This window comes from Cibotium barometz, chromosome 24 (genome assembly GCF_041138505.1).
Source record: "Cibotium barometz isolate CiBa-2024 chromosome 24, ASM4113850v1, whole genome shotgun sequence".
Classification (NCBI taxonomy): domain Eukaryota; kingdom Viridiplantae; phylum Streptophyta; class Polypodiopsida; order Cyatheales; family Cibotiaceae; genus Cibotium; species Cibotium barometz.
Genome location: NC_141069.1, coordinates 5,953,677 through 6,025,765, shown reverse-complemented (window position 1 = coordinate 6,025,765; position 72,089 = coordinate 5,953,677). Strand labels below are relative to the sequence as shown.

Here is a 72,089-nt window from a genome sequence, read left to right as displayed (position 1 = left end):
AATTAACTCTACCACAATAAAATGTGTGGTATTTTGGTAAAAATTTCATAAAACCAAAAAAATTAGGAAAAATAGCATTGAACTCACAGAATTCCCCCACAATGTCGATTCGTCTATTGAATAATAGAAGAAACAAACATTCCAACCGCCATATCGATGATCCACATGATAATCATCAAAACAAATCAACAAAACAACATTTTTATTTAGTAAATAATAAACTTTACTTTTAAAAATGCTAAAAATTGGGATAAGAAAGAAAAAATGACAATGAGTGCGGGAGGACGGTGGTGACGAGCGGCTATAATGGAGCTCTTAAGCCATACTCAAGCTCAATGGATAGGAAACTTTCCACGACACATTAGGGTCGGGTTTCCCTAATAGAAGTCAAAGATAAAAAAGGTAGCACATGGAAAAAAGCACAAGGGGCACACTAGGAAAATTATGAGCTCATTTTGGGGCTCTCTAAGGAGTTTCATGCTCTTGCTCTCTCTAGAAAATGGGGCTATGGTGAGCCTTATAAATCTTATGTTAGAATCCCTCCATGAGACATATCATTAAGAAGCTTATGATTAATGGATTTCAAATATGCAATCTTCGACAACTTTCTTTCTCAAGATACACAATAAACAAGATTTAAGATACCACATCATCACTTTTGGAACCACTTTTCGAGGAGCTTCACTATTGTTAACAATCCTAATATGGGATTGATCATGGTGATAGACACAAGATTAAGCATAAGATTAAGCTGGGTTAAACCACACTAAAAACTCCATGACTAGAGAGAGAGAGAGAGAGATTTCACACTCAACACAAGTTCTCTATTGCATTCACAATGAACCATACAATGATATAGGCCTTTTAGCCTTATCACACTTTATACATCATCATCCATTGGGCGCCCCCTTTTTCACTATCTTGGTCAACGCTCACACACCATACAATATCACATGTGGCATTCTTATCTTACCACAATATCTTGCACCTCTAGGGTTCCCACATACACACAACACCGTGAGATTACATCTCTCAACACCCCCTCTTAATCGAGGTGTTCCACAACTCACCCATCACCCATAACACCAATGTAGCATTTCCAAATGCAATGCATTTCTCAACACTTCCCCTCAATGTGAAATTGGAGTAATAGTCAACAAACGTGTGTGCGTGTATCTACCATCTTAGACACCTAGTCCATTTTGAGCCAACTTGCTCATAGTGGAACCATTGAGTCCGATTTGAACATAGAAGTTCAGGTGGGAACTAACCCATGCACATGCACCTCGCACGTGCGCATCACTCATGCACACATCACAACAACCATTTTGAGCTTCTTGGTGAGCTCACACAAGGCAATTCTCATTCGAATGGGTGAATATGCATCTCGTTTTGAGCATGCAGGCTCGGGTACAGTTACCCCTAAGTACATGGGTGAAATGTTTTGCAACTTCCATTTTTATCGTAGTCGGGTAGGGTACCCACAAAATTCACGTGGTTGAAAATACCACGGCATTTGTAAAGCCGATATTTGCTTGCTATTTCAAGGCACTATGAAGAGAGATAATAAAAACATGTGACACACACTAGTCACCAAAGAGATGACCTGCATGGTGGTTCTCCATATCCAACATACTCCAAAACTGACCCCAACTTGGCCATCTTCACATCCATGTGACTCATTAAGTCACATCTAAATCAAAAACATGTGACTCATTTAGATGTGACTCATTAAGTCACATCTAAATCAAAAACATGTGAACAAGGGCTTAGCGTGGAGGATTTTTATACCATAGGATTTTAAAACCCTATCCTTATCCTTTTCTAAAATAACGAGTGGCCTTCGGCTGCTCATAACTGGTGGTGATGTAGCTGCCTATCGCTACTCTCTGAGTGCTCCTTCAGCAAGGTCTCACCATTTTATTATCGTTGTTGCTACGCTCTGTTAGCTGCTACTATGCTCTACCATGCTATACGGGCTATTGTTTCTTCAACTTTGCGTCCACACATGCTCTAGGTCTCTCAACACCAATCTTTGAGGACGATCTCTGCCTTTAAGCGCAGTTTCCTTGAGATGTCACCAAGATGGTCTTCTACATTGCCAAGCCTTCTCGACTTCTTTTGTTTTTTTATTTTTTTACTGTATTAATGAGGTCCGATGCTTTCTTGTTGTTCACTGCAGTGTGGTCATCGGCCCCAGCCCCTTTGTTATGTGCACAGAACAGCCTTACTTTGGATTACCTTCTCTCTCATTAACAACCCCAAGGTGTTGATCTTCCATCCATGACATTCTTAGCCATCCAAATGGATTCCATAAGCTCCCTAATGAGATAAAAAACACAGCTCTCTTTGCTGCAAGATTCTTTGCCTCTTCAGAACTCCAAGCTGAGGTCTTCCATGACCATTGACATGGCCTTCATGAGCTCCATGATGTGCATGCTCCAACCATGCATGCACATTCAACAAGGATGCTTTCTTCATGGATTTCTTGCAAGAAATCCAAGGTGTACAACCATTGTGAAAGCCTAATTTCTTCCACCACCTTTGCTCATCTTTTATGCACATATCCATGAGTGCATCTTCCTCTTGATGCAGACACATGTGGAATCCATTGAGTCCATCATCTCACTTGCCATCATCTTGACAATCATGCACCTCCACAAGAGCATTATCCCATGCTCAATAACCAAAAACATTGAGGCAAAACTTCACAAATCACCTCCACAAACTTCTTGGTAGCTTCCTTGTAGAAATTGAAGACTCCATAGCCTTCATACTTGCTGAAAATATTTATTTCAGCTTCTTTGATGATGAGCAAGCTCTCCATGTTGCAAAACTCTCATTTGCAACTGCTTCTTTGATGTTGATAAAGACTTCATAGTCTTCATATTGCTGAAATCTTCATTTTCAGCTTCCATGGGTTGCTAATATCTTAATTATCTACTTAATCATCTTATTAGTCCTTCAACATGATCTTAATAACTTGTTATGAGCTACCCTAGATCGATGCTTTTTAATACTATGTAGGATATTCTCCCATGCCTTTTAGGATTGTTGATCTTCCTAGGGCCATTTGTTTAGAGATTGTATGTATAGGGACACTCTCTTAACTCAACCTTATTGACTCTATTTCTATCATCCCCTTTGTCAAAAGCATCCTGGATCAAGACCATTGACTCACCCTTGCCTACCCTTTTTGGTCGTCTCCTCCTACCTTTTATAGAGGTAGGAATCTATTGGGGTGAACATTGGGAACATATTAGCACATTTAATGGTGCTATAATTTGTGTCCTGATTCTACACTAATCTTCTTAAAAGTTTGGTGAAAGTTGTCGCTTTCCCACGTGTTCTGTATGGACAGTTCTTGATTAGGTAGTTGACTCCACACTTTGTACATGTAAATGATACTGGAGCTGTTTTACTTGTTTTATGGGGCACCTAGTTTGTGTGGGTGCTCTGCTACCCTACAAGGTCCTTGATAATAAAGCATTATATATGGGGCCTCTGAGTTGTTATGTTTATGTCTCTCCCTTGTTGAGATATCGAGCTCAACTATAGTACTGTAGACATTGATGACCCATGGGTGATAGTTTCTGCACTTATACCATTGGCATGGTTGGTGAGATTATGGTTGATATGCTTTGCTAGTGAATGACAGGCTATGTGACAGCCACTTTGTAGTACTAGAGCTATGGCATAGTTATAGTGCGTGCTCATATAGTCGAGTTTCCATTATAGAATGGCTAGTGTATGTTATTGCAGGAGAGTAATTTCCCTTATAGTATGTACTCTTATATTTTTTGTTATATGGTTGTAGAGAAGAGAAGAAGATAGAAGAAAATTCAGCCATCCATCTCTTTGTTGTGTCTTACTCTCTCTTGTGTATTTGGGTTTTCTTACAAGGAACTCAAGCTCTCCCTCTCCTCCACATTCTCTATATGGTATCAGAGCTTGGTTCAAGCTAAGGAGTTGAGCAGCAAGAAAAGGAAGCTACGAAGGCAAAGGAAGCAATACACAAGTAAGAGCACCATCATCTCTTCCCCTTCTTGTTTAGGTAGTATGACACCCCCTGGGTAGCTATGAGAGCTACACATCTCCAATTGAGGAGATGTTTTCACAGCGGTGGAGGTTCTTGTGTGCTGTGCAGTACTTTGTACTAAAGTTTTTTTGTCTAGATTTGCATTTAAAATGCATTTTGGTCTCCATTTAGTCACACGTATTTTTGGGCAGTTCCGAGACATTTTGGGTGGTTGAGAATTGTCTCTACTTGAAACCTGGTCTCACTGGCAGTGCAACACTACATTTTAGGAATGCAGACACTGTTTACACATGCATTACTATTCTTGGATATATGTACATGTACTCTAGTCACATCTTGTAACATATAGGTTGTGTTGAAGTACCATTGCAGGTAGAAGATGCTGATGTGTTACAGGTTGCATATAGAAATTATATGTTTGCAGGTTTCAAGTTGCTAAAGAAAAACATGTTTGATGGACTCAATCAGATTGTCAATGAAGCTACCATGCTTGGAAGTTCAAAATGACCAATTTCCTGATGGGTAAAGAATTTTCGGACTATGTCGAAGGAGACAATCAAGAGCCTCTAGGGTTGCCTAAAGAGAATGTCACTCCAACAAATGTAAAGGCATTGAAAGACTAAAACCAAGGTGCAAGGAAATTCATATATTGGCTTTCAACTAGTGTCATGAATCTAATGATAGGACACATACAAGATGCCAATACTCTAGCAATTCCATGGCAAAACTTGGTGTGCTAGGAAATTGCAGCTAAAACAAGAGTTGCATACTATGGAGAAGAAAAGCATGTCTATCAATGAGTATGCTTTAAATATCAAGGGAATTGTTAAATCCCTTGGGTGTATCAATGTATCGGTAGAAGATGATGATTTAGTGAGCATCTGTCTGAATGAGCTTGGTAAAAGTACAAGCCATTCAAGACCTCCATTCCAATTAGGGAGAATGTTCCCAACTTTCAAGACTTAGTGTCTATGCTGATTATAGAAGAAAGTATTTAGGTGAGGAATCTTCTTTACAAAGAAGGAACACATCAGAACATGCCTTCTAATCCAATTCACGTAGATGCAGAGGTAGAGGTCATGGGTGGTAGCCGATACAAAAACCAAAATCATGGACAATAGTCTAATGATTGATAGGCAATAGTAGCACTCATACATAGGTGGAAGAGGCCAATCTAGAGACAAAGGGGCCCGAGGGGCCAAGGTGGTTGGCAAGGAAATCAGAGAGCAAATAGCATAGAGTGCTATTATTGTGGAAAATCACGGCACATGGCAAAGGACTACTTTAAAAAGTAGAATGACATTAAAAATGAAAAGTTGCATCATCGAGTAAATAAGGTGGTGATGATAGAAGTGAGAAGTTATTTGTGATGCAACAAATGCTTAGTTCTACAACATGAGATGTGTTAGGATCTAAAGATATATGGTACGTCGATTCTACTACCTCGAACCACATGACCAGTCATGGTGAGTGGTTTAGAGACATGCGAAAAATAGAAAAACTAGGTTATGTAGAAATAAGTGATGATATTATGCATCCCATTGTGCATGTTGGTAGAGTGCCATTATCTATGTAGGATGGAAAAATGAAATACTTGGCAGTACTTCATGTTCCAAATATTACAAAGCTTTGGTTTTTGTTGGATAAATATTTGAGCAGGGTTTGTAATAAGTGAAGTTTAATTCTCAAGATGTTTTATGGAAGACTTCAAAAATCAGTGTCGCTTGGTTGTTGGCAAAGGGTTACAAAAATGGTAGGATGTTTACTTTGGATGTGAACATGTCTGAGGTAAAGGCATCCATGTTTGTGTATAGAACAAGTGCCATTATAGGTATTCACATACGGCCCAAGCACATTGATCATGTGAATATACAGCTTAAAGTCTATGCAGGCCCAAAATATTGTTATAGGTTTGCCAAAGTTTGAGGTTGATGGTATGCATAAAGTATGTGAAGCATTCCAGCTTGGGTAATAAGCATCTGGTCAATTTGTTGTCACAATAAATGACAACTTCCCTTTCACAGGCTCACCCATATCACCAAGTAGCTTTTTAAACCAAGCTATCTCACCAAGTAGCTTTTTAAACCAAGCTATCTCACAAGCTGCCACAGTAGCGCCCCTGTACTCTACCTCTATACTGGAAAAAGAAACTATTGGCTATTTCTTACTACTCCAACTAACAACAACACTCCTAAATGAAAACCTAAAGCCACTAGTAGACCTCATGTCTGACACTACCAGCCCAATCAGCATCTATGTACCCCCATTTAGTTATATCTATATACTAGCCTCATAGAAAAGTTCATAATTGGCAGTGGACTTTATGTATGTGAGAATCCGTCTAGCCACTTCTTACATCTACATCTTCTTAGATGTGATTAGACAGATTCTCACGTACATAAATTCCACTGCTAATTATGAACTTTTCTATGAGGCTAGTACATAGATATAACTAAATGGGTACATAGATGCTGATTGGGCTGGTAGTGTCAGACATGAGGTTTACTAGTGGCTTTATGTTTTCATTTAGGAGTGTTGTTGTTAGTTGGAGTAGTAAGAAATAGCCAATAGTTTCTTTTTCCAGTATAGAGGTAGAGTACAGGGGCGCTACTATGGCAGCTTGTGAGATAGCTTGGTTTTAAAAGCTACTTGGTGATATGGGTGAGCCTGTGAAAGGGAAGTTGTCATTTATTATGACAACATGAGTAGCATACAGTTGTCTAGTAACCTAGTATACCATGCTAGAACAATATTGAGGTGCATTATCATTTTATGAGGGACAGGGTTCTAGTAGGTGATGTGGATCTAGTATATGTCAATACAGAGGATCAGGTCGTTGACATTTATGGACCGACCATTGTATGTTATTGTACGAGAGTACTTTCTCTTATAGTATGTACTCTTATCTTTTTAGTTATATGGTTGTAGAGAAGAGAAGAAGATAGAAGAAAATTCAGGCATCCATCTCTCTCTTGTGTGTGTGGTTTTGCTTGCAAGGAACTCTTGATATCCCTCTCCCTTTCATTCTCTTTATCCTCTTCCACATTAGAGAGAGGTTTGAAACATGGACACTCGCATTACTCCTTACATAACATAGACATTGGACATAATATCCTCTGAGTTGTTATATTGATGTCTCTCCCTTTCCTTTGAAACATGAGCATTGGCATCACTCCTTGCACAACGTAGAAGTCGAGAGAGAAATATCATACGGCTCCACATAATAGTCATGATTAAGTCCAGACTCCCATAGATATTCACTTTCTTCCAGCTATTCTTCGACCAAAACTTAATGAGGGTAATCTTTTAGTGGAGGTGGTTGTGGTGGTAGGGTACGTCAGGTACCCTATAAATTCCTTATATGTATCCTTATCTTGTCATAAGAGTAGGTCTTATATTACCATTTTAGGGGTTGGTGGTGTTGGCAGAGCTAGGAATAGTATAGCTGGTAGCACTAGTGGCACGACGCGACTAAGCATTATATCTGCACATGGATGTCTCATGATTTCCAAAGAATTGAGTCTCATTATTGAGATCCATCAGTCTAGCCTAACCCCATCCAGTCCCGTGGGTTAGCCAATCGCGCCCAACCACTGTAGTGATGGGATCCCTTTAAGAATTTGGTTAGGTTTTGTCCCGGGTACCAGGGAAAAGAGTTCCCAGGCCCCCTAGTCGGATATTCATGCAAACTTAAAACTAGTCACACCACTTACACACCCAATATGAAATTGCCTTTTTCACAAATTCAGCTGTCTTTAAAATAATCTTTTAATGAAACTATAGTATCACTGATCATAATCCTCCAAAATATCCAGTTGAATCATTCACTACTTGTATGATTCTGTTTACATATTGAGCACCAGACTGACTCTCTTCTTGGATAAAGGTGTGCAGTGTTGGGAGGTTCCCTTACCTTTTTTAGCGTAACCTTTTTAAGAATTACTAATGTTAGTTCATATTTTTTACTTGCCTGTCCCTACTTTTAGAGAATGACTTGACACTTGGGATGGCATAGATAAAGATGGAGTCTTGTTTTCCTTAAACTAGGATAATTATAACTTATTATCCTCAAATTCTATGGACCACGCATCCAATGTGGTTGGTTTTAACAAGAGTAGACAATCATGTATTCTAGGGTCTCAGACTCCTTTATAGAATCATGGCAATAGATCTTCATCCTGTTGACGCTTTCACACACTGAGAGTTGAAGAAGTTCTTAAGATGAGAGACATAACCCCTCATCAGCTCCTGCTTTTTCTACTTTTTATAGCACTACGCCACTGGGCTCCACTTATTACCACTCCTAGCAAAGCTTGACACAAATATATTCTTAAGCTACGAGTGAAATCAACTTTATCTGTTGGCTTAATCATGCTATACCCTTCCCACCTAACCTTAGGATAAAAGAGGGTGGAAAGAATAGATCTTGGTGAGCTCATCTTGATGTGTCCACATGTTTCACAAAAATGGACTTAATTGGATGGGATCCCCATATCCATTGAACCTTTACATTAGTTTAGTTATATGATATGGCTTCATTGGATTTTTCTTTGGGGCATGATCTTGAGCACTCCCTTGCCACCCCTTACCTATTTTAATTGCCATTCTTAAAAAATCTGTTGGGGGGTAGCTATAGTTAAGACTCAAACTGGCTCATAGGTTGTTTTTGTGAAATGTATATTCCCTCTCTCTTCCTCTCCCCTTCCTAGATGAATATCTCTGTGATACTCATCTCTCCTTCCTAGATGAACCTCTCTGTGATACTCATCTCTCCTTCCTATGACCAATTCTCTATTCAAATGATGCTTTTCATTAATAAATTCTCAATTCACAAATCAAACTCTAGGCTTGTGAAACTAGAGGTTAAGAAAGTGGCTTTTTATACTTTTATGCTTCTAAAATTCTGATAATCTTATGATTTAAATCCATAAATTGTGTAAGATTCATCCCCAGCCCCTTAAGATGTCCAGTATCTTCCCCTGTAATCAAATCCCTCTTCAAAAATATAAAAGATCTTGTTTTTGCCTGTTTTTACCTAGAGAGAGAAAATATTCTAGAGAGAGGTTATTCAGATTTTAGATATTTTTGGATGGAAAAATATCTCTTCTTATGAAAATAAATTCCCCCAAAACAGAAGTTCAAAAAGATTTTCAGAAGGTGCATTAGAAATCAATTATAATGTGTTCAAAAGGCCTTATCCTAGGGGTCTAGATTTTTGAAAAATTTTAAATTAAGGTTCTGAGGGGCCAATCAGATTCATCCAAATGTAGGGAGGAGATAAATAGAAGAAATAAAAAAAATCCCCCCAAAAATGAGTAAATACTCACATAAGATGAAGAGCGGACTAAGGACCAAAGAAAATACTAAAAAAATAAATTTTTGACACCTCAGAGTGGGGATTCCCCCTCATAAAGGAGGCGTCTATTTCACATGTGTGGTGGAGTTTTAAACTCTCAAATATTGAGATATTTCATCTCTCCTCTCTCTTAATTCAAGTCTAGTTCCAAAAAGTAAGCTAAACTGACCCAAAAATGGTCAAAAATTGACCAAACTGATCTGGAAAATTCTAGAATTAGTTTGCTTGGTTAGAAGCTCACTTTTTCCTATAAATAGAAGCCTCCCCCTTTGTAGAAACTTAATAGTATTTTATGCACTCTTATTACTCTACTCCTCCCTAGAGCCAAAAACTGTGAATTTCTTAATAATTCATTAGTTTTTAACCATTCCCTCTTCTAAAGAATTGGTGGCCACTCTTGTTGCAAACAAGAGTAGATCCCTCAAACCATCAAGCCAAAGGAAAGCTCTCAAAAATTCATGTAAGCTAGAAATCCTGCTTTTTCTTTATTCTTTTTTAATGGTTTTCTAATGTTTGTTGCCATATATATAGGCAATGATGTGTGTGAACACACTTAGGACCGCTGGGGCTCTTTTTCCCTCTTTAGGAGGTTTTTTTCCCCGGCTTGTATATACGCCCATTATTCTAGGGCTAACTTATCTTTGTACATTGACACAATCTAATACACTGTGTGTTGTGTGCATTCTTGCTTCTTCTTCTCCTCCAAGCTTTGTGTGCTTTCCTGCAACCCTAATTCCAACAATTGGTATCAGAGCAAGCATCGGCTCCCAGGGCTACGCCGCTAGCACCCTCCGACTCACGTTCTCAGAAATTGCATCTAAGGATGTTTCGGGCTCCGTTTTTGCATTACAAGTTCTGTACAGGTGTTTTCGTCACTTTGTGCAAAAATTTTGACAGTGCAGTTTTTTGTAAAACAGGCATACGTATTCTATTATGGACCGTGCTACATAGCACGAGTTGTTTTTTGTTCAGTCTTTGCTTCATTACAAGTAGCTTTTGCATCAGTTTCAGTCAGTGGCCATGGCTGATAACAGCAATGATGTATTTCGCATGTTGTTTGCTGATGACAAATTGGATGGAGATAGCAACTATCCACTTTCGGCATACATGATGCAGCATGTTTTGGTTGCAAAAGGAGTGTGGAACATTATGCAGGGTATGGATGTACGTCCAAGTTCTATGGATGTAGGATCTGTTGAAGGATGTTGCAGGTTCATGCAGCTCTACTATTGCTGTTGTTTTACCCATTGCTGAACAAGCTCGTTGGGATGGTAAAGGTGCACAGGCTCATGCCTTGATTGCACTTTCTGTCAAACGTAACATCACTCCACATATTCATTCAGCTAAAATAGCAAAACAGGCTTGGGATATTCTAGTTGGTTTGTATGCAGGTCGTAACGAGGCAAAAATCTCTTACCTGCGTAAAGAGCTAGAATCGAAGATTATGCAGGAAGATGATGACATGAATGTTTTTCTTGCTGAGATTAAAGATCTCAAGGAACAGTTGATTTCTGCAGGTGAGATTATTCCTGATCATTCTCTTATGCAGTTCTCTTATGCAGACTGTTCTTGATGCTTTACCTGAGTCATATCAGACTTTTGCTTCCACGTGGAGACTTGTTTTACTGAGGACAAACCTGATGTTGTCAAGTATGATACTTTAGTCAACAAGCTCTTGCAAGAAGCACAGTCCAGGAAAAACAGGGCTAGGCAGCGTGCAGTTGATCAGGCATTTGTTTGCTGCCCAGCAGAGAAGAAGTGGTAAGGCATTTGTTGCTGCCCAGCAGAGAAGAAGTGGTAAGGCAGCCCCTTCCATTATTTCTTCTCCTATTAGTAGGTCTGCAACTTCTTCTCCTTCCACAGGTAGCAACAATAGGTCTGAGAAGGCTCTTGATAAAGGCAAGAAAAAGATCACGTGCAACTATTGTAAGACAATTGATCATGTCATTAAGAATTGCTCCAAGCTAAAGGCTAAAGAGGCAAAGAAGAAAGAGTCAAATGTAGCCACAATAGCGGATGCTTCTACAAATGCAGATTCTGCAAATGTTGTGCAGGATATAGAATGGGAGTTTAGCGTGTATTGCCAGTATGACCCATCTATACATGATGCATGTTTGGCAGCTTCTGTTGACTCTGATGTATGGTATTTTGACATTGGTGCTACAAAGCACATTACCTCGCATCGTGATATGTTCACTTGTCTTGAGGTTGTCTCTAATAGGAATACTGTCACATGTGCCAATAATGCTTCTTACTCAATGAAGGGCATTGGTAAAATTATGCTTACTACTGTAAATGGCAGCGCTTTCACACTTTCAGATGCTTTGTATGTACCAGGGATAAAGAAAAATCTATTGTCTGTCTCTGCGCTTGCTAGACTTGGACTTGTAGTCAAATTTGTGGATGACAGATATACAGTTCATGATTTGACTTCTGGTGAAATGATTATTGCATCTGGCACCTTGTTTTGTGGGCTGTATAGGCTCAATTCTTATGACAAGTGTGTGGAAGATTCAGCAAATGCAGTTTCTGATGAAAAGGCAGTTTCAAATGCAAAACTATGGCATGCTTGTTTTGGTCATCTGAACTTTGCTAGTTTGCTGCGTTTGCAGAAATTTGATATGGTTGCTTCATTGTCCCCTCTTGAGGCACCATTGAAACATGTTTGTGAAGGCTGTATTTTGGGCAAAATGCAGTGTTCTGCGTTTCCAAAGGATGGTTCTGGCGGGCCACTCGCAAATTGTAACTTGTACATAGTGATGTATGTGGGCCTATGCAAACTCCGTCATTTGGTAAACACTTGTAATTCGTGACTTTCATTGATTACTCAAGGCATGCATGGGTATATCCACTGAAGGCAAAGTCCGAAGTGTTTTTGTGCTTCAAACAATTTTTGCTTATGGCTGAAAATGTATCCAATTGTACTGTGGGCACCCTCCATTCTGATCGAGGGGGGGGAGTACATGTCTAAAGAGTTTGATGCATTTCTGTCTAGTCGTGAGATAAAACACCAATGTACAGTGCCGTATACCCCTCAGCAAAATGGTGTTGCTGAGAGAAAAAGCAGGTCACTTATGGAGATGGCACGATGTATGGTCAAGAGCCAAGCTTTGCCACATGAGTTTTGGCTTGAGACTGTCATGTGTGCTGCATATGTACTCAACAGGTGTCCCACTAAGGCCTTGCAGTCTGTTACTCCATACAAAGCTTGGCATGGCAAGAAGCCTTCTATTGGTCACTTGCGTGTCTTTGGTTGCTTGGCCTATGCTTTAGTGCTTGTGCAACTGCGGAGTTTATAGATCTAAAGATGAGAGATCTCCTGATGATTCCACAAGCGAGAGCTCCACGAGATAAAATAAAAATTGTAGAGATTACACATGATGTTAACACAATAGCAAGGGCAAAAAGGAGGCCAGGAGGAAGAGAACAGTATCAGAAAAGAAAAGGATCAAGAAGTGAATAGACCCCTAGCAAATCTGCAAGAACAGTACATCATAGAAACAGAAGAGTTGGAAGCAACCAACCTAGAGATGCTAAGGATATTTAAGAGGGGTGTGTTTGTCTTTGTGGCAATGGAAGATGGTGAGATACAACTCTCCCTTGACCTGGTGGATCTCAGGACTCTCATGGATAGGACAACACAGATCTCAGACACTATCCTATATGTGTGCCTAAAGTAAGTATGCGAATTGCCTTTATTGATGATATGGTCCTTTTCTCTTCAGGTTTTTTCCTTTTTCCTCAATGAGTTGCTCTTGTTTTTGTAGTTTAATAAAGAGCCAGCTTCTCGAGAGAGCCATTCTGAGGTTTATTCTGAACTCTCACAGCTGGCACCATTGCTAAGAAAAAAGAGAACTTCCCAACAACAGATACAAAAGTGGTTCACGTATTTGAACATGCTCAAGGTTACAGTAGTAATTATTCCATATGTATCAGGGTATGTTAATTCTCTATCTTGTTAGTCATATGCATCTAATAGATAGGGGATGCCTTAGTTTTAGACATTTTTGCTTTTGCAGGAACCATTGGAGCCTTGCGTGTATAGAATTGAATATAAGAGAATTGTGTGGACCCTTAATTCAATACCAAGATCACATCCTGAGTTAGGACCGTAAGTAAACATCCAAATCACCTTTATCTCGTATCTTAGAGTGCTTGAAGTTGGCAGTGTATCTTATTGCGAATGCTTGTTATGCAAGTATATAAAAAGGCTTCTTGTTGTTCTTGGTGCCCAATATGGAGACAATGAATTGTACAAGTCAGAGATCAAGTAGGTTCAAGTGCCCAAGCAAGGAGATTCACATTCATGTGGATGATCCATGTAGAATATATTCTCTAAAGTCTCTTCTCCATGAATCCCTTCATGTCCAAGGTAAGTGGAAGAATCATCGGGGGTGGACATTGATTTAGCTAGATTATTTTGACATTGTGAATTTTGTGTATTCCAAACCGCATTACAGAACTATGATAACAACTACAAGGAGCGCTATAGAGTGACCATGGTACGTTTAATACTAAATAATGCCACGGAGATGACTGATAACAACCAGCCAAACTTCCTTGATCTGCAGACATTGAGATGCTTCTTTAGGATGACGGGGGGAGCCAAAGCCTTCTGAGAGCAGATAGAGCCAAATCAAGATGAAGAGAAAGAGCCAAAGCCTGAAGAGAAGACAAAGGCAAAGAAAACTGAAGAAAGAGAAAGAGCCAATGCCTGATGAGGAGGTGAACAATGGAGAACCTAAGGCTGATGAGGATCCCAAGCCTGATGAAGATCCTAAGGCTAATGTGCCTGATGTAATGTAACCAACTCAATTTTAACAATTGTTTTTATTAAGTGCTTCTTGTCCCTTAACAATGATTGTAAGTGTCAATCATATTAACACTGATTAGAAGTTTCAATCATATTAACACTGATTAGAAGTATGAATCATGTTAATAATGGTTCCAGAAGCTAATGAGGCTTATCATCTTGGATGTGAATGGATTGCTGCTCAAAAGACAGCCCAAGAGCTTTGGATCAAGTGTTGGCAGGGACTTACAAATTCGGGGGCATGCCTGTCATGCTAAGGCCCAAAATGTATCAATTCATCAACTTTGTAAATAAGCACTTTAGATTGGACATCTGGTCCTCAATGATGACGCATAATTTGAGGCCTCTTGTCATGCTAGTTTTGAGAGAATCTAAGATCGAGGAGACAGAATTGTATTTTGTATATGACCAAATGCACTGTTATCTTGACCCAGGTGTTTGTCATCCCGACAAACCTAGGATACTATTACATATGAAGCGCTATGAGGATATCCAACATCCCTACGATCCCACAAATATATTATTAATTACCCCCCTGAAAAGGCAATGTATAATCCCATTGGAACATGGCAACCCAGATGATGTTTATTTGGAAGAAAAATTGATTCCATATCTAGATGGATTGTACAAATCAAAAGACTCTATACAAGATTATGTAATGAGAGAAACCCATTTTTGTAATGTAATGTTTTCAACTGTCCTATTCTCTTGAAGTAATGTGTCCTGAAAAATAGTATACACTGTCTTGTTTTTTGAAAATAAAAGTTAGAAGAAAGGCTCTTGATTAATTATGTTAAAAGAGTACATTCAAATGGGTAATGTCAAGTAGGAGTGTCATTAACAAGATGGCCTTCATTAATTATGTGAGAAGAGTACATTGAAATGGGTAGAGTCAAGTAGGAATGATCTTGGTTGTGTTACCCAATTCTTTACATTGTATTGGTCGCTCCCTTCTAAGGAGGACCTTTCGCCCATTGTGAATGAAAGTAAAGTGTGCCGGCATGTCTTGCAAGGATTCTGCAACAATATCCTTCCTTAGCTATTGTAGATTGCATTTCTCCCGTAAAGAAACAATTTGTCACCAGTGATGAAGCTTCATCAATCACTTCAATGTCTATGACTTTGTTGTCCATTGCACTTGCGGCTTCTTGATCCATTAGCACCAACTCTCCCATTGATGTAACGAGACCGGATATACCAGAAGGACAAGATAAAAGTTTGAGTTGCAATCATGTACTTTGCAACTATTGTCTCCAGTGCAATGTTACAATGGATATCGTCAAAAACTTTACTTTGCCATCCCTCATCAAGAAGTCTTGCTAAGAGGAATGTATCCAAATCTTTGCAGACGAGCATGGTTCTTACTGTCTTCACCTGGAATAAGATAAAAATCTCCACAAACACAGTAATTGGTACGATAAACCATAATTTTCACTACACAAGTTGGAATGCTCCCTCATAGAGAGTGTTGCACATCCTTGAAGAGCTTGGTCCTTGCTGGCTCCATTACTGAGGAGTCTGGGATAGGCCAATCCATGTAGTTCCACTTAGCTTGCAAAGTTACCTCTTCCAAAGCGGCCACAATTGTGTTTCTTGTTTAGCAGACAGTAGAAATGATCATAGAAAAAGATACCTACATCTACAAGGCTTTTGTTGCTCCTACCCTCATATTGTAGCCGACCAATGTGTGCATGAACCACATTCATAATTCCAGCAACTGGCTCCCACTCGTCATAGGATGAGGGATACACATCTCCAACCATAGAGATGGAGAGTTTACATAGTTCATGAGACCAATATGAGAAATGGTCTGGAAGATTAACAAGCGATATATTAACTTACAATTTGGTCTATGCAAGTGCAAAGATATATCATCTTGACTCTCAAGCACAAGCTCATTATGCATATATATACATGCTGCACGAGGACCTCCTTGATGATTGTCCTTCCATCCTCTATCTTGAAGTCTTTCACTCTTCCTTTCTATGATGCCCTAAAGATATTCTTGTTGCTTGTCTTTCTTCTCTTCCTTGGCTGCATAAGGACCCAGATGCCCTTGGTGATTAGCACTTCAGTCCACTGATTTTGTGCATTGATAGAGTTGGATACAAGTATGGCAAACATTGATGATCTTGGTCTCCTTGCCCTAGGAATTGAATCATCTATGATGGCATTAGTGGGGCAAAATCGGGATGATAAAAAATGAGATTTGCTACCCATTGTTTTAAGAGCTCAATTTAATTTCAGATTCGGTGGGTGATTTGATTGAATTTTCCTGAACTGGTCACATCGTCTTTTCTTGAAACTGACGAAGGAGATTAATTCGTGGTCATAGTCTGATTCAGGGTTCGAGTCTAGAAAGGTTCTCCCTGAACTATCTTTCTCGAAGGGTAATATTTCAATTACTACTTTATTGAATTTCATTCATTGCGTATTTTGCTTAACTAAATTCAAAACTAAACATGTATTTCTATAAGGAATAAAGTAATCATTTATCTAAAATTCTGTCTTCGATAGATCTTCAGAATTTTCTCATTACCATCCTAGAGAATATGAAACAGTAGATTTTTCCTTCACAAAGTATTTACTTATTCATTTACCAATATTCGTGGGATTTAAACAATGATTAAAGAGAACTCTCATTTTGATTAAAAAAATTATGTATGCATCTATTTATGCATAAAATCCAACTTCTATGGAAATAACACTTTTATATAAAAGAAAATCCTTTTATGCATAAAAATCAATTTTGATGAAACTAACACTTTTATAATAAAAAAATTCTTTTATGCATCTATTTATGCATAAAAATCCATTTTGATGAAAGTAACACTTTTATAATAAAAAAATTCTTTTATGCATCTATTTATGCATAAAAATCAATATTGATGAAAGTAACACTTTTATAATTAAAAAAATCTTTTATGCATCTATTTATGCATAAAAATCAATATTGATAAAAGTAACACTTTTATAATTAAAAAAATTCTTTTATGCATCTATTTATGCATAAAAATCAATATTGATGAAAGTAACACTTTTATAATAAAAAAAATTCTTTTATGCATCTATTTATGCATAAAAATCAATATTGATGAAAGTAATACTTTAATAATTAAAAATTTTCTTTTATGCATAAAAGTCAATATTGATGAAAGTAACTTTTTTATAATATAAAAAATTCTTTTATGCATCTATTTATGCATAAAAATCAATATTGATGAAAGTAACACTTTTATAATTAAAAAAAATCTTTTATGCATCTATTTATGCATAAAAATCAATATTGATGAAAGTAACACTTTTATAATAATAAAAATCTTTTATGCATCTATTTATGCATAAAAATCAATATTGGTGAAAGTAACACTTTTATAATAAAAAAATATATCCAATGTGCATCTTTCTATGCATAGAATTTAAATCTAATGAAAATCCCTCTTTTATTAAAAAAATAACCAATATGCATCTTTCTATGTATAGAATTTAAATCTAATGAAAATCACGCTTTTATAATTAAAAAAATATTCAATATGCATCTTTCTATGCATAGAATTTAAATCTAATGAAAATCACTCTTTTATCATTTAAAAAAATAACCAATATGCATCTTTCTATGCATAGAATTTAATTTTAATGGAAACAACACTTTTATAATAAAAATATTTATACTATGCATTTTTCTATGCCTAGAGTGAAAATAACACTTTTAGAATACACAAACGGCGGGGATTACTCTTTTTGAATAATAAAAGATAAAACTCATTTCACAAAATTTAAGAAAATTTTACCATAACCTCCTTTGTATGGCTGACCATTTTTCAATTTTTCCTATCCTTAAGTCACTTAAAAATTATCCCTAAATGGTTTAAAGCATTCTAAACTAATTGAATTCCACTTTTAAAAGAGAAATAATATGAAAAGTTTAATTCCAACAATTAGATTACTTATCTAGGATAAATAAAGGCTGAATTTAAGAATGAGAGAGGGGGAAAGCCTTTCCAACAAGGCATAGCATCATTTTACATTTCAAAGAAAAAAATGTTGGAATTAGGGTTGTAGGAAGGCACACAAAGCTTGGAGAAGAAGAAGCAAGAATGCACACAACACACAGTGTATTAGATTGTGTCAATGTACAAAGATAAGTTAGCCCTAGAATAATGGGCGTATATACAAGCCGGGGGAAAAAACCTCCTAAAGAGGAAAAAAGTGTCTCAGCGGTCCTAAGTGTGTTCACACACATCAATATGGCAACAAATCCCCCCTGGGAATGATGGTGTGAACGAGAGCTAGCACTCATATATAGGGAAGTTGTATAGGGAAGTGCCATGCCCGAAGTAGATCAGTCCACAAAGGGGAGCAAGCCCTAAGTGTGTTCACACACATCAATATGGCAACAAATCCCCCCTGGGAATGATGGTGTGAACGAGAGCTAGCACTCATATATAGGGAAGTTGTATAGGGAAGTGCCATGCCCGAAGTAGATCAGTCCACAAAGGGGAGCAAGCCCAAAGCTTTGCGGAAAGCTTCAAACTTCTCACGAGGAAGCACCTTTGTGAAAAGATCGGCGAGGTTGTCCTGTGTTGGCACATATGCCAAGATGATCTCTCCTGCTGAGAGTTTCTCCCTGACATAGTGATAATGCACCTCAATGTGCTTTGTGCGAGCATGAAAAATTGGGTTTCTCACAACTACCAATGCGCTTTGACTGTCAGTGTAGATAGAGGTGGCAGACTCCTGTCCAACACCCAAGTCAGCCCATAAGCCGTGTGAGCCACACACACTCAACCGTAGCTGTGAAAGCTGCCCTTCCTGTACTTAGCTTCACAACTAGAAGTGGCCACAGTAGGTTGCTTCTTGCTCAACCAAGATATGCATGAGCTACCGAGCATGAAACAAAAACCACTTGTGGACACTCTTGTGTCATAGCAACCAGCCCAATCTGAGTCCGATAAAATAGCCCAAGATGTATGGTGCCACTCAAATAGCGAAAGATGTGTTTAACTGCCTTCCAATGTGCCTTCCAATGCTGAGACCCTGGGCTTTGCACCAGCCATTTAGGCATACCTCTAGCCTGCTCTTTTTCAGCCCTATCCTCATTAATTACATCCTCTAAATTTGCATCAGAAATAGGCTGATCTATGATGTCGTTTGAAATCTGCATAAGCTGAATATTTGCCTCATTAGGACTTACATTTGAATTCCCACCTATACAAACAGAGGCAACAATGTATCAAATACATCCCGTGAGCTCACACCTGTCTCTTTGGTACATTATAACAAAGGCTGCACAGCATCTTCCACAAAAACAACATCTCGACTAATCAAGATACGCTTTGACTGCGGATGATATAATCTGTAACCCTTGCTCTCAGCACTGTAACCAACAAAAATGCATTTGACAATCTTATCATCCAATTTTCTACGTTGTCATATCTCCATCTAAGCCTCTTCAGTGTGTTGTTGTCCTTGGACATTATTGTCATCCTATGCGCATGGGCACTCACAACACATAGGTCATTTAAGTACTCTAGGAGAAAATCTTCAGTAGCCTCCTGTAGACAGAGCAATGTTGTCCTCTTCCACCTTAGAGTTAGGTTCCACTGCTCACAAATGGACCTGCACCTACTGCAAATGTAAAAGAATTCAAGGATTAGAATCAAGGAGCAAGCAAAGTCATGTATTAGATTTTTATCAGCATACATGACACTATGATTGGGCATATATACAATGCCAAGTCACCCAAGGAGGCATGGGAAACCTTGGTGAAGCTATATGAAACTAACACCAAGGCATGAAAAATTCAGTTGAAGAATGAGCTTCATACTGTGGAGAAGAAAAATATGTCTATAAATGATTATACCTTGAAGATCAAGGGCATTGTGGAATCCCTTGTATATCAATCGGTGTTTGTGTTGATGATGATGATAAAGTGGAAGTGTCTCTTCTTGTGAGAGGCAGCCTTTGCTGCCAGTCCAGGGCCCTTACCCTATCTCCTTGCAGTAGCTTTTGTCCTCGCCACCATGAGCTATGAATAATCCTCGAAAAAAGAGACATAACTCTATGTGTGTGTGTCTGTGTGTGTGTGTAGCAATGCCTCTATCACTCTTTGTGTGGTTTGGCGTGCTAGCGCACTTCCGTTAGTCTTACAAGCAGCACCATATCGCGCGCCAAACCGCAAAAATCATTCTCGCTAGGTCTCTCTCTCTCTCTCTCTCTCTCTCTCTCTCTCTCTCTCTCTCTCTCTCTCTCTCTCTCTCTCTCTCTGGATGTACTATATGTGTGTGTCTGTGTTGTATATGTTTCTCCCTGTGTGTGTGTGTGTGAGAGAGAGAGAGAGAGAGAGAGAGAAAGATTGTGTGTATGTGTGTCTGAGTGTGTGTGTGTGTGTGTTTACATCAAAAGAAAGACATACCAAAGCTGTTGGTGCCTTGTCATGTTGTTCGATGGACCGCTGTCAATGCCTTCTCGTGTTGCTCGACAAATCTCTCTTTCTCTCTCTCTCTCTCTCTCTTTCTCTCTCTCTCATGCGCACCATTGCAAATAGAATAAAAAATGTGTCGTATTTAATATTTAGGATTCACACGTGTGAATGGTCAACATCACACTTGTCAGTTATTACTATCACTCACAGGTGTTCAACTGTTGTAGCCTCTCTCTCTCTCTATCTCTCTCTCTCTCTCTCTCTCTCTCTCTCTCTCTCTCTCTCACGTGGACCCTTACAAATAGATTTAAAAAAACAGACTCACACGTGTGAGTTATTTAAACCTCACACTACTATTAAACGGTTCTCATTTTAGAGAGAGAGAGAGAGAGATTCCACTCCCACGTATGCAGGCAGCAACAGCACAACAGGTAAGCTCGCTTGCTCTCTCTCTCTCTCTCTCACACACACACACACACACATGCATACACAGACAGACACACACAATCTTTCACACACACACACGCGTGCGCACACACACACATGCATGCACACACACACACACACATAGAAACATATACAACATAGACACACATATATAGTACACCCAAGAGAGAGAGAGAGAGAGAGAGAGAGAGAGAGAGAGTGGTTTGTGCAGTTTGACGATGCGATATGGCAAGAGGAATGGAAGTGCGCTAAACTACACAAATATAGATAAAGGGGTTGCTTGGGTTTGAATTTCTCCCAGTGTTTTACTGATCATAACAGAGAAGGCTTAAGCGGGGAGCCATGGCACTGGACGCAGAATTAAGTGTTGCGGGGAGGAGCGACGTGCTGATGAAGGCTCCAAAGCTGTTGAGGACCACAAAGAAAAGGTTTATTGACTCACTACTGACGACCCTGAGGAGATTATGGCATGGATAGAGGAGCCACAGCTTGTGAGAGGACAGAAGCCACAGCTTGTGAGAGGACAGATAGAGGAGCAAGGATTTCCAATTGTGGAGCCGAGAGCAGGATATGGGGGCAGATGAAGATGAACAGGAGAAAGTCGGTGCTCTCAGTCTGGTGTCCCTCTCCAAACGGCCTGCCCCAGAGGCTCTCTATAAAGAGGGCCCCCGGAGGCCCTCTATAAAGAGGGATTTTGATTTCTAACAGAGGCTAAGGAGGAGAAAGGGCCAACTGGTGATACAGAGATGCAGAAGAAGAAGAAGAAGAAGCCAGTTCTTTTAGCACAGACATGAAGGACAAGAAGAAGAAGAAGAAGAAGAAGAAGAAGAAGCCAGTTCTTAGCACAGACATGAAGGACAAGAAGGAGGAAATTGTTGAGAGCAATGATCTTGCATTAGTTGATGAGAGAGTTTTCAATTTTGTTTGTAACGCTGGAGCTGACTTTCACATAATTGCTGAGATGTTTAACAAGCCTTTGCCAGTAGAGTCAATTTTAGACCAGCATCATGCAGAGTACCTATCAAAACAAAGGGACGGTTTCGAAAAAGCAATATCCAAAGGAAGGCTGCTGCTAAGGGGTCAGGCTTATGTGCACTTGCTGGATTGTGCACCAAGCAAGAAGGCAAACAATTTTTCATACAAGAAGTGCCAGCAACTCCCATCTTCCTACAAGCTTACTTGGTGTACCACGCACATGAGTTGCTGTAGGCTGCTATATGAGCCATTGGGATTCCTCTGCTACTTGCATTGCCTCTATAAAGAGCTTCCTGAAAGGGGTAAGGAACTACTCTATGAAGGTACTATTGAAGATGAGATTCCCCAAGAAGATGAGTTACCTTCTTAAGAGGTAGAAGTTGAGGAAGAGATATAGTTAGTACAGGAGGAAGAGGAGGCTAAGCTATGGATATTGGTGCTCTTAAGACATGCACCATACAGAGACCTCTAGATGTAGATCTCTATAAAGTGGACCAGTGTGGTTTAATATTGCCAGTACTACTAGAATTCATTGTGGATAACAAACGTTATGTGCTACTATCTGACATTCAGAATATTTTTCAGTCTTAGGGAAGATTTTTCTCTATGTGCTATTGCTAAATTTCAAGAAGAGAGTAGTGGTTTTGTCTCAAAAGATGAAAGTGATGACTTAGCATTGGAGGAGAATTACAATAGTAAAGAGTGTCTCAACATATGTTTGGGCAAAGCACAGAGGTTCAAAGATGATGGCTTTGTGCCAGACGATAGGACCTTCATGGAGCTTCATGCCAAATATGGCTATGATAAGTTGAATGACTCCACAAAGGAGTGGATGAATAGAGTAGGAGAAGATAGCAAAAGTTCTATTAACCTTTGACAAGACCAACTATTTGTGTGACAGATGAGACTCAGGTTCTCTCTCTCTCTCTCTCTCTCTCTCTCTCTCTCTCTCTCTCTCTCTCTCTCTCTCTCTCTCTCTCTCTCTCTCTCTATGTGTGTGTGTGTGTGTGTGTGTGTGTGTGAAGAAGTGATATGTAGATTTATGTTTCCTTAATTATTTTATTTTGAAGAGTATGCTTGAAGTCAATGAAGAATTCTTGTAGCGGCCTAAAAGGGAGTACTGTGGCCGAGACGCAGCTCTCTCTCACTACCTTCCCAAATTGTCTAAGGCAAAGATGATAATTTACCACAATGCCATGAGCCAGGAAGGGAGAGTTGCAATGCCATGAGCCAAGAAGGGAGAGTTGCAAATTTTTCATTCAAGACATTGTCCCTGTTTCTGGGTGGAACAATTATTCCTAAGAGTTATGAGAAGAATATTTTGATAGAGAAGTATACTTCCTTAGAAATTTTTGGATGCTACCTTGGTTATGCCAGCATCCGAAGGGATTACTTTCATACCTATGTTGCAGTAGCATTATCTCTAGGCATAGAGAACCCATATAAACTAGAAGAGTATGGCAAACACCATTTGCTAAGGTATAAACGAAAGCCAGAACCACAAGAATTACAAAACTCATTAGAATGGAAAGAGACATTGTAAAAGACTTATGTGTTACATCTATTTGTCCAATGATGATTAACAAAAATCTTTTGTTCTCTCCATTTTGTTTTGTGCTTGTATGGCATCTGAGTTTTTAAATGCTTCAGAACACTTCAATCTCTTCCTTTCCATATCTCTGAGTGTCTGCATAAGTTTGGATGACCTCAAGGTTTCTTTTTTGTGTAGTTGTTTGCAGTATCCTTCTATAGAACCATTGGAACACTTCTTGTAGGCTGTTTGCCTTACTTTTTCTACCACCATGTTGTGTGTGCTTGAAATATGCGTTTTGAGCCATATAGTGTGATTTCTCAAGCCTTGTGTGTTCCAAATACTAGGATCTCCATACTTGTTGATAAAGTAAGGCATGTGGGTGTCGAGAATATGCTGCATATAAGAAAATATACAATGTAAGTTGTATCGAGGGCTAGGAAACAAGAGTAAGCTAGAAACATACCATGTAGCGTGTAATGTTGGTGTCGATCCAAGTAGCTCTGAATGCTTTTTTGAATACTTGTAAGTTGTCTTGAAAGCTCTTTTTGTCTTGCTGGGAGTAGTTGACTTTCTCACACATTTGGAACACAGTATCAATTGAACGCCAAACATCTGCTTTGACATTCCTTAAAGCACCTTCATGGTCTTTCACTGCATTATGCAGCTTTTTCCACTTTTGGTATTTGATTCTTCTTGTATAGGTTGTTGTATATTGCTTTCCTAACTTTGTGGGTTTGTGTTGCTGATTATTCATTGGCTTGGAAATAAATCTTCTTGTCTTAACACCTCCAATAAAGGGCTTCATTGGAACTTCCTTTTCATTAGATGATTTTTTAGTGTCCTTCAGAATCTGGGCATTACCTCCATGTACTCTAATTTCAGATAGCACCTTCTCCAATGCACGGATGGCTTCTTTCCTCTCTACTACATTCTTGATCTTCCAAACAAAGCCAATGTAGAGATATACCAGTTTCTATACCTTCTCCAATGCACGGATGGCTTCTTTCCTCTCTACTACATTCTTGATCTTCCAAACAAAGCCAATGTAGAGATATACCAGTTTCTATATGGTACGACACAAAGCATGAAACGTGCATATATACACATTGGAAAGAGGAATCTCAAACACTGGTTTAAAGTTCTCATCCAAAATTTATCTATTTGGTGGTCGTCTCCACCACTTAGAGTCCATCACCATTGCGAAGTCCATGCAGTAAAGGCATGGAGACTTTGCATTGGCCCTTTTGCTGCAATTAAATAAGCACTTGAGAGTCTTCAAGTCACTCGCAAAGATGCCATTCAACTTGAAAGTCCCCCCTTTTGTCTCCATGTAGCATCTTGGTTACATTCATCTGTTCTTTGATGAGATTGGGGATAACGGTGTATGATGAAATACCCAAAACAAGGATTCATGGTCCTCTTTCTTGACCTCAAATGAACCTAGCCACTAGATGTTTGGAGTCTTAGACTGCACACTAAAATACTTTGGATCATCCCTACTACAATTAGAAAGAGCCCTATTCATAAGTGTTATTGTGACCCTTTCCATCTTTTTCTCCTTGATTATCTTGCACTCATCAAGCTTGATGACAAATTGAAGTACACCTCCTGTCTCCTCAAATGTAATATCATAGAACTTCACCATTCTCTTTTGCAAGAGCTCCGAGTCCATGAATATATTGTTGTGTTCATTGTAGAATATGCTTCCACCTTCTCCCTTAAACTCTCCTACAATGTGGTATGAGTGACCAACATAGTGAAGCTGTTCTGTGTTTAAATCCTCCCTATGTCTCCAAACTTTTGTAGGTGTTGGAAGTAGCTTTGCTTAATTGCCTTTGGCCTCAAGGACTGATGACACTGACTTCTGGATGGCACTATAACCCTTACGACTGACTCCACTTGAATCCATGGCGGATTGAATATCCGCAGCCGAAACTATAGTGTTGGTTACAAAGTCATCCACTATATCTCGTTGAACCACCTTGAACTTCTTCTCCTTTATCATTTCTCTTGCCATTCTTGATGTTACTAATGATTTCAGTTACTTTGCTGATGGATTAAGATTGGGATTGATATTCTCTTTATCAAGATGTATAACAACCCTACAAATACAACACTACTCATTACTAACATAGAGAACATGTAAATCACAAAGCAGCCCTATAAATAAAATAATATTAACAACTAATATAAAAGACCTGTGAATGGGAATGCATTGAGTGCAATCTTACCTTATGGCTTAGATTCTCTTCTTCAGGCCTCCAGAACCGGGCCTCATGTTCTCGACATTTTTGAGCTTTTTTCTCCGTATGCACGGTCTAATGCTTGGGTCTTTTTCTCTATTCTTGCGAAGGTCACTTCTTAGTTTGTTGATTTGACACTCTTTTTCTTCCAATCTAACTTTCTTTGTCTTCCATTTAGCAGACAAGCCAAGAAGCTCAGTGCTAAATGTTGTGAATAATGCTTCTCTCTTTCTTGCATGTAAGAAATTGCATGTAAGCTTAGTGCTAAATGTTGTGAATAATGCTTCTCTCTTTCTTGCATGTAAGAAATTGACTTGCAATATCCTAGTAAGCCTTTGGCACCATCACCTGCAAAACGCAAGAGAGTTGTGGGATTTGAAAAGGGAGGATGTGAAGTAGTACGGGGGTCAATAGGATAAATGGAGCCATCACACCAAAGATCTATGTGTTGCTTTCCCGGTGACAACCTCATATGATCTTTGACATCTGATGAGAGCAATAGTTGACCACTTTTGCGTTTTTGAATGGGCACATACTCACTATCTAGATCAATGTGAAGATCAATGGGTACATACTCACTATCTAGATCAATGTGAAGATGGTACTTTCTCTTAATGCTTTCATGATTAGACTCTTCAATAAAATGAGTGTGTATATGGTTGTTCTCCATTCAAGTGTTCTAAAAATGAGTAAGTTGGATATGAGGCAAAGTGAAAGAATATGTCTCGCTATGGTGAGAGAAGGCTTGCATTTGTCTTTGGAAATTGGAGATGAAGATTCTCATTCCCTCCAAACTGTCTTCCATGCAATAATATCCTCTTGAACTAACTTTATTCTTGCAGTTTCAAATGTATCAATTCAAAGAAGGTTCCAATGAACTTTATGTGATGGCCGCCTAGGAGAAGATTTACCTCTCTGGCTCAGAGAGTACACTTTTATGACTCTTACATTCTCTTTATTTTAACATTTCAAGATTTTTTCTAGAGAGAGAAAATGAGAATCAACAATTTTCTTATAAGGCCCTACACAGATGACCTCCAAAATGTCCTAATGCTAGTCATAACATCATGACAATAGACACTTGGGTGTCATTGGGACAACCTAAACTCATCCCTACAGACAATAGTCTTGCAAGAGGAGCCAATGGACAAAACATTGTAGTTCTAGGTTACTTTAGATACACTACTCAAACAATCGATGGGTGATATGGAATTTACATTCCATATTACCCTAGATTCCCTTGAGTATTGAGTATGATGTTCCTTGTTGGTGGAACTTGGATAGGTGAATCATTGTATTCAATAAATGAATCCATGATAAAAAGTCACCTTGAACACTCCTGCAAGTAATATACAATTGCTATTATGGAAGGAAGAGACCTTGTAGGAGATGGAACTTCTAACATATCTTACTGAAAAGATCCCTAGGATTCTGGTTGGATTGCAAATTGCAAATAAAATCACCACAGCTCAAGCATAGCTTTATCCAACACAAAAATAGAAACTCGTGACCTTCGAGCTATGGGATTTTAGGTCACCCAATACTCACATGGTAAATCCTGAAAGAATTCTCTTCACACAAGACTTGAACACGTCATGTTTTGGGTACCTTGAACATACAATGTATATTGAAACTAACCCCCATTACTTGCAAGATTTTTGTGGTTGAGTATATGTTGGAAGCAGATTTGATCTTGGGGTGTAAATGGACTATTGCTGCCCAAGCACCACTATGCTTTGCTAGCGATAGAGTCATCATGATGGTCAACGACAAAAAGTTCACAATGCCATATTGCAAGGAAGAGGATCCAACTTTAATGGATTTCTATGATGTTGAATGTAAAAGGATACAAGCCTCTTCCACAAAAGCCTCTCTACACAATGACCTACCATTTGCATCAACAACCAACTCCCTTAGAACATATACTCCTTTGAACCCATCCTCGCCTACAAAGTTCGATACGAAAACCTCACAATCAATGGCTATTCCTGAAGAAGTTCCCACAGCCCAACCATATATCTCTAACAAGGAACTCAAAGGGAAGACCGCGGAGCCTATGCATCTTCATCGACAAACCTCACCAAAGGAGACAACCACATGCTCAAAGGCCTCGTCTCGACAGCCACTCCACAAGAGACTCTAGCCTCATCATCGCAACAATGCCCATGAGTCTCAAACCTGCAGTCTCAGTGCCAATCAAAGTCAAGGAGGGCCCCAAACCTTCCACATCAACCCAAAAGAAAACTCGATCACGACAACCACAATCAACGTACCTTAATAGTATCAAGATGTGGGTGGAGAAACAGCTACTTGTAGCTCAAGGCTACTATGAAGGTGCCAATCAAATTTGGGTGCCTCGACAGTCCAACGCCTCTTCCTCAACATAGCACTCGGAGGCCAAGGATGAAGAAAAGTACTCCACAACACCGTCCACAAAAGCCTATGTGAGTTCCTCAAAGAACTCCACCAAGTCAACAAGTGTGGGTACCAAAAACACTACTGCGGGTACAAGGGTACTACCAAAGAAATACCAAAGCTTGGGTACCAAAAACACTACTGGTACAAGGGTATTACCAAAGAAATACCAAAGCTTGGGTACCCAAGTGCATCACAAAGTCCCCTAAGCTTAAACAAAGAAGGAAGCCTCATAACCAAGCACATCGGCCACCAATTTATAATATTCATCAAAGATGGGTGCCTGTGCATGTGCTTCAACAACAAGGATACTATGATGGTAATTCCATCATATGGTTGCCAAAATTGAACAATGTGAAGAAAACCTCACCCACCGACTTCAACCCCAATAGCTTCACCTAAAGTTTGACAAGAATGGAGGCCCAAGAAACAACAAAAAAATCACTCAACCACTCTCGTGCATTCAGCACCAACACAAGAGCTTGTGCGTTCAAGCAAACAATCAGCAGTCTTCCCAACTTCCTCGACAACATTTGAGCAACAAATTCAAGAATCAATACCCACATCTGCAAACGGAGACTAATGAGCACATTAAGAACAAAATAACAATGCTCTTGTCACCCCTCTCTGGATGTGAGAAATAAGTGCACAAGAACCTGTTGCTCGCGCAAGTCAAGACCTAGTTGCCCCATAAAATCAATTTAAAAAAAACCATCGAGGTCAAAACCTACAACTTTACAGGGTCAAAACCTGCAACTTCATGGAATTCCATCTCACGGCCTGGAATTTCACGAAATTCCATCTCACGGAGTTCCAGTTCACGGCCTGCACTTTCATAAAAACATCATTTCACGGGATTAACTCTCACGAAATTAGGCCATCTCACGGAATAACCCTTCACGGCCAAAAAACCTGCAATCTCACGAGTTCAGGTTTCTCACAAATTACAGTCTCACAGCTTAAGAACTTGCACTTTCACGATTTAAGCCTCATCACACGGATTAGGCCATATCACGCATTAAAACTTTCACAACGATCTTCAATAGCCATTATATATTTGTTAAGCTTATTGCTAACTATTCTTTTGGCTAAATTAATGTAGAAGCTACTACATGAGTACATATCCATACTCATGCAGCATTGGAGAACATTTGCACACCAAAGCCTACCATCGAGACAACATCCATGTACATCCCTGGATGGGGGGGCCATGGTGGGCGAAAGCCTGGTCAATTGTACAACCCAGCCAGGAATTCCCCTTCAAATTACAAACCTCCCCAAATGACGCTACCATCTTCACAAATCAATGATCTTCAATCCTTCGTGAAGATATCCATATTAGCCTCGCAAGTCAACGTAATTCTTTCAATCCTCAACAATAAGTGGCTAATTCAACACAGATCAGTTCAATAAGAGTCTATATGACTCAATTCTTGTACTTCATGTAAATCTGCTTCATAAGAGCACTTAAATATACATAAAAACATAAAAAGCACATGGGCAGAAGAAGATAGGAACAGGTCCTTCTCAACAACATTTGACAAGAATCCTACCACACAAAGGGACATCATCAAAAGCCAATTACTTCAAATGATGAATGTCGCTTTAATGAATCAAATGAGGAACTGAGGATCACCATCTCGTTTTGATGTGATTAAGTCTATGTTCCTCCAGATCCTTCCCTCTTCTCTCCCATTATTAACATCTCTTAGTGTCCCCACTAACAAAAATCACATGTAACCTTGCCGATGATTGCCAAAAACAAATTGAGGAAAAAAAAAGGCTTACACAAATATAAAAAATGCAATCATTCGCAAAAAACCCCACCCCCACCTTATTAGGAATTTCCAATACACATTATTAACCTCTTCATTCATTAACTAGATTTTCTTATTCCTTCCAGAGGAACAAAGACCATTGAACCTCACTCAACATCAAAGCCATCGAGAAAGCTTGTTCATTCTCCCCACATAAAGGTATTCAACGCGATCACGAGGATGCGATCGCCACACAGGAAGGGAGGGATGTTAACCCAATTCTAGGGTTAGCAAGAGCTACCGCCATTATCTTACATCAAGGAGTCACGGTAGATACACCAAAGGGTCGTACATTCAAGATATGAAGCAATAGTGTCCAAAGCTACAACTTGGATGGGCGCCCATAATGGTATGACGAAGTATTTATGGGGATTCCTGCTTCAAGAGCATGTGGTAGCAAGTTAGGATGAATTCCTAAATGTACTTCATGGATATATTATGAGAGTAGTCATTGTAATAGCATTAGGCCTCTTATGAGCCTAAAGTGCCCGGTCGGCCACAGTTTAAGTGAGTGTGAACACTTATGGCCATGTATATAAGTGAATTTCTCTCATAATACAAGGGAGTCTCCCATTGTGCAATTGAGTCTCTCTCTTGCTAATCTTCTTGCTAATCTCTCTCCCTGATGCATGCTAGTGAGTGTGTGTGAGTGAAGTGAGTGAAGTGAGTGAGGTGAGAGGAGGGACGAGTACCCATAGTGTAAAGTGACGGTGTGACAACGCTCGCAAGAGGCATGGTGGAATTGCTTCTCAAGGAGTTGTAGAGCTTGGAGACCTTGAGGGTTACGAGACCTTGAGGGACGAGTACCCGTAGTGTAAAGTGACGGTGTGACAACGCTCGCGAGAGGCATGGTGGAATTGCTTCTCAAGGAGTTGTAGAGCTTGGAGACCTTGAGGGTTACGAGCTCGGCCATTGGGAAGATCCTCACGACAGTTTGCGGTTCACCAGGTAATCTCTTTTTGGATGTGTTTCAAGGAGGATTAGGGTGAACCATAACAACGGACAATGTATGTGGTCTCTATATTCATTTCTATATAGGACAAACTCATTTGATACACGAGTCAATAACATAGACTTTGCCTCCGCTCTTGACTTTGGCATCACATTGTTGTTGGTGGTGGCCAATAATTGTGTTGCAATCAACCTAGAAAAAAAAAAGATTAAGAGATAGATGAAAATTCAATCAATGAAAACAATAAAGCTTAAACATTTCTCACTCAAGAAGTTCAGTTGTTGAGTTGTTTGTCCATCCATGTTGGGCTTGTAAGTTGAGAATGAGCATGCCAGCTACTAAGAGTCTAGACAATTTTTCATTCTCATAGATTGGGGTTGATGCTTCTGTCCTTACGTATTCATATTCCAAAGTTGGTCCCTTTGTAGTCTGATTCTCGAATACCCCATCTAACATATCAATTGCCGCATCATTAACCCAAGGATCATACTCATCCTCTATCTCTTATTCTCATAGATTGGGGTTGATGCTTCTGTCCTTACGTATTCATATTCCAAAGTTGGTCCCTTTGTAGTCTGATTCTCGAATACCCCATCTAACATATCAATTGCCGCATCATTAACCCAAGGATCATACTCATCCTCTATCTCTTATTCTTGGGAACCTACCCTGGCCATTCCTTCACGTACTATCTCAAAATGGACAGGATCATGATGTCTTAAATAGTTAGCATAGTCTTGTGGAAATTGTGAAATATGTGGACCATGTTGGGGTCCCGAATTTCTGTTGGTAAACTCTAAGTCATCATCCTACAATAAAAATTACTCTCATTATACATCATCACGATTAAAAGCATTATAAAAAAAACTATAATTGTTTTTTGTTATTAAATTCACTTGAAGAAAAAGAAACAATAACTCATCATTGACATAACAGACATCTCAGGTTTAAATTAATCTAAATTCATTAACTAGCATAACATATATCTTATGATTACATAGACAAAAACTCTTATACAATCAGGAGCAATGAGAAAATCCTACAAAACTATGTTCTACAATGGTGTCATTGTCGACCCAAAGGTACATCCAATGGCTTACCCATTGCTTAACATCTCCACTGAGTAGGAATTACCCTACGGAATGTATAGTCTACAAACAACTCTTCTTCTGCTTGTAAGGTTTGAATGGCACAAACAACCACATAAGGTCGAGGGGCCTTTAGGACATGTATTGCTTCACACCTTCTTGGTTTCCCTCTACTGCTATTAATTAGACCTGCTATATTGCCATGCGTATAAGCACGACCATCCATGTAAGCATACTCTGCACGGGAAACTCTAGCACCAATTTTTTCCTCTCTCACGAATGGATGCTACATCAAACATCATACCATAAGTGGTAATACTAATGATGTGTTGGCATAGATGTCTCCATCTTCCCTCTGAATAGACTGGGCCACAAAAGCTAATGATTCAATTGGTACGCTAACAAGATTAACTCTAATATTAGCTGAGGACATCTTTACCCTCACAACAATGGAGTCCTACTCTCCATAGATCTGACTCTTCCTCATCCAGCGAGGCTCAGAGGAGCGTCCTAGCAGTGGGAGGATAACACGTCATGTGATTGTGATCCACTTTATACAAGATCACTTGCATGAGACGACTCAGAAGAGGAATGAAGTTACAGCCTGGTCTCCTTGTTGCGGAGACCACTACACTAGGGAGGATACATATGATCATAGAGCCACTAGTGGTTGGTTATCACACCTGATCTTCCAAGTGATTGGGAGGAATTTAGCCATTGGGGACCACGGTTCATAATAGCACCATCCATTATCCAGGATGCAGGTCAAGGACTTTACATGGCACAAGATTTGCATGTGCCAGCTGAAAGTATGGTGACACTCATGGATGTATAACTTAGATATAAATTTGTCAAAGTTGAAACTAATCATTTATAAACAAAAGAAATTCAAACATCATAGTTATAAGGGAAGAAAAATATACATGTGGTGGAGAAGATTCACAAAGCCTGTAGTCTAGCTCATGAGGAGACGAGCTCAAATGTAGCACCTATGTGTAACCATGGCCCGGCATGGTGCGCAATAACATAATCTTCTTTGCTTAAAACATGCTTGCTCGTTAAAATAATCAAATGTATTGTCTTCTGTGAGGCCCTTGATCTCCCTCTGCTCTTGACATGGCTCCGACTCAGGTGGTATATCTCCGATTGTGGACGAAGAAACTGGAGGAGGGGTATGGATGGATGCATCTAAATCACTACTATATTAATTCAAAGAGACCATATATTAGAGAATAACACAAAAACATTTCACTAATCATAACAAAGATCTAGTGTGATGAACTATGGTTAGACTGTTTGTAGTACCACTATCATAATTAAAAGAAAAAAGTTCTTGTAACCTTCAAATGAAGTTTAACATTTATATATTATGTTCATTTTTATGGATTGTATTTTTAGGCCAAGAGGACTTGACATGATTGGCCTTAGCAAGGTGAGAGATACAAGGGTTTTGGATTCAGGGCAAGATGAAGCGCATAAGGTTCTTGGGTGTGATCCTTTAAGAAGGGAGCTAAGGAGATATTCTAAAAAGGATGGCCGATAGCAAGGTTGGATCTAGCACAAGGGGCACCTTAGGGAGGAGTAGGGAAGTGCCATCTGTAGGGAGAGACTTTGTCTCATGACTCTCATGCTCGTTTGCTATAAAACTGGGAATAGAACATGTGGTGTGTGTGGGTGGTATGCACACGAGAGAGAGAGAGAGAGAGAGAGAGAGAGAGAGAGAGAGGCTAGCAATCGTGTTTCTTTGTCTCATGACTCTTATGCTTTCTAATCTAAGAGTGGAACACATGTGGGGTGTGTGAGTGTGTGTGTGTGTGTGTGAGAGAGAGAGAGAGAGAGATGTGCTCTCGTTAAGAGAGGCTGCACTGAGAGAGAGAGAGAGAGAGAGAGAGAGAGAGAGAGAGATTGCATCCTTGTTGGTAGCATTTCTCATCATCTCATGAATGATTGGTACTTTTGATTTTGTAAAAGAGAAAAAAATGTTTTATATTACACTGTGCAAAGCATCATTTTTAAACCTTTTCGATCTCCTAAAACTTTACACAAACCTTAGTTTGCAACCCCCTTATCCTTCTTTGAATGTCTTAATTATTTCATTTCTCACAAGAATTAGGTTGATCTCAGCCAGCCATGCCCCATTTGCTCTATGTGGGTTGACTCAAAACTTGGCACTACCAAAAGGTTGCACTTGTGTGTCAAAGAAGATTGCTGCAGCATTGTAACATGGCTCAAACATGTTTTTTTCCATAGGACTTACTTTCTTGATCAATATTTAAAAATTATTTATAGAAATAACTATTTTCATCACTTTACTTTGAGTAATGAAAACATATTAGTTTTGTAAGTGCATTAAGCTTTCACAATTCAATAGACGTCTTCTCATCACACAAAATACATTATAGCAAGAGAATTTTTAAAGGCATCATAAATTATTGAAGACTTTCAAAACTTTCAAGTTATTGAAGACTTTCCATATTTATTATGCATTGTGTACTATATTATATATTATATAGGATATATACCCCTGGTCACTTAGACCCCTAAGGCTAGGTGCCATTGGGCACTTCCCTTGTTTTTTCAAAGTACCACGTTGGCACTTTTACCAGAAAACGGAGGTGCCATTTGGCACTTGAAATTGTGAAAGGCTCCCGTACAGGTGCCAAATTTAAAGCTTGCACACACACCAACACAGTCTCTCTCTCAAACACACAGGGTATTGCTTCGCGAGTAATGCAAAGGCGCGCACTACCAATATATAGGGGGCGATCTCTCTCTCTCTCTCTCTCTGTCTCTCTCTCTCCTTCCAGCCAATTTGCGCACATGGTAGCACAAGAGGTCTCTTCATCCTCCATCACAAGACCCCTGACTTCGCGGGGGAACCTTCGTGCGACACCGCGCCCCTCCACATGTACCTCTTCGCCTCCAGCCTCACATTTTCCACCACCCACCACACGTACCAAGTACAAAAGATTCCCTTCGCACTTTCTCGGGAACCTTGCACCCCACGTTTCAACTTTCTCGTGCTTTCCACTGTTGATATTTTACTTCGAAATTTGAACGCCCTCTGCAAACTACTAAACTATGTCAATCTAATTTTTTTCTTTGGAGAATATTTATAGTATTAAACTTCAAAAAGACGGAAATTACAGCATATAAGAGTCCTTTTTACGTCATCACAAAAAGAGAGAATAATGCCCCTCTACCTATTGAATTGCGACAAGCATGATCTAGGTCAATCAAATTTTCAACTGGGTTGATTTTTGGCACAGTTGGAAATTTGTGTTGAAAACTTGGCCAAGTATATCTAGTTCTCTAGAGTGAGAAGAACCCTCTAGCGTTTATTTTTTAAGGTTTCAAATTGCACACATTTTTTTGGGAAATAGATATATATATAATATTATCACTTAAGGATCTTTACAAATTGGGGGGGTGCACTACTACAAAACCTATGTATCACGTGCATTCAAGGGGTATTTAAAAACCCCCTTACATGTGAATTTTTCATGAATAAAATGTCTTCTTTTTTTTATGGACTTATGGTTTTTTTAAATTGATTAAAAAACTCCTTCTATAAATGTATTTCTGTAAATTTGCTTTAAATTTTATAATAAAAAATCTTTTCATTTGAACTCACGTGCTATACTTACATATTTTTAGGTGAACCCCGAGTTCACAAAAAGGTTCAGAGAGGTCCTAGGCCACTCTAAATGGGATCTTTTATGTAAGCTGCTCAATTGCAATGTAAATGATTTCGAATAGGCTCAAATTGTAGACTCTAGAGAGCACTTCTCAACAAAAATTAAAGAAGTATGAGGGAGCATTGAAATATTTTTAGAACCCTACACATTCACATGAAAGGGTTAAAAAATGATCTTCCTCATGAAAAGGACACTTAATAATATATAGTAAAAGCAATATTCTGTGATTGATTCTCTGTAATTTCTGAATTTTTATTTAGTGTGATACACAAAGTATGACTTTCAAAACTTTTATTTGATTTGATATAACTTACCTTATTGCTTTTTTCTGAATCTTGAAACATCGAAGCACTACACCAATGTTTAGGCCTCATAGTCATATAGGCTTCATAGTCTCATCTGTCACACTTGCAAGCAGTGCAATGCATTGATGAATGTGAAACGCCTTAAACTAGGAGCCTTGTCTTTTGTGTAACTTCTCAGACTAAATTTAATATGTGTTACTTTTCTTTTAACTTTTTAGATCTATGATTCTATCAAGAAACATATACATTTGTTTTGATCTTTATCATGTAACTAGTATTGCACCCGCGCATTGCTGCGGCCAACCAAGGTTCCAGAAAAGAACTATTCCCTCTCTACAACCATCTCTCTCTCTCTCTCTCTCTCTCTCACACACACACACACATGCACATGCACATGACCCTCTCCCTTTCTCTGTCACATACACACACTCTCAAATGTTGAAACTCTCTCTCTCTCTCTCTCTCTCTCTCTCTCTCTCTCTCTCTCACATGCACACACATATACACACCTGCTCTCTCTCTCTCTCTCTCTCTCACATGCACACACATATACACACCTGCTCTCTCTCTCTCTCACATGCACACACATATACACACCAGCTCTCTCTCTCTCTCTCTCTCTCTCTCTCTCACACACACACACACACACACACACTCTCTCTCTCTTCTTACACTCTCCCACACATAGAAGCCCTCTCTCTTCTTACACTCTCCCACACATAGAAGCCCTCTCTCTCTCTCTCTCTTTCAATCTCTCTCTCTCTCTCTCACTTACACTCTCTCTCTCACGCACACATACACATGTAAATATATAGTATATACAATATTATGTTTTAGATACACAAACCTATACATAGACACATATACTTATACATATATACATGTATTTAGAAATATAAATACAAACATCGACATAATTTCATTAATTTTGATTAAATTTTAATGTGCAGAGATGGGTGATAAGTTGTGATCACTTTTAAATATATAGATAGATATATCATACACACATCTAAACACACACACACACACACACATACACACACACACACAAACATATATATATATATATATATATATATATATATATATATATATATATACATACATATGTATGTATGTATATATAAATGTAAATAAAAACACACACACACACATGTATACACACATATACATATATGTTTTCTATTTAATTTATATGTTATTAAAAGCTACTTTTTATTCTCTATCTCTCACTCTCTTTCTCTCTCTTTTTACCCTTCCTCATTACATCGTTCTGCTCTCTCTCTCTCTCTCTCTCTCTCTCTCTCTCTCCAGGTCTGCCCCATCTCACTCTCTCTCAAGCACATTAAACACATAGATGCAGATGGACGCACATGCATGCATATACTCTCTCTCTTTATATATGTGTATCCATAGCGAGTGTCTGCATGTACGTGTGTGTGAGCATGTGAATATACTCGTGTGTACATCTATGTGTGTGCACGTGTAGGTGCATATGTGTAGTGTGCATGTCCATGTGTGTGCACCTGTACTTGTGTATGTGAGTGTATTTATGTGCTTGTGTGCATGTATACACGTGTGTATGTGCAAGCTTGAGTATGTGTGCAAGTGTGCATATCTTTATATGTTGCATGTGTGTCCATGTGTGCGAGTGTGTGTATGTGTGTTTGTATGCGTGTGTGCACGTATCATGTGCTTGTGTCTGTGTATTATGTGTGTGTGTGTGTATGCATGAACATACATGTGTGTGCGTCGATATACATATAAATCTATTTATATATACATGCTTACATACCTATAGATACACATACATACATAATATATATACGTGTGTGTGTATGTATATTCTCTCTCTTACACATGCACATAATATATATGTTTGTGTGTGTATGTGCAAGCTTGAGTATGTGTGCAAGTGTGCATATCTCTATATGTTGCACGTGTGTCCATGCGTGCGAGTGTGTGTATGTGTGTTTGTATGCGTGTGTGCACGTATCATGTGCTGGTGTCTGTGTGTGTGTGTGTGTGTGTGTGCATGAACATACATGTGTGTGCATCGACATACATATAAATCTATTTATATATACATGCTTACATACCTATAGATACACATACATACATAATCTATACAAGATTAACCACAACCCCACCTCCCTCCACGTGGCCAAAGGAGGTGGGGCTAATTAAAAATAATCACTCCTCCTGCAAGCGTGAGAAGGAGCCAAATCTCACATCTTCCAATGCAATTTTGAATTTCAATCTAAGAAGATCTCATCTCACATCTTTCAATGAAATCTTTGTATACATGCTTACATACCTATCGATACACACACCTAAATCTTTGTATACATGCTTACATACCTATAGATACACACACTTATATATATTATGTATGTATGTGTATCTATAGGTATGTAAGCATGTATACAAAGATTTCATTGAAAGATGTGAGATGAGATCTTCTTAGATTGAAAGATGTGAGATGAGATCTTCTTAGATTGAAATTCAAATTTGCATTGGAAGATGTGAGATTTGGCTCCTCCTCATGCTTGCAGGAGGAGTGGTTATTTTGAATTAGCCCCACCTCCTTTGGCCACATGGAGGGAGGTGGGGTTGTGGTTAATCTTGTATAGATAAGGTCCCCCTCCACCCACCCAAGATCTCAACTCATATTACAAAGGAGTATGAAGGTCCTTCTCATGATACTAGAAGAGCATTAGCTTATGATTTTCTTTTTAACTCTAGAGGTTCTATGTGGGCGTGGGAACCTTTAAAGGAGAGTACATTCCTCAAGGAGGTAGCACGTGTGTGCAAGCAAGTATTTAAAATATCTTTTATTATTTAAATTTTTATATTTTTAAATAATTATTCATGCCCCCTTTTTCAATGTACAAGTTTGTATTTTGAATTTAAAACCCTCCAAATCTACATAAATAAAGTAAATATTTAAAATGTTATACGTGTAATATAATAAATAAGTTTAGTTATTTATTCATTTTAATAAATAAAAAAATATGTATAAATAATCATTTTAATAAATATGTAGATTTTAATGTATTTTTATATTTATTAAAGTGTATTTATGTATTAATAAATAAAAATAGATATATTTATATTTATTACTTAATAGATACTAAAGATTATATATTTATTATTTGATAAATATATATGTTAATATATAAGTTATCGATTCTAGATGCTTCCAACCCCAATCAAATACAAGCAAGATCAACAATATCAAAGCAACATCTTAGGAGCTCCCATTTAAGAGAGGCTGCACTGAGAGAGAGAGAGAGAGAGAGAGAGAGAGAGAGAGAGAGAGAGAGAGAGAGAGAGAGAGACGTGCTCTCGTTAAGAGAGGCTGCACTGAGAGAGAGAGAGAGAGAGAGAGAGAGAGAGAGAGAGAGATTGCATCCTTGTTGGTAGCATTTCTCATCATCTCATGAATGATTGGTACTTTTGATTTTGTAAAAGAGAAAAAAATGTTTTATCTTACACTGTGCAAAGCATCATTTTTAAACCTTTTCAATCTCCTAAAACTTTACACAAACCTTAGTTTGCAACCCCCTTATCCTTCTCTGAACGTCTTAATTATTTCATTTCTCACAAGAATTAGGCCCCTATTATTCACCCAAACAAAATTTAAACTATAAATATGTTTAGGTCTAACTTTGGGTTTTCTAATACCAACGTTGATCTCAGCCAGCCATGCCCCATTTGCTCTATGTGGGTTGAATCAAAACTGGGCACTACCAAAAGGTTGCACTTGTGTGTCAAAGAAGATTGCTGCAGCATTGTAACATGGCTCAAACATGTTTTTTTCCATAGGAATTACTTTCTTATCAATATTTAAAAATAATTTATAGAAATAACTATTTTCATCATTTGCAATGAATTGGGAGCTGTGATTTTCTAGGCAAGTAGTTTGAAAACATGTAAGAAGATTGATGAATTTCAGGTTAGCCTTGAAGTTGATTCATGCGGCTTTGGTAATCTTAGTTGTACAAGCTATTGATGTCTATATTACTTTTAGAAGAAAATTTGGCCAAGGTAAAGACTTTAGGAGAGTTAGGAGAATAAGAATCAAAACAAAAAAACAAGACCATCGATTAAGACCAATCGAAAATTTTCAGTCAACAATTTGACATTTGCTCTACAATGGTTGGATGGAAAATTTCGTCTGTTAAGTTTCAAGAGTGTCTCATTCACAAAGCAACCTTGACATTTACTTTGAATCGTTGGTGCTTGCGTTAGACGGATGCCGTCATGAGCCTGGAGAAACTTTCAAAGTCGATGGCTGTGGTATTGCTTACCGCCGCTTGGCCAGCGGCCACGGCCACCATGGCGTCAAGGTCCTCGTCGGAGAGGGGCTGCCCAAACATGGCCATGGCGGCCTGGAGATCCTCTCTGCTCAGAAGCCCATCCTTGTTCACGTCCAGTACATGGAACACCTCCCGCATCGCCCTGCCCTCCGCCCGACTCAAACCGTCGTCGGCGCCACCTACTCCGCCCTTGCCGATGTCCATGAGACACCGGAACTCCTCCAAGCTCACTGCCCCGTCACCGTCCAAATCAGCCATGGTTATCATGGAGTTCACCTCCTCGTCGCTGATGGCCTGCCCCACGCAGCTGGCGAAGAAGGCAGACAAGTCCGGGGACCTGATCTCGCCGTCACCGTCTCTATCCAGCACCTCGAAGGCTTGCTCAAGGCACGAAGGATCGTCGGAGCGTCTGGCCATTTGGTGCCAGAGCCCTGGAAGGCCGGCATCGCTGCTACGAGGGCACATGATCTCGTCTCTCTCTCTCTCTCTCTCCCTGCTCTCTCTCTCACACACACACGGTCTCTCTCTCTCTTTCTCTCTCTCTCTCTCACACACACACACACCAACACAGTTTCTCTCTCAAACACACAGGGTATTGCTTCGCGAGTAATGCAAAGGCGCGCACTACCAATATATAGGGGGCGATCTCTCTCGATCTCTCTCTCTCTCTCTCTCTCCTTCCAGCCAATTTGCGCACATGGTAGCACAAGAGGTCTTCAGGCTCCTCCATCACAAGACCCCTGACTTCGTGGAGGAACCTTCGTGCGGAACCGCGCCCCTCCACTCCACATGTACCTCTTCGCCTCCAGCCTCACATTTTCCACCACACGTACCAACAAAAGATTCCCTTCGCACTTTCTCGAGAACCTTGCACCCCACGTTTCAACTTTCTCGTGATTCTGGTCCTGCCCACTGTTGATATTTTATTCGAACCCCAAACTATGTCAATCTAATTTTTTTTTGAGAATATTTATAGTATTAAACTTCAAAAAGAGGGAAATTACAGCATATAAGAGTCCTTTTTACGTCATCATAAGAGTCCTTTTACGTCATCACAAAAAGAGAGCCCCTCTACCTACTGAATTGCGACAAGCATGATCTAGGTCAATCAAATTTTCAACTGGGTTGATTTTTGGCACAGTTGGAAATTTGTGTTGAAAACTTGGCCAAGTATATCTAGTTCTCTAGAGTGAGAAGAACCCTTTAGCGTTTATTTTTTAAGGTTTCAAATTGCACACATTTTTTTGGGAAATAGATATATATATAATATTATCACTTAAGGATCTTTACAAATTCGGGGGATGCACTACTATAAAACCTATGTATCACGTGCATTCAAGGGGTATTTAAAAACCCCCTTACTTGTGAATTTTTCATGAATAAAATGTCCTCTTTTTCTTATGGACTTATAGTTTTTTTAAATTGATTAAAGAACTCCTTCTATAAATGTATTTCTGTAAATTTATTTTAAATTTTAAAATAAAAAATCCCTTCATTTGAACTCACGTGCTATACTTACATATTTTTAGGTGAACCTCGAGTTTTCAAAGGGTTAAAAAATGATCTTCCTCATGAAAAGGACACTTAATAATATATAGTAAAAGCAATATTCTGTGATTGATTCTCTGCAATTTCTGAATTTTTATTTCGTGTGATACACAAAGTATGATTTTCAAAACTTTTATTTGATTTGATTTAACTTACCTTATTGCTTTTTTCTGAATCTTGAAACATCGAAGCACTACACCAATGTTAGACCTCATAGTCATATAGGCTTCATAGTCTCATCTGTCACACTTCCAAGCAGTGCAATGCATTGATGAATGTGAAACGCCTTAAACTAGGAGCCTTGTCTTTTGTGTAACTTCTCTCAAACTAGGAGCCTTGTCTTTTGTGTAACTTCTCTCAAACTAAATTTAATATGTGTTGCTTTTCTTTTAACTTTTTAGATCTATGATTCTATCAAGAAACATATACATTTGTTTTGATCTTTATCATGTAATAAGGTCCCCCTCCACCCACCCAAGATCTCAACTCATATTACAAAGGAGTATGAAGGTCCTTCTCATGATACTAGAAGAGCATTAGCTTATGATTTTCTTTTTAACTCTAGAGGCTCTATGTGGGCGTGGGAACCTTTAAAGGAGAGTACATTCCTCAAGGAGGTAGCACGTGTGTGCAAGCAAGTATTTTGAATTTAAAACCCTCCAAATCTACATAAATAAATTAAATATTTAAAATATTATACGTGTAATATAGATAAATAAAAATATATATATAAATAATCGTTTTAATAAATATATATATTTTAATGTATTTTTATATTTATTAAAGTGTATTTATGTATTAATAAATAAAAATAGATATATGTATATTTATTACTTAATAGATACTAAAGATTATATATTTATTATTTGATAAATATATATGTTAATATATAAATAATAAATATATATGTTAATATATAAGTTATCTATTCTAGATGCTTCCAACCCCAATGAAATACAAGCAACATCAACAATATAAGCAGACAAATCTAGGCTCATTTATATCAAAGCAACATCTTAGGAGCTCCCAAGCCAAGCTTCTCTCTCCTTTTCATCCTTTGTTTACTAGTTTAAACCTTTCTTAATCCATTCTTTACTTTAATCTCTACTATTTCAATAATCTTATCTTTATTTTAATTCTTTGTTTAATCTCTACTTTCCTAAGAATATGTTCCCAAAGCCATAGGAGTAGAAAGAGTACAAGGAAAAGACACCCCCCCATCCATAAGGTTCATGAGGACCAAGAATGGGCTTGCATGGAAGAAAAGAGAAGGAAGTATTGTGAAAAAAAAATCCACATTGAGAGCACTTTATCAATCCATCGATGGGCCCCTTCCATTGATGAGCCATCTTCGTCTCCTCCCCTCATTCCTCCTCCTCCTCCTCCTCCACCTCTTTCTCATCCTTTCCTCTTTTATTCTCATCCCCCTTCTCCTCATGCGTCCACTCCACCTTCTTCTCCTATGGCATCCACTCCACCTTCTCTGTAAGATCCCTGACCCCACTGCGCAACGAATTTGGGGGTGCTAGCAGCGGAAGTAGCACTTCTTGCATGGGGCAGGGTCCCACACTTGGGGCCTCGCCCATGGATATCTAGACAAGAGACTAATCCATCGGTTCTTCCAAAACCAAACTCGAAAAAAACTTCCCTTGCTCGGAAAGCACGGGCGATTCCTCCAGGATAACTTTTCTCTAACGTAGTCAGAAGCCTGAACTAACTGAACTGATCTGACCAAACCCGTAAGTCCCATAATCAGATCAGGGAAAAGATTGTACTTGGATCATAGAGACCAACGCTTTTTTCCTCATTGAGAGGCACAACCGTTGATTCTTTTCCATAGAACAATTTTTATCCAGGATTTACTATACAGAAATTTGAGTCTTGATTTATGGATCCATCAGTCTAGCCTAACCCCATCCAGTCCCATGGGTTAGCCAACTGCCCAACCACTGTAGTGATGGGATCCAATTAGGAATTTGGTCAGGTTTTGTCCCGGTACTAGGGAAAAGACTTCCCAAGCCCCCTAGCCGGATATTCATGCAAACTTAAAACTAGTCACACCACTTACACACCCACCAATATGAACTTGCCTTTTTCACAGATTCAACAATCTTTAAAACAATCATTTAATGAAACCATAGTGTTGCCCCTGAGTGAATAGGTGGTAAGCGTTCTGGTTGCCAATGATGCCATAGGTACATCGATGAAGGAAGGAATTGGAAATTAGGATTCAACTAGATAATTAGAGGATTATGATGGGGCATTTTTAATAGTTCCTAGCTCATAGTACCCGACAATATAATCACATAAAAATATCCGGATGGAATCTCCGTTGAAGATCAGCAAGATCAACCAACAGATCCATATAAAAGAGCCATGGACTCATCCGTTGAGGACCAGCAAGTTCAATCAACCAGATCCATGCCCGAATTCAGAAAATAACTCTTACTCCTTGTTCCAATATCTTCCCCGACGTACTCCTGGGTATCTTCGGCGACCCAAAGCCCGAGCACCATATGGTCAGCACCCTCTAGGATCCTTCGCAGGTCACCTAGCGCTTCACTCATAGGCTGCTTCCTTGGTCCCTTATCCACTGTACCGAAAGCTCACCATTTAATCAAACCAAGGCTGGTTGGCCGACCTTGCTACGCGAGACGTCCTCCGATGACTCTCCATCCAATTGTAACTTTAACAGATAGGTCTCCACGACCTCATTCACACAAGACGGTCAAAATGCTTCCCCAGCATTCTTGACATAAAACAGTCATTTAAAAACAGATTTCACAAACAAATACAGTTCCAACAATATTTCCATCTTTTCTCATTACTCCGCATCCTTTCACATTAGACTCCATCTTTCTTTCATCTTACCACAATTTTATTTTCATCATCGATCCCTATCACATCACATCATTCCTACATCAAATCACATCCAATTGCATCATCCACACATCATTCCTACATCAAATCACATCCAATCGCATCCAATCGCATCATCCACACATCAATCCACATCATTCCTACATTCGCATCATCCACACATCAATCCACATCATCCATACATCCATCCACATCAATCCACACGTCAATCCACATCATTCAAACATCCATGCACATTAATCCACATTATCCACACATCAATCCACCTCATCCATACATCCACCCACATCAATCCACATCATTCACTCATCATACACACACCAATCCACATCATCCACATCAATCCACACTATCCACACATCCATCCATATCTTCCATACATCCATCCACATCAATCCACACGTCAATCCACATCATCCAAACATCCATGCACATCAATCCACATTATCCACACATCCATCCATATCTTCCATATACATCCATCCCCATCAATCCACATGTCATCATCCAAACATCCATGCACATCAATCCACATTATCCACACATCCATTCATATCTTCCATACATCCATCCACATCCATCCATATCTTCCATACATCCATCCACATCAATCCACACGCCAATCCACATCATCTAAACATCCATGCACATCAATCCACATTATCCACACATCCATCCACCTCATTTCATAAGTTTTCCCATTCTCATCTAATCACATCTTTTTCTATCTCATCACTTATTTCCTCATTTATCCTCATCAGATCAATCTCACCCACTTGCATCTACCCATATATCTCATCACTTCACATACATTAACATCTATCTAGTTTACATCGGATCTTATCACATTCATTTCACATCACATCTCATTCATTTACATCCTGATTCACATGCTAACACATTCATTCATGTCCCTTATCGTTCATTCACATCTCGATTCACATCACATCACATCCATTCACATCCCTTATCATTCATTCACATCTTATATCATTCATTCACATCTCGATTCACATCACATCACATCCATTCACATCCCTTATCATTCATTCACATCTCGATTCACATCACATCACATCCATTCACATCCCTTATCATTCATTCACATCCTATATCATTCATTCACATCCCGATTCATATGCTATCACATTCATTCACATCCTATATCATTCATTCACATCCCTTATCATTCATTCACATCCCGATTCATATGCTATCACATTCATTCACATCCTATATCATTTATTCACATCCCTTATCATTCATATCTATCCAATTTACATCACATCTCATCGCTTCAAATCTCATTCATATCCATCACATTTACATCCACATATATTCTCCCACATACATCCACATCCATACTTATCACATACACATCCACATCTATCCTTTCACATACATCCACATCCATACTTATCACATACACATCCACATCTATCCTTTCACATACACACATCCACATTCATTCTTTAACATACATCCACTTCTATTCTTCACATACATCCACATCCATCCATTCCCATTCATTCCCATCTATCAGATTTACATTACTTCTCATCACATCTATTCACCTCACATTCTCGTCACTCCTATTCTCATCACATCCATCCATCCATTCATTCCCATCTGTCTGATTCGCATCCCATCTCATCACATCTATTTACCTCTCATTCTCATCACATCTATCCATCCATTCATTCTCATCTATTTGATTCGCATCACATCTCATCACATCTATTCTTAGAATGCAAGAGAATCCTTATTTTTGATATAAAGATTCTTTACACATCTATTTATGCATAATCTCAATTTTAAGGAGAATAACTCTTTTGAAATTAAAATTAAATTTCTTTATGCATCTTCCTATGCATTAAATGAAAATTGATGAGAATAACTCTTTTGAAATAGAAAAAATTTCCTTTATGCATCTTCCTATGCATAAAATGAAAATTGTGAGAATAACTCTTTTGAAATTTAAAAAAAACTCTTTATGCATCTTCCTATGCATAAAATGAAAATTGATGAGAATAACTCTTTTGAAATAAAAATAAATTTTCTTTATGCATCTTCCTATGCATAAAATGAAAATTGATGAGAATAACTCTTTTGAAATAAAAATAAATTTCTTTATGCATCTTCCTATGCATAAAATGAAAATTGATGAGAATAACTCTTTTGTAATAAAAATAAATTTCTGAGAGCTTTCCTTTGGCTTGATGGTTTGAGGGATCTACTCTTGTTTGCAAACAAGAGTGGCCACCAATTCTTTAGAAGAGGGAAAGGTCAAAAACTAATGAAATATTAAGAAATTCATAGTTCTTGGCTCTGGGGTGGAGTAGAGTAACAGTGCATAAAACACTATTAAGCTTTAACAAAGGGGGAGGCTTCTATTTATAAGAAAAAGTGAGCCTCTAACCAAGGAAACTGATTCTAGAATTTTCCAGATCAGTTTGGTCAATTTTTAACCATTTTTAGGTCAATTTAGCTCACTTTTTGGATCTAGTTAAAGCAGGAGAGAGGAGAGATGAAAATACCTCATTATTTGTGAGTTTAAAACTCAACCACACATGTGAAATAGGTGCCTCCTTCATGAGGAAAATTCCCCCACACTGAGGTGTCAAAAATGCATCATTTCACTGAATATCTCTTCTTTTTTAACTAATATCCTTGTCCTTAGTCAACTCTTCATCTTATGTGAGTATTTACTCATTTTTAGGGAGATTATCTTTATTTCTTCATTTATCTCCTCCATACATTTGGATGAATCTGATTGGCCCCTCATAACCTTAATTTAAATTTTTTCAAAAAAATCTGGATCCCCAGGATAAGGCCTTTTGAACAGATTATAATTGGTTTCTAATGCACCTTTTGAAAATCTTTTTGAACTTCTGTTTCGGGGGAATTTATTTTAATAAGAAGAGATATTTTTCCATCCAAAAATATCTAAAATCTAAATAATCTCTCTCTAGAATATTTTCTCTCTCTAAGCCAGAATAGGTAGAAACAAGATCTTTTATATTTCTGAAGAGGGATTTGATTACAGGGGAAGATAGTGGACATCCTGAGAGGCTGGGGAGGAATCTTACATTCTATCCCACAAAAAAAACGCAAGATGTCCTCATCTCGCAAAACTAGAGGAGAATTCTTTTCCTTAAGATCCAACTGATTCTGGGTTCCTTATAGTCTGGAGAACCCAACAGAATCCTGGGATAAAGATCCCTTATATAAAACTCATCATTAGATAATAATTCACTCAGATCGTAACATTCAATCCTTATCACAATAATGGTCCATTAGACCGAGATTTCTATCTAAACAATCCGCCATGGAAATTTTCAATTTTACAGAGTTTTAATTTGACACCCCTTAACTTGATCCACTGGGTCAAGTGTTAACAGCAGTAATCTGCCAGCACAATCCACTAATCTCATAGTGATTTGCTGAAGTCATTAACGTCATTCCAACTATGAACATTATCACAGGGACTCGTCCCATTCATCCTTATTGTGGTTTTTCTTAGTTATTACAATTAAGCCAAAATTCAAAAATCTTCATTTTTCAATCAGAATCCAAATCAACTCATCAGTTCTCAATCAGAATTTAAAATCATATATCAACCACATTCGAATTCATTATCTAGATAGTATTAATGCTTACAATTTCAAGTCTTAGATTTACTCGTATATACTGCCAGTAAAGAGCTGCAGTTATACCCTCGGTATATACGGGTAGTCACGGTCCTTGGAACTATAAGGTAAATACCATTATGTCTAGGCCTCAAGCAAGTCAGGGATTCCATACAATTGCGATACTTCCATCTGAAGACCCAATTACCAATTTACAAATTTCAGTTTAAATAATAATTTGTATGAATTTTATCACACAATTACAACCTTTTATTGCGTCTTCATAAATTTTTGACATTTTTGACTTCTTAGTTGATCCTCATTAGCCAATTTGCTCTGATACCAGCTGTAAGATCCCTGACCCCACTGCACAACGAATTTGGGGATGCTAGGAGCAAAACTAGCACTTCTTGCACGGGACAGGGTCCCACAGTCGGGGCCTCACCCACGGATATCCAGACAAGAGACTAATCCATCGGTTCTTCCAAAACCAAACTCGGAAAAAACTTCCCTTGCCCGGAAAGCACGGGCAATTCCTCCAGGATAACTTTTCTCTAACGTAGTAAAAGAAGCCTGAACTAACTGAACTAATCTTACCAAACCCGTAAGTCCCATAATCAGACCAGGGAAAAGATTGTACTTGGATCATAGAGACCAACACCTTTTTCCTCATTGAGAGGCACAGCCGTTGATTCTTTTCCATAGAATAATTTTTATCCAGGATTTACCTCATCTATCGTACTATACAGAAATTGAGTCTTGATTTACGGATCCATTAGTCTAACCTAACCCCATCCATTCCCATTTCCTTCCTTCATCGGTGCACCTATGGCATCATTGGCAACCAGAACGCTCACCACCTGTTCACTCAGGGGCCTTTTCAATAGTTCCTAGCTCATAGTATCTGACAATGTAATCACATAAAAATATCCAGATGGAATCTCCGTTGAAGATCAGCAAGATGAACCAACAGATCTATATAAAAGAGCCATGGACTCATCCGTTGAGGACCAGCAAGGTCAATCAACCAGATCCATGCCCAAATTCAAAAAATAACTCTTACTCCTTGTTCCAATATCTTCCCCGACGTACTCGTGGGTATCTTCAGCGACCTAGAGCCCGAGCACCATATGGTCAGCACCCTCTAGGATCCTTCGCAGGTCACCTAGCGCTTCACTCACAGGCTGCTTCCTTGGTCCCTCATCCACTGTACCGGAAGCTCACCATTTAATCAAACCGAGGCTGGTCGATCGACCTTGCTACGCGAGACGTCCTCTGATAACTCCCCATCTCAGTAGTTCCAACTTGAACAGATAGGTCTCCACGACCTCATTCACAAGACGGTCAAAATGCTTCCCCAGCATTCTTGACATAAAACAGTCATTTACAAACAAATACAGTTCCAACAATATTTCCATCCTTTTCTCATTACTCCGCATCCTTTCACATTAGACCCCATCTTTTTTTCATGTTACCACAATTTTATTTTCATCATCGATCCCTATCACATCACATCATTCCTACATCAAATCACATCTAATCGCATCATCCACACATCAATCCAAATCATCCATACATCCATCCACATCAATCCACATCATTCAAACATCCATGCACATCAATCCACATTATCCACACATCAATCCACCTCATCCATACATCCATCCACATCATTCACTCATCATACACACACCAATCCACATCATCCACATCAATCCCCATTATCCACACATCCATCCATATCTTCTATTCATCCATCCACATCAATCCTCCACACGTCAATCCACATCATCCAAACATCCATGCACATCAATCCACATTATCCACACATCCATCCATATCTTCCATACATCTATCTACATCAATCCACACGTCAATCCACATCATCCAAACATCCATGCACATCAATCCACATTATCCACACATCCATTCATATCTTCCATACATCCATCCACATCAATCCACACGTCAATCCACAGCATCCAAACATCCATGCACATTAATCCACATTATCCACACATCCATCCACCTCATTTCATAAGTTTTTCCATTCTCATCTAATCACATCTTTTTATATCTCATCACTTATTTCCTCATTTATCCTCATCAGATCTCACCCACTTGCATCTATCCATATGTCTCATCACTTCACATACATTAACATCTATCCAGTTTACATCGCATCTTATCACATTCATTTCACATCACATCTCATTCATTCACATTGTGATTCACATGCTAACACATTCATTCATGTCCTTTATCGTTCATTCACATCCCGATTCACATCACATCACATCCATTCACATCCCTTATTTATCATTCACATCCCGATTCACATCACATCACATCCATTCACATCCCTTATCATTCATTCACATCCCGATTCACATCACATCACATCCATTCACATCCCTTATCATTCATTCACATCCTATATCATTCATTCACATCCCGATTCATATGCTATCACATTCATTCACATCCTATATCATTCATTTACATCCCTTATCATTCATTCACATCCCGATTCATATGCTATCACATTCATTTACATTCTATATCATTCATTCACATCCCTTATCATGCATATCTATCCAATTTACATCACTTCTCATCGCTTCAATTCTCGTTCATATCCATCACATTTACATCCACATATATTCTCCCACATACATCCACATCCATACTTATCACATACACATCCACATCTATCCTTTCACATACATCCACATCCATACTTATCACATACACATCCACATCTATCCTTTCACATACATCCACATCCATACTTATCACATACACATCCACATCTTTCCTTTCACATACACACATCCACATCCATTCTTCACATACACACATCCACATCCATTCTTTAACATACATCCACTTCTATTCTTCACATACATCCACATCCATCCATCCATTCATTCCCATCTATCAGATTCACATTACTTCTCATCACATCTATTCACTTGTCACTCCTATTCTCATCACATCCATCCATCCATCCATTCCCATCTATCTGATTCGCATCCCATCTCATCACATCTATTTACCTCTCATTCTCATCACATCTATCCATCCATTCATTCTCATCTATTTGATTCGCATCACATCTCATCACATCTATTCTTAGAATGCAAGAGAATCCTTATTTTTGATATAAAGATTCTTTACACATCTATTTATGCATAATTTCAATTTTAAGGAGAATGACTCTTTTGAAATTTAAAAAAAAATCTTTATGCATCTTCCTATGCATAAAATGAAAATTGATGAGAATAACTCTTTTGAAATAAATAAATAATTCTTAATGCATCATAAAATGAAAATTGATGAGAATAACTCTTTTGAAGTAATTTTTTTTTCTTTATGCATCTTCCTATGCATAAAATGAAAATTGATGAGAATAACTCTTTTGAAATAAAAAAAATCTTTATGCATCTTCCTATGCATAAAATGAAAATTGATGAGAATGACTCTTTTGAAATAAAAATAAATTTATTTATGCATCTTCCTATGCATAAAATGAAAATTGATGAGAATAACTCTTTTGAAATAGAAATAAATTTCTAAGAGCTTTCCTTTAGCTTGATGGTTTGAGGGATCTACTCTTGTTTGCAACAAGAGTGGCCACCAATTCTTTAGAAGAGGGAAAGGTCAAAAACTAATGAATTATTAAGAAATTCATAGTTCTTGGCTCGGGGGAGGGGGGTGGAGCAGAGTAACACTGCATAAAACACTATTAAGCTTTAACAAACGGGGAGGCTTCTATTTATAAAAAAGTGAGCCTCTAACCAAGCAAACTGATTCTAGAATTTTCCAGATCAATTTGGTCAATTTTTGACCATTTTTAGGTCACTTTAGCTCACTTTTTGGATCTAGTTGAAGCAGGAGAGAGGAGAGATGAAAATATCTCATTATTTGTGAGTTTAAAACTCAACCACACAGGCGCCTCCTTCATGAGGGGAATTCCCCCACACTGAGGTGTAAAAAATGCATCATTTCACTAAATATCTCTTCTTTTTGAACTAATATCCTTGTCCTTAGTCAACTCTTCATCTTATGTGAGTATTTACTCATTTTTAGGCGGATTTTCTTTATTTCTTCATTTATCTCCTCCATACTTTTGGATGAATCTGATTGTCCCCTCAGAACCTTAATTTAATTTTTTTCAAAAATCTGGACCCACATGATAAGGCCTTTTGAAAATCTGGACCCCCAGGATAAGGCCTTTTGAACAGATTATAATTGATTTCTAATGCACCTTCTGAAAATCTTTTTGAACTTCTATTTCGGGGGGATTTATTTTAATAAGAAGAGATATTTTTCCATCCAAAAATATCCAAAATCTGAATAATCTCTCTCTAGAACATTTTCTCTCTCTAAGCCAAAACAGGTGTAGAAACAAGATCTTTTATATTTTTGAAGAGGGATTTGATTATAGGGGAAGATACTAGACATCCTGAGAGGCTGGAGAGGAATCTTACATTCTCCCCCCCATTCTCATCATCATCCTCTCTCCCATTCTCATTTTCATCATCTCCCCTTTCTTATCCTTCTCCCCTTCATTCTCCTCCTCCTCCTCCTCCCCTTTCTTATCTTTCTCCCCTTCATTCTCAACATCTTCTTCCTTATGCAACCACTCCACCTTTTTCTCCTATGGCACGATTCTCATGTGCTTGATGCTTTACTTGACCATGGTCAATCAACAAAACACAACCATATATGTCACGATCATGTGTGATGATTCATTGGTAAGAACTTCAATAGATCAAAAGCCCTTTCACCGCTTTGCTTCCTTCAAAGAGGAGACACAAGCGACACAAACATGTGCTTCAACCAATGTTGCCAAGGTTACCACATGGGCTACATCTTATGCTACTTTTATGAATCAATTGACATGGTATTCATTAAACACCTTCACATGGGCTACATCTTATGCTTCTTTCATGAAGCAATTAACATGGTCTTCATCAAACACCTGAACACATGCATGACTTGTGGGACCTTTGACACCACATATGTAATCCAAGGCACTATAGCACCCATTGTTGTAACTTTGGGATCTTTTTTTAGGATCATCGATAGTATATTCCTTGGAAAATATACATGAGATCCAAGTCACATTGGCTTGGAAATGACAACACGAAAGGATCTTCATCATTATACAGGGGAGACTTTGTTAGTATATACACTCAATGCCCGCCTCTCAGCATGTATCTCACTTTGATGTATAATGCACATTTGTTAGTCCCCCAGAGGAGTAGCCATGGTTCATATATCTTTAGTGGGAACCCCCACTTAGACACTGATGGGGTCATTATTGTGACCATTGATGATGGTTAGGAGATGGTCAGGGATACTAGGTCCATCATAAGTGGGCGATGGTCGGTGGGCCTGGTTCTTGATACACGGGCAGTGATCGTGTCTATGCAGTGTAACCGCCCTCATTGTATACGTGTCTACCACACCGGCTACAATACTAATGGTTGCCATGAGCTAAGGTATCCAATGCTTGTGAGTATCCACCCCCTTCTACACCTCATACATACTCCATCTCTAGAGTCTGTTTAGATCGCCATTTAAGCACTACTTGAGAGCGCATGGGTGGACATCACCATCACTTGTACCTCTTTGGTATAATCAGAATTTTAAATTCTCTCCATTGTGTATCTATTTCATTGTCTATTGTGCTTTGTCTTGCTATCTCTTTCCACTGTGCCATATTATTATAGACTCTTCTTCCACAATTTCTAGTCCGTTTTTATTTGAGTGACCTTGAAAAATGTGCATGAGCTCCAAGTCACATTGGCTTGGAAATGATGATGTAAAAGAATTTTTATTGGTATCAAGGAGAGATTCTTCTTCCCTTTTTTATATGAGCCAAAGGTTCTATGCCTAGAATGTTCCCCAAATATGAATATTTTGTAGACATGGGTTCTCTACCCAGGTTGTCCCCCTAAAATCTAATTATTTTTTGGAATATTTTGGATATGTTATAAATCCATGATGATATAAAAGGAAAAGATGTATTTTTATCCTAGTTAGGAGTGGAGGCGAGTGACTAAGTAATAATCGATCATAAGCTTATTGAGGGAATATAGCATGGCATGGGAGATGCATATGGCTACGTCACCTCTCTATAGTGATGTGGTGATGGAGTTGGAGGTTTGTTGCTTCTTTTACATTCAGTATTAAGGGACAAAAGATAGGGACCTAGTACCTATAAAAGAATTATACATGGTGGAAGTATTATGCTCAATAATTCATTCATCATTGTGGTGTGCAATCTTGCTCTCTTATGCATTATCCCATCTCTCTCTCTCTCTCTCTCTCTCTCTCTCTTCCATCCACCCATGTCTTGATCTCTTTACCTCTCTTTCCACTCTCACTCCTCTTGGGTATGGCACCATGAATTCTAATAAGTTACCCTCAGTCCACTTCTCACAGCCACCATAGAGGGAATCCATATCCACACTCACATAATGCATAATACAAGAAGACTACCTAAGCACAGAACATAAGCACAGACTACATGTGTTCTGTTCACACACCAAATAACCCTAACTAATGTCCACACACTGTGGCCAGCTAGACGTGGCCATTTATTGCCACACACATACTACTGTCTACCATGCCAGCACATATCGTGCCTAGCTCCAGTTTGTCATCGAGCTTGTAATCTCAATAGCCCCTTTCAAGCTCATGATGTACAGCCACCATAGATAAAGATGAGCTTGTGCTATCAACACTCCCCATAAAGCTCATTGCATGTACTCCCAACATGGTACGGAAGCACTCAAACTTCTCTCGCCCAAGTGGCTTCGTAAATATGTCGGCAACTTGCTCTTCAGTCTTCACATACTTCAAATCCACTGTACCATCCAACACTTTCTCCCTGACAAAGTGATAGTGGACGTCTATATGCTTGGTCCGTGCATGAAAAATTGGATTATTGGCCAACTATATACTACTCATGTTGTCACAATGTATGATAACCTTGCCCTCAATAGGCTCACCCAAGTCAACCAACCAGGAGTTTCTTTAACCATACTCCTTCACATGCAGCTATGGCTGCTCCTCTGTGTGCTGGATTAAGCAATAGTGGGTTGCTTCTTGCTACTCTAACTCACCACACTGCACTCCTAAATGTAAAGAAATAACCGCTAGTAGATCTCCTATCATAAGAGCTACTTGCCCAATCTGCATTTGTGTAGCCATATACATCTAAGCCTTTACCATGCTCATAAAGAAGAACATAATGTGCAGTGGCCCAAGTAGCCATAATGGTGTGAATAATATCACTCCAAATCTGGCAAAGACACTGAGAAACAAGAACGGGAGTACCCTCAATGACCTCAGTGCATCTAGCCTTCCAGATATTCCAGGCTGAGATGCTAGCAATAATCTCCCAAGAACTGTCTAACCTCTGTGCCGCCAGAGGGACAAAGTGTGAAAGTGGCAAATCTTGAAGACAACACTGCCAAGCAACTCCTTGCCTAACCATAATGGCCAAGTTCCTGTGAGTTCCTTGGAACCTCAGCTAAGGCCCAGACTATGTCAACCAAATGATAGAACCAAAAGAAATGATAGCATCCCTCTTAATCCTACCACAGAGGTGTGCAATCGCAGACCAAACCCTCTGTGCTTTCCTGCATTCCCATAAACAATGGTAAACTGACTTCGAAACTCCTGCACATCTAGGGCATGCTGGGGCAAGCACCAGCATGACAGATCTCCCCACTGATTGGTGGCCATACCACCATGAAGGGAAACCTAGATAAAGGAGGAAATCTGTGGCTTCCTATAAGAGTGCCACAATCTCCGCCAAAATGCCCTCTGAATGTCAATCGAAATGCCGTAAGACTCCCAATGGGGTCTAAGAGTAGGTCTTTACATAACGCATGATCCGTCTCAGTGCATCCAAATGAGGCTTCCTAGGGCTTTGCATAAACTCATTCACTAGCCCCACAACAAAACTCAAGTCTAGCCGTGTAATAGTCATGTAAATGAGGCTACCAACCATCTTCTTGTACATAGATGGATCTTCTAACTCTTCACCAAAATCATCCCCTCAACTTCACATTTTGCTCCAAGGGTGTACTCATGGGTTTACACCTAGTCATCCCATATCTAGCCAACATATCCAATGCATATTGACGCTGGACTAGCCATATTCCTGAATGATCTTTGACCACTTCAATGCTAAAAAAATACTTCAAATCTCCCAAGTCTTTCATATCAAACTGCCCACTCAATGCCTTCTTGACATGCATAATATCTGTAGCATGATGACATGTCAGAATCAATTCATCCACATAGATGATAACCACAACAATCCCATGATTTGTCTTCTTCACATATAGTGAAGAATCTGCCATAGAAACTTGAAAACCAATAGAGATAAGATATCGGCTTATCTTATCACTCCAAGGACGAGGTGCTTGTTCCAGCCCATAAAGTGCTTTCTTCAACTTGCATACATGAGTGGGGTACCTTGGGTGGTGTACATAACCCCCTCTGGCTACTCCATAAAAACTATCTCTTACAAATCACCATTTAGAAATGCATTCTTAACATCCATTTGATGTGTTTTCCAACCATTTAGAAATGCATTCTTAACATCCATTTGATGCGTTTCCCAACCATTTGCCACACATCCATGGCAATAATTGACCTATCTTTGCTACAGGACTAAACATCTCATCATAATCCAAGCCTTGGGTCTATGCATAAACCTTAGCAACCAGCCGTGCTTTATGATGCTCAATCAAGCCATCTGACTTGCATTTCACCTTATAAGCCCATTTATGATGCTCAATCAAGCCATCTGACTTGCATTTCACCTTATAAGCCCATTTATAGCCAATGACATTCTTGCCTTGTGGTAAATCCCAAGTATCATTATGAACCAATGCGTCCATCTCCTCATCCATTGCCTTTTCCCATACATGCTTTCCAATAGCTTCTACATAGCATGTAGGTTCCGCATGCTTAACCAAAGAGGTAATATATGTATAGTGCATAGAAAAATCACGGTATGTCAACCTGTCAACTGGATACCTGACTTGTTTGTGATCTCTGCAAAGCTTGTGGATCACTTTTTGTACACCTGTCACTCTAGCATGTGGAGGTACATATCTCTCTTACTTCGCACCACCTGGTGTGCGTAAAACTAGTATGCCAAGTTCCTTATCCAAACTCTCTGAACTTGATGACTCATATCCTGTAGCGCCAATACCTTCAACTTTCTTATTTCATTTGTCCACAACACTACTACTAGTGCTTCCACTATCATGCCCCAAACACCCTGACCATGGACATACACTGCTACCACTTGACTCTTGCGGCCCAGACATAGAAGTAGAACTTGCTTGTTTTTGGCAAGTTCACATGCACATCATCATCACTGGAATCATTGGCATCCTCATCTTTTACTTTGTACCAAAACTAGCAAGCTCATCAAACACCACATCTCATGAAATGAGCACTTGCCTACTAGTATCTAGATTGTAACATTTGTATGCTTTGTGATCGTGTGCGTACCTAACAAAGATGAACTTTTTTACCTTTCTCTTCTCATTTGGCACATGTACATATAAGCAATGCTACCAAACACTTTGAGATGCCCAATGTCTGGCCTATATCCAATAAGATGCATCACTGGCATACTTTTATGTATGGTAGCTGTAGGTGTCTTGATGCTTCAATTGCATCTTCTTTGGTGTTGTAGTTGAATCATACAACTTCACCAAAGTATCCCATGCATCCTTGGGATTATGTGTGTCCTGAATATGGCATAACATGGTATTTCTCACACAAATTGAGAAATACTACAACACTTTGAAGGCCCTCTCTGTCCAATTTTGATGTGGTGTAAGCCGGCTGGGTGTTTCATTCACTATTGGGGGAACCCTTGGTTCCATCTCCTTGCCTGTTACACCAAATGACAAAGCCCTCTGCCTTTAAGGAAATTTGTCATATGGTACTTCCAAATGCAAAAGTTGTGTCTATCAAGATTTTCACCAACAATCTTGTCTGGAGTGTCACTCATTTTGCTAAGCACAATGTTCACAGAGTATTTCCAACAATCAACTTACACACATACATACATATACTTTGGCACTAATGTTGTCCACACATCCCATTATTCTTATGGCGAGGCGACAAACTCCATGACTCAAAACCACTGTTTGCATAAGCTGAAAATAACTTTGCGTCACTCACAAAATCTGAGAAATGCATCCAAAACAGTCCTCCACTCTCCAAAACACTTTAACTAGCTCGTACTATGCATACAGTTTCACCCAAGTAGCATTTGAGCTCAATATGTATGAACAATCCACTATTCCCTGTTATGACGGGTTTTGTCGAGCCTTCCAATCATTCAAATCACTAGGAAATGATCAAATCAATTGTAGACCATATACATTGACACATCCTCCATGTTGTATATAAACATCATACGAGATCATTACATGCCAAACACTTGCCAAATGTTGTTCTTTGTTTTGCTATAAACCTATAAACACTGATTTACAGTCACTTATCCCGCTTTAATCACTTTAGATGCGATCTAAATTTAGGGCCCATGCATTCATTAGCTTTGTATGATGTTGCTCCACCTCTGTGTAAGAGGATTTGCTCCAATTTCGAGTAGTGGGTGAGTAATTAAAGGTTTAGTGCCCAAGCATTCATTAGCTTTGTATGATGTTGCTCCACCTCCATGTAAGAGGAATTGCTCCAATTTTGAGTAGTGAGTGAGTAATTAAAGGTTTAGTGAGTTCTATTTTGTTAATTATAAGCTTAATCCTCTATTAAGCAACCCTTAATCAGCTTAAATCTTGTTGTTTCTCACAAATAAACTATCGAAAAGCTTCTCCAAGCTCACATACACACATTTTCTAAGCTTGATATGCACTCCATTTGGTGGTATAACTCAAATGAGCTCCAAGCTAGTGAAAAAAGTTAAAAATATGTTGTAAACTGCTTGTCTTGGCTACGCCGCTTGCTCCTAGGGGATTTTGGGTGCTTTTTAGTCATCAATGATTGCATAAATACCTTAGCAATTGACCTATGCATGCTCCAAACACATCAATGCTTCTTCCAATTTCTACATAAACGGGCTCCAATGGCATTAATTTTGAGGATATAGTCTTTGTTTTGCAAAGGCTTTAAAACCTGCAAATTTTCCTCTTTTGCAATGCATAAAATGGATTCAAATCAATGCTTATGCTTGCTCCCAAGTTGCTATTACATCTCACAATGCCAAATACATGTCTCCTTCATAGATTTTTTCCAATACATGTGCTTCACAGCTTCTTTTTCTTGGCCACCAAATGCACATACATATGCACAAAAACAGTCCACCAAGCTTTGATTTGCTTGCTTCAAACACCTAAAATCCATAGAGGGAGGCTAGATCTTCTTACCCAATAGGCCAAGCTCTCAGATATCTAATGCTGATGTGTGTGCTCTATAGCTTCTCTTTGCTCCAAGATCTAATGGCTTTCTTCTTGATAGCTTCTTTTCCTCTTCTCTCATTCACTCACAAAACCCTAATAGAGAGCACCAAGCTTTGATACCATGATAAAAGACATATAGTGAGAGAGAACACACACAAAACCCTAATAGAGAGCACCAAGCTTTGATACCATGATAAAAGACATATAGTGAGAGAGAACACACACACAAGAGAAAACCCTAATAGATTGATGTAACCCTAACCATAGAGGGAATCCATATCCACACTCACATAATGCATAATAGAAGAAGACTACACAACCACACACTACATGTGTTTTATTCACACACCAAATAACCCTAACTAATGTCCACACACTGTGGCCAGCTGGACGTGGCCATTTATTGCCACACAGATGCTATTGTCTATACCAACCCAGTGCATATCGTGCCTGGCTCCACCTGTCTCATCGAGCTTGTAATCTCAACACAATGCTTGCTTCAAATTGCAAGGAAGGAAGGTAAGGTTTATTTTCTCTTTAAACAAATGTATTTTCTCATAACTATCGTAGTTCAATGAGGTGTGTTTGGATAGGTTGGGAGGCAGTTACTACAAGCAAGCACCAAGGTGTCCTTGGATTAGGGGTAGGATGGCGTCACTTTGGCTCAAGGGACCTAAGTTGGAAGTGTCCATTTTATAATCTCGCTGCTTTTTGGGCAGATGTTTTGTAATCTCACTCCATTTTGGAGTTGGTTGTTACAGAGTTTTATAAATATATTTACTTTCTATGATACTTTGGTTTAATGAATAGGCATTTTGGTTTATCGAAATTGTGGTTTTGGGGTATGGTTGGTTTATTTTCATACAAACCTTCTATAAATACCCAAGGCCCCTTTTAGGGTTTTGTTTTTTGGTCCCGTGTGATAGGACACAAACCTTCTATAAATACCCAAGGCCCCTTTTACGTGTCATTTTTTTCTTCGCACTCTCTAGAGCACCAAAGCACCTAAAAATCCCTCCTCATCTCATGACACCCCTAGAGAAATTCATGGACTTTCTACGTGAGACTAACTTCCCTAAGGCCACACAATTGCACGCTATGTTCACCCCTGGCATGGTTGACTGGACTGCCACCATTTGGCTGCACTCAAATCTATTTGTTGACATGCTCACCTACATGGAGACCCACCTAAGGCTGCATTCACTAGTATTACGGGATGATCATGGGTTGTGGGTGCCATGTAAACTTCTCGAGCACATAGGCCACAATGAAAAACCCTTTAAAAAATGGCTTAAAATATTTGAACGTATGGTGGCACTCTCACATCACTAAGAGCTAGAAAACAAACAAGTCCACAAGCTTGGCAAAGGGGATATTGGCCACCTCTCGCTCTTGTGGTTGGCATGTTTTGTCTTCCACATTTTTGAAGGAACCGAGGAAGGTGAGGTTGATCTCCCCCATCTACGTCTTGGGGGTTTCTCACACAGAGAAGAGTGAGCAAGATAGAGTAGTCGGCCACTACTAGTCCGAGTGAATCAGTGCTCGTCCAAAAGGACTTCCCGGAGGGTGCACTGGGGTTGTCCAAGAACCCTCGCTGCTTCAAGGCCAGTGCTAGTGGTGGCAGGGCAATTGAAGAGAAAGATATCTCTGCCCCCATTCCAGAAATAGAAATTGAAAGTTTATATCCAGTGGTGGTTGGGGGGGAGCTCTTTCTCTTTTTGCATGACATCAAAAAATCTTGTGGGATTCACATGGATCAGTGCCTTAGCATGCTTAAAGTGAAATGTGAATTCCCTATAGATGATTCGGGTGTATAGGCTACCTTGAGGATATCCTCTTGCCATTGACAGATTCCATGGAGGACATTGTGGTGATCGTGCTAGAGGCAATGAAGAGCGCGGAACAAGCTCATATAACTGAGGAGGAGTTTCAGACTACCTAGAAAAATCTCCAACTTGTGGACATGCCGTGGTGCCGGGAGATGGGTGGCGAAAATCCAAAGAGGGCAGATCTGGATGAGACGAAGTCTAATATTGATTTGGAACTCAAAGCCGATGAAGATGAAGATGACAAGTAGGAAGTTGTGTTGGAGGTCGATAGTGGCTGCACGAGGTGGGGGGTCACCTGGCTCCACTGGCCCATACCCAGCCCTGAACCATTATATTCCCCATCTCCTTGTGGATGATTTTGTAATAATACATAAGGACTTCACCCCGTCTATGACTTTCCAACTTTTTGTATTGAAAGCGTTGTGTCAAGCATCTGTGTGTGGCCACTTTAGGCCAATCAGTTAGCTATGTCATATTAGTTAAGAAATCTCTTGTAATGACTACATTTGGGTATGAATTATAGAGGCAAGGTGTTGGTCCGAATAGGAATTGCACAATCTGTAGGCCAAAACTTACCCAAGGACATAGAAGAAACAGTCTTAACAAGGGAGCTACCCATAGAAGAAACAGTCTTAACAAGGGAGCTACCCATAGCTAAAAAGCATCAGACAACCCTTGTATCCTAAATCCCACCATCTCATACGTAAACTCTTATGTAAACGATCTCTTTCATAATGTTATGTTGCAATCTTTATGGAATCATTGTCCAACTGTATTGCAATCTCTATGAATCTTCTTATGTGGAGTTTGTATATGATTCATCTTTTATGTTCTCTTCTTCATGCGTTTGAATTGCACAAAATATCAAAATCCAAAGGGGTTAGAGGGGTGCAAAAATGCCCTGTGCGGGACTCGTGCACATGCCTTTTTCGCACCCTTCTGGCCCACTTGTTTTTTCATTTATTTGATATTTGTATACTCAACAACCTAAAATTTGATTTAATTAGTTTAATTTGTTAAATTTAGTTAAACTCAAATTTTTATGGGTGAATCAATTAAATTAGTCATACTGTAAAAATTAACATTTCATGTCTTAGGTTTAAATATTTTTAAAAATTTACAATGTGTCTTAGGTTAAAATCCAAAGGGGCCAGAGGGGTGCGAAAAATGCCCTATGGGGGCCTCCCGCACTGGCCTTTTTTGCAACCTTCTGGCCTACTTGTTTTTTTTGTTTATTTGATATTTGTTTACTCAAAAAAACTTACAAATTGATTTAATTGGTTTAATTTGTTAGCTTTAGTTAAACTCATAAATTTTTGGGTGAACCAATTAAATTAGTCATATCGTAAAAATTAACATTTTATGTCTTAGGTTTAAATATTTCTAAAAATTTACAGTATGTCTTAGGTTAAAATCCAAAGGGACCAGAGGGGTGCAAAAATTCCCTATGTGGGCATCCCACATAGGCCTTTTTCACACCCTTCTGGCCCACTTGTTTTTTCATTTATTTGATATTTGTTTACTCAAAACAACCTACAAAATTGATTTAATTGGCTTAATTTATTGACTTTGGTTTAACTCATACATTTTTGGGTTAATTAATTAAATTAGTCATACTATAAAAATCAACATTTTGTGTCTTAGGTTTAAATATTTCTAAAAATTTACAGTGTGTCTTAGGTTAAATCCAAAGGGGCCAGAGGGGTGTGAAAATGCCCTGTGTGCGGGCCTCTCGCACAGGCCTTTTTTGCACCCTTCTGGCCCACTTATTTTTGCATTTATTTGAGATTTGTTTACTCAAAACAACCTACAAATTCCTTAAACCTAGATTTAATTTGATAATTTTTAGAATAAATTAAGGGCTAAACACCAATGAACCCTAGCAAATTCTAGAGAGAGAATGAAATTTTATAAGTAAAATTTTAAACCATTCTCAATGAGGGGATATGTATTTAAACCTAATATTTTGGGAATATGAATAGAATTGACATGAGATTTTAGTTAAGTCTTGCGCATAAAACATCAAAATCCAAAGGGGCCAGAGGGGTTCAAAAATGCCTTGTGCAGCCTCCCACACTGGTCTTTTTCACACCCTTTGGCCCATCAATTGGATAGTTATTGCTAGTAAAACCTCAATTACCATGTGGCTTATGTGACATTGCTTTAAAAAAAAACTCAAACATTGAAAAAAACATCAAAATCCAAAGGGGTCAGAGGGGTGCAAAAATGCCTTGTGCGGGCCTCCTGCATAGGCCTTTTTTGCACCCTTTTTGTCCCACTTGTTTGGTACAATTTAAAAAAAACCAAGCAATTGCATCAAAGAAAATCATAGACTATGAAACAAAGATAAAAAAGTTATCTTGCATTGACAATTGCAAAAATGTTACATGCGTACTTGATAGGCCAATTAGATTAAAAATCAGATGGTCTATCTTTGCAGCCTTCTGCTCCGTGAATTCACCGCGCCAACTGCATGTCCTTCATCATGATGGTCACTCGCTTCGCATGAATTGCATAGAGGTAAGTGTCCTCATAAGAGTGTGTACACATGTTTAGGGAAAAAAGTACCCTAGCCTGCAATCAGCCCATCTGACCACAGAGCGAAAGGGGAATTCCTTGGCATATCAGATAGATGTGGGAGTAATGTATGCTTGAGAGTTTGAGCTAATATTGAAAGAGTGTCTTTTGAGTTGGTTTATCTCTTGTTGCTACTCTATACTGCATAATTCTATCTACTTTGTACCACTCGCATGTTTGTATGTGTGTTATTTACCATCAAGAAACATCAAGGACTTGGGAACTAACCTTTGCATAGTCATAGTTAACTCCCCAAGCATGGTGTGGGCTTTTGCCGCACAGGTCGTAGCTAGGGACTTGCCGAACACCGTATGCGAGCCACGAATGGCTGCAAGCATACAACCAGGAAAGCAAGCTCAAACAGAATGCAAAAGGTGTGTCACTCACCGCTCAACCACCGCCTTGAAGGATTCCCACGTCGCAGTGAAGAAGGAGCTGCCGTCGCCGCTCCTTCTCCACCTCTACCGCCTCTCCGCCGCCGCTCTACCGCCTCTCCGCCTCTACTCGCCGCTCTACCGCCTCTCCGCCGTCGTGCCGCTACACAGTGCTCGATCGCTCTCTCACTCTCCCTCTCTCTCTCTCTCACACACGCAGAAGAAGGAAACCAAGGAGATAAGGCAAGAGCACTCTTGTATTCACAACACATGAGAATGAGGATTTCAGGGTTACATTTGACTCTTATAGGTGACTTGGCCGTTCACACTTGGGTGCCCATACATGGCCGGCCGACCCTAACCCTTATCCTACTGATATTCAAGGTGCACCTCTCATCGGCGATCACCCAATCCCTTCATCCTTAACATATGGTGCCGACAAGCCCGGCCCATGACTCAAAATATTTAAATTAATGACGTAAAACAACGGTAAGTCTCAATGTCCGTCTCATAGGTTAAGCAAGGTGTCAAAGGTTAAGCAAGGTGTCAAAGGTTAAGCAAGGTTTATAACTGGCCTAAGTCAAGGAAAATAACCAAGCTTAATAAATAAACAGATGACCACACTGTGTCTACTCTAAGAACAAGTTAATACCACGAGTCTAGGGACACAAGAAACATTAGAGTTATAGGAGCCTTTTGCCTTTAAAAAAGAAAAATGCACGTGACAATTTTTACACACAATGGCGACCTTCCTAAGGCAAAACTAATATCGATCCTGGTACCATGTTTAACACAAGGCATTATCCAGGAATCTATTAGTTCACCTTAGGCAAGGCTACTCCCTACCAACCAAGGCATCGGTCTGGAGTAGAATACTCCTCGCCTACTAAGTATCAATAAGGCGATAGGCCAACATTAAAGCATATCACAGACTTGTATTGCCATTTATTGTAGGCTTTTTTTTTTTGTTAATCTATTTCTTTTGATCTTCGCTCCTGAACTATAATTTGTCTTGCATCCTTTCGACAAAGGGGTAATAGCTATGTCTTAGAGGTCAACACACACATGGCCAGGTGTCAAACATTAAGATGGTTTGACCCTAGACCTAAGACAATCGTATTCCAAGGTTAACTAAAGACGTCATGCTGCCTAGGAATATTTCCAATAAAGTTAAGCTCATTAATGATTTACACTAGCATGTAAGCAACTTCAAAAACTAAGTAGTACATTGACAATTTCCATGTGGTCATGCATTATAGTTTATGCAATTAATTGAACAGTAAAAACGAAAGAGAGTGGGTATGGAAGAATTACACCTGTATTTTGAAGATCTCCTTGATTCGATGAGAGAAATGCCCGCAATTTGATGAGATATTTATGTATGATCGTTGCGGCTATCTTAGGACTTGAAAGCGAACCCACCTCAAACTTTTCAACCTGTACAATCAACTAACAAGCACTATACCTCGAGAGGCACATCAGTGTGAAAAATTAAAGGCTCGTTTAAGGAATCCAAACTAGAAAAAACTTGAAAACACTAACCTACCTACCAATCACCACACTACTACTGAGGATATGGTAAGAGGATGTTGTAGAGTCCTGGCTCTAGCCCTAAGGCTAAGCCTCTATCCGCATCATCCAAATAAATAAAGTCAACCTCAGTAGTGCCATGAGTTTCATCCGTCCATTCATCATTGTCAGATATTTCCTTTTCATTTTCCCATCCACATAAACTCATCAAGAATGTAACCATGCGAGGATAGTCATCTTGTGGAAAAGGAAAGCATTGGGCTATCGGGGATATTTCCTCTACGGAGTAGGGGTCAGTCATGGTCAATAGGCGAATTAGCCATTCTAATTCCTCAACATTTTCCTCTCTGGCTAGTACATCTATATGATCCCATTCAGTTTCAATAACAGGATAGCACAAATAAAATATCTGAGAAAGGTATAGATGATACCTCTCACCAAAGGTGGGAGTGGATGAAGTGTATGATGATCGTGCATCTGCCATATCTGCAAACACAGATATAGCATCAGTAGGTTTATGACAGGTCAATCTAGTTCTTGATTGGATTCGGATATTTATCCTCTTTTTGTGCTCTTGCTCTTTTTACTATTTTTTGTTTTTCTTTTCTTTGTTTTTTAAAAAAAATAAAAAATAAAAAATGTATGAAGCTATATATATACATCCCCTTGAATTTGGCAATTACATGGTCAGGGGAGAAGGTTAAGGAGGAAGCATTAGAATGTCGAGCATGAGTACATGCTCCCCCTTTCCTTGGGTAGATCATATTATTTGCAATGATGTTGCAGCCTCTTGGAACCAATTTGTCCAGCGGGTCATAGGTTGTGATGTGGGCAGATAGCTTTTTATGACCCTTGTGGCCACATCCAATTGCAGAGATGGTAGTGTACGCTCCCATTGACGAATGGAGGAAATGGTTTCCGACGATACTATTACAAGGGGAGACGTAGACTCATCGGTTTTTTGTTGGGTGTTGACAAGAGTAGGTGTAGAGCATGTAGAAACTTCTATATGAGTGTGTGCCTGGCATGAGGAGCTAGAAGCTTCATGTGGCTCCCCCCTTCCTGAGCTAGGTGGTAATGATCAATATCATTTGGGAATCCAAACTAACTCTGGAAGAAGTGGTGCGGAGCACTCTGTTACCTTTCCCTTACCACGGTCTTGAATTGTCATTGGGGTGGCAACAATTGGTTTGCAAGGTTTTACAGGTGATGTAGAGGGATTCAGCTTATGTTTAGGGACCCAAATCTGGTCATTCCCCTCGTAGTACCCTTGGGCTACTAATAATTTTTTAGGGATCCATCGCGATGTTACATTGCCCTTTCTCGGCTGGTTAGCTGCTTTCCTTTTACGAGGCTTCTTGGTGGCTGAACGAGATTGAGCAGGGGAATTAGCTGTTAACGAAGCTTTTGGGACCCATTTGTATATACTCTTTGGCATAGTAAGCGGAGCTTTAGAGACCACCCTGCATGTTTCCACTCTTGGCGTTGAAGCGTTAGAGGGGTGGCAAACAATCAAAGATGGTTTTGCCACTGGATTTTGTGATTTTTCATTATCTAACATTTTGTCCAGGGTTGATGGCTTAGGAGCGAGATTTTGAGCGGTCAGACCTAGTGTTGGTTCTTGCGTTGTGACTCGTCTAGTTGCCCAATCGATATTGCACTTGGTGGCCATCATCCATTTGCGCCCTAAGTTTACAGTGCCTTCCATAGTACCAACAGGCATAACCAAAAAGCTTTGAATTACGGTCCCCTTATCATAGTTAATCGGAGTGTGCAGAATTCCTGAGACAGGGGTTTTCTTCTTGTTGATACCTTGAACTTGGATAGCACTCTTGGATAAAGGTGGTTTTCCAAGTTGACACCACACGCCATATGATAGCAAATTGTGTTGCACTCCTGTATCCAATAATGCATTATACAGCACCTCTCCGTAAGGACTCTGTAACTCAATTGGGTATCTTAGAGGTGGGTCAGATTCCAGTGAATCCTCGTCTGCCTCCTCGAAAAATGCTTGCGTAATTCCCAAGTTGGCTTCTCGTTGTCGCCTAGCATGCTGTTGACGTTCTTTGGCTTCGACTCTCGCTTGTATCTTTTTAAGCTTAGCTTGTTCTTTAGTTGCCTTCTTTTGATGGATTGCATGTAACTCCTCTTGGCTCAGGGGGCCATAGTACCTTTTGAATTTCCTCCCATTAAGGAATCCAATGGTTTCAACTCCGTCGAGAGTCTCCACTCGGATGGTACCTTGCGGGGTAATTTCACATACTCTATACGGTCCCTTACCAGCATATTTGAGCTTCTTCTTTTCGTTATGCACTCCATACATCAGGACTTTATCCCCAACCTTGATGTCCTTGTCCTTTACGTGGCGATCAAACCATTTTTTCCTTCTATCCTTCTCCACAAGGGCATTGTACACAGCCAATTGTCTTTCTTCGTTTAGTCGCTCAAGGATATATAGTCGTTCTACTAAGGGATTACCATCCCAACCCTCTTGAGTAGCAACACGAAGACTAGGAATGACAAATTCCCACGGCATGACTGCTTCTTGGCCATATACCATTTTGAATGGTGTGCAATTAATAGCCACTTTGTACGCAGTACGATAGGTCCATAAAGCTGTTGTAAGCTTTAAATCCCAATCCGTGCGATGAGCTTCAACTGTCTTTGTCAAAACAGAGATTACGGTCTTGTTGGTACTCTCGGCTTGGCCATTCGCTTGCGGATAATAAGGAGTAGATTTATGATGGGAGATCATGAAATTTGTTGTGAGCTCCTTAATCACTTCATTTATAAAATGCGTACCATTGTCGCTCACAAGTTCAAAAGGACAACCAAATCGTGTGATTATATTTTCAAAGAGGAACTTGGCTGTTGTCCTTGCATCTGCCTTACGTGTCGCTTTCGCTTCGGCCCATTTGGTCATATAGTCAGTGGCCACAATAATATAGCGAGATTGTGTGCTTCGGGCCGCTGGGCTAATTGGACCTACAAAGTCTAAACCCCACTTTTCAAATGGTTGGTTTACTTTGATTGGATGTAGGGGCATCTGATCTTTCCGCTGGGGTTTCTTGTATCGTTGGCATTCATCGCAACCCTTCACAAAGAGTGATGCATCTTGAAACATAGTGGGCCACCAATACCCTGATTGTAAGATCTTTCGCACAGTTAAGTCTCCTGAGAAGTGACCACCGGGCTACACCCATATGTGCCTCTTGCAAAATGTATAGATACTCATCCTCTCGGGCACAACGCCTAAGAACGTCATCCTTTCCTCTTTTATAAAGAGTCCCGGCTATCAGGCAATAGGGTTCGCATTCTTTGATCAGCTTTCGAGCTAGATCTTTACGAAGCTCCTTGGGTGGAAAGCCATTAACCAAAAAGTTAACAATCTTCTCACTCCATTCAGGCATTGTCTCCACCATGAACAGGGAAGTGTCAGGTAAGTCATCATCAACCCCTGTAGGAGCCTCACCATTAGGTATGCGAGACAAATGATCAGCCATAACATGTTTTTTGCCAGGTCTCACAACAATAGTGAAATCAAACTCAAGAAGAATCAATAGCCATCATGTGATTCTTCCTGTGGAGCATGGTTTGTTTACCAGATACAACAATGCTTGATGATCCACATAGAAAACAAACTTGGTGGCAAGGAGGTAATAACAAAATTTCCTTACTGCATATATCATTGCCAACCCTTCTCGCTCGGTAGTGGTGTAGTTCATCTCAGCATAATTCAACTGTGGCAAAGCTAATGGGGTAGTCTAGCTTGTGTTCTCCAGGTTGAGTTAACACACACCCAATAGCAAAGTTTGATGCATCAATATGCACATGGAAGATCAAATCCCAGTTAGGCATTCGCAAGATTGGAGCACTCGCTAAGGCCTTCTTTAATAGCTCATAGGCATGGTCACATTCTTCGGTCCAAATAAACTCGATGAGAAGCTTATATAATGGTCGAGCTATCTCGGCGAAGAATAGAATAAACCTTCGATAATAACCAACGTGGCCCATAAAGCGTTGGACTCCCTTATAGTTGGTGGATGGGGGTAATTCCAGAATGACCTTGATTTTACTCTCGTCAGTGGAAATCCCATTTTTGGACACTATATGCCCTAAGATAACTCCGTGTTTAACCCAGAATTGACATTTGAAAGGATTCAATGAGATGCGATATAATCTACACCTTTCAAATATTTTTCGTAAACACATCAAGTGCTCGTCCCAAGAGGAATGAACACAAAGATCATCTAAGAAAGCTTCATAGAAGTCTCTTAGATATTCCTTAAAGGCCGTGTTTATCAATCGTTGGAATGTTGCAGGTGCATTGGTCAAACCAAAAGCCATGACGCGAAAGGCAAACACTCCAAACTCCATGATAAATGTTGTTTTAGCTTGGTCCTCGACTGCGATTGTGATCTGATTGTAACCCGAGTACCCATCTAAAAAGCTATATGTCTCCTTGCCTGCCACTCTTTCAAGCACATGTTCAGAATATGGCAAGGGGTAATGATCCCTTCTGGTGGCTGCATTAACCTTTTTGAGATCAACGCACACTCTGAGTTTCCCATTCTTCTTTGGTATGATGACTATCGGAGAAACCCATTCTGAGTGCTCAATAGGGTATATGAATCCACATTTTACAAGCTTTTCAATTTCCTCTTGTACAATCTTTGCGTACTTAGGATTCATTGGGTAGGGACGTTGCTGGACTGGTTTAGTAGTGCTAATCATTGGAATCGTGTGTTGCACCACCGAGGGTGGAACACCCTTCATATCATGATATGTCCAAGCAAATATGTCCTTGAATTCTTTAAGAAGCTTTGTAAGTGCAGCTTCTTCTGCCTTGGTGAGGTCTTGAGCAATAAAAACTGGTTTAGACTCCTCACCCGGATCTGCTAAGTCTATCTCCTTAACTACCGCAGGGCAATCATAGACACCGCTACTCCCATTGGTAGGCGTTCGTTGGGCTTTTGTGTAGACCACCTTACGTTCCCCTGTGGTGGTGAATGATTTGAAATGCTCGGGTGCGGGGTGTAAGTCTACTGGTTCTTGTTGTGCCAGGCTTTTTTCTTTCAATTCCGCTTCCTTTTACTGCTGAGCCAACTCTTGGTTTTGCCGCCTCCTTGCAGTACGACTTAGTTTTGGCTTCTCATCAATTTCTAATTGGGCGACGTCATGAGGTTGCGGAATACACCACATGACACTTTGGAGGTACTGTCCCCAATTATCCGCTATCTTCCGATGAGCGTCAATGGCTCCTACATAACTAAGCCATTCTGCAGTGGATCTCTCTTTGTTTATTGCAGTTCGTACATTAGCTCGATAGCGTTGGCGCTTATGTCTCGTTTTCTTCTTAACAAGTTTTTGATTTTTGTTTCTGTCAGATTCGAACTCACTTGGTCGATTTTCACTTGTGTCCCCCTCACTTTCGGATGAACTACAGGAGGTCACCGTCCTAGGCCTTGAGCACATTGCTTCCACATTTGGGTGAATATTTGATTCATCCCCCGCTCAGGGTCAGTTTCTTCTTGAGATTCATACTCAGAGTTGCATTGGTCAGAGTCTTCGCTACTTTCAGTGTCAGTGGAGTTTGCCACTTTCTCGCCATCAGGAGTCAAGTGCATAACACCTATCATGTTTATTGGCACTAACGGTGGCATATCTTGCCCCTCAGGTGTTACCCAACTTGTGCCTCTATTTCCCCATGTGTCTATGGTTGCCGCTAGGTGTACCCAATCCACGTTATCCGACTCAGTCATACCCGGTAAGACATCCATATAAGGAGAATCTTTCCCATCATCAGTCTCTTTTTTGCATGTA

At 39.3% G+C, this 72,089-nt stretch overlaps 1 protein-coding gene across 1 annotated transcript; it reads right to left on the bottom strand.

The window, feature by feature from the left end:
* Nucleotides 1-40,219: 40,219 nt before the first annotated feature.
* LOC147624840 (uncharacterized) lies at nucleotides 40,220-41,172 on the bottom strand. The gene has a single exon (XM_086818070.1). The coding sequence runs from the start codon at nucleotides 40,891-40,893 to the stop codon at nucleotides 40,357-40,359; it is 537 nt and encodes a 178-aa protein (XP_086674196.1). The 5' UTR covers nucleotides 40,894-41,172; the 3' UTR covers nucleotides 40,220-40,356.
* Nucleotides 41,173-72,089: the final 30,917 nt, after the last annotated feature.

What these genes read in the sequence shown, in the direction of transcription:
- LOC147624840 (XM_086818070.1), bottom strand. Translation starts at nt 40,893, where the DNA reads ATGTGCCCTCGTAGCAGCGATGCCGGCCTTCCAGGGCTCTGGCACCAA.